The 72,089-nt window shown below is 46.5% G+C and overlaps 1 long non-coding RNA gene across 3 annotated transcripts; it reads left to right on the top strand.

Moving 5' to 3' along the window:
* Positions 1–13,071: 13,071 nt before the first annotated feature.
* On the top strand, positions 13,072–68,757 carry LOC309854404. 3 transcript variants are annotated; one of them, XR_014306202.1, is made up of 5 exons: positions 13,072–13,151; positions 14,990–15,112; positions 66,043–66,129; positions 66,839–66,904; positions 67,937–68,757. It is a non-coding gene; the product is annotated as an uncharacterized lncRNA (long non-coding RNA). The 3 variants fall into 3 exon arrangements; XR_014306203.1 differs by having other exon boundaries at positions 66,835–66,904; XR_014306204.1 differs by lacking the exons at positions 13,072–13,151; positions 14,990–15,112 and adding an exon at positions 65,769–65,934.
* Positions 68,758–72,089: the final 3,332 nt, after the last annotated feature.

The following is a 72,089-nucleotide window of genomic DNA, read 5'->3' as shown; positions in this document are numbered from 1 at the left end:
AGGGAAATGTGTGGTTAAGGGAGAAAATTTGAAAGATAAAACACAATAGGACATACTTACCTGCAAATTAATTGATTCCATAGAAAGAGAAAATTCAATGATGTAAGAAAGATCAGAATTGTGAGCACCAATGAGATGGGGAAGAAGGACCAGACTTGGATAAGAAAATAAGTAAAAGCAGTAGTAATAGGACAGAAGGATAGGGGTGCGTGGGTGGGTAGATAGTTACAGGGATGACAGTATGTAACATTTCTCTTCTAATCACTTCATTTTCTCAGCAAAGTAGCACACTGAAGGTAAGAATAGAGAGGAATTTTAGATGTTTGAGAGGCTGACATGATCTAGGAAACTGGGAGATTGAATTGAGGTGGAGATTTCTGGGCAGTTATAAAGTCTGAGGTTGATGGTCCTTAATTTAAAATCACCTTTGGGTTTTCCTCAAGTAAAAGATAGTTCCCAGGGTTAGGAGGAGAGTGGAAGTGATGAAAATTTAACCAGGACTGGAGTTTTTCTAGGTGAGTACAATGACAGGTCGAGGAGATAACGGTGTATAAAAGAGATAACTATAATGATATTTTGTGAGGTCTACATTAGGTTGAAGGGAGGTAGGAACAGGGGAAGGGTGAGGGACAATAAAGTCATGGTAGAATCAGTGGGTTGTAGGTTGTGTTGGGGTGAAAGAACTGTTGGAGTTCGCATTCTATAGCAAGTGAACTGTTGAAGTTAGTGTACTATGACGAATGAATTGTTGGAGTTAGTGCACTCTAACGAATGATCTGGAAATAAAAGGTGGCAGTTTGAGAGGGAGATGAATGAGGATGGGATGCTAATGGGATGCAGTCATAGATGATGATCATGTCTAGGAGTATGTTGCTGAGATGGGAGGGGAAGCCACATTCAGAGGCATGGCCATGGCCCAGGGAGAGATGCTGGTGGCTTGGACTGAAATGGTGAAGTAAAGACGGGGAGATGAAAATGGTAACACACATGCCAATGTGATCATGACAATCTGTTGCCTAGGGATTTTGCGACCATGACTCTGGGGTTTGATCCCCAGGAGTTCCACTTCTGACTCCATTATTTATCAGCTCAGCAGTCTTGGATAAACTATCTCCAAATGCAGTACAGGTCACTATAGCACCTATCTTCTGCCCTTGTTTTAAGGATTAAATGAATTTATGCAGGTAAAGCACATGGCATTTAGGAAAACATCAACTGTTAATATTATATAACTCTTTGGACCCCAGCAGAGATTGTGCACAGAGGTACTTGCTCGAAGAGCCACTCGGAGCCACCAGAGGATTTTAAGTGAGAAAATGGCATGATAGATTTAGGTTTGATAAAGGTCATTCATTTAACTATAGAGAAAATATTTTATTTTGAATTTTTAATAATATTAAAGAAAGGCTCAAGATTTTGGTATTTATGAAGTGGGGAAAGCATTGTAAACTATAGAGAAACAGAGATGTATAGGAAGGTAAAAATGCTCCTTGTCATGGTACTCAGGGGCCTGCGGGATTTGACCCCTTTCTGGTAGCTAAAGCTTTAACTGCTGCCAGTTCTCAGCTTTATGCACAGAATTCCCTGGGCTAAACCTCACGTCTTGTCTCATGGACTATCTTTCTTCTGAGATGTGTCCTCCACCTCCGTCTCAACCCTTTCTTTGGCCACACTCTTATTCATCCTTCAAAACTCTGTCACAACTCACCTGTGAAGATTTCTCTGATGTCCAAACCCCAAGTGATTTCCAACTGCCCTCCTTGTTAGGACCACTGAACTAGTCATGCGACTCTTGAATTTATAGAAGAATATCCCAGAAGATTTAAATTAAGATTTGTTTCTTTCAGTGATCAAGTTGATTTTTAAAAACTCACTAGCTATTCTACTCTCTAGACTTGAAGGAGTCCAGTTGCCATCTTTGCTCAAGGACCAAGCCATGCCTTGGATCCTTTTGGTGCATGTAACCTGATGGTCTTTTGGATCATCAAAGAATAGAGTATGGGGACCTTCTGGGAGGCAGAAGTTCCAGAATGACTCTGTTTAGTCTCTGGAGGATGGAGGATGGTCAGTGGTACAATGACAGGGCCCCTCCATCTAGAAACTTCTATTATTTTCTTCACAGAGGCCTGAGGTTCTGTTTCACAGATTTCTTGACTATTTCCTCTCATGAGGAAAGTTGGAAATAGTTAATTGTTTTTTAAAATATTTTATTTATTTATTTGTCATTGAGAGGGAGAGCAGGCGGAGGGAGAAACAGGCTTTCCACTGAGCAAGGAGCCCAAGGTGGGACTTGACCCCAGGACTCTGGGATAATGACCTGAGCTGAAGGCAGACGTTTAACCAACTGAGTCACCCAGGCACCCCTGGAAATAGTTAATTGTGATTGTTGGTTCTTCTTTTTTTTTTTTTTCACTTTTTTTTTTTCAGCGTTCCAAGATTCATTATTTATGCACTACACCCAGTGCTCCCATGCAACACATGCCTTCCTTAGTACCCACCACCAGGCTCACCTAACCCTCCACTCCCCTTCCCTCTAAAACCCTGTTTGTTTCCAAGAGTCCACAGTCTCTCATGCTTCATCTTCCTCTCTGATTATCCCTAACTCACTTTTTCTTTACTTCTCCTAATGTCCTCCATGTTATTCCTTATGATCCACAAGTGAAACCACATGATAATTGACTTTCTTTTCTTGACTTATTGTGCCCACCATAATCTCCTCCAGTCCCATCCACGTTGACCCAAAAGTTGGGTATTCATCCTTTCTGATGATTGAGTAATATTCCATTGTGTATTTGGACCACGGCATCTCAGCTCTTTCCACAGTTTGGTGATTGTGGCCATTGCTATGAACATTGGGGTACATATGGCCCTTCTTTTCACTACATCTGTATCTTTGGGGTAAATACCCAGTAGTACAATTGCAAGGTCACGGGGTAGCTCTATTTTTAGTTTTTTGAGGAATCTCCACATTTTTTCCAAAGTGTCTACACCAGATTGCATTCCCACCAACAGTGGAAGAGGGTTCCCCTTTCTCCACAGCATCTCCAATGCTTGTTGTTTCATGTCTTATTGATTTTTGCCATTCTAACTGGTGTAGGGTAGTATCTCAGTGTGGTTTTGATTTGAATTTCCCTGATGGCTAATGATGATGAACATTTTTTCATGACTGCTGGTTCTTATGCTCAAGATCTGTTAGGTATCTTTTCACAAAAAGGAAAAAAAGAAAACAAAAAAAAATCACATTGTTTCAACAAAGGGATCATGCAAAGTTGGTGAAGACTCTGAGACTTTGAGAGAAATCTTGTGTCAGCTTGCCGTTTTCATTTCCTGGAGAGGAAGAGGGGTGCCCTGCACAGTCTCCTTGGAGCACAGAGGCTGGGATCAGGCTTCTCCAGGTCCATGCTCCAGAAGCCACGTGCAGACAAGTGCCCAATTGTAGGCAAGACCCTCAGGGCCTTTCCTCTTTAAAGCAGAGAGTGGTTTTAGATTTACTGGAACTTTCGAAACCAAAGACCTTCCCTAAGCAGAGCATTGAACCTATTGTGGCCTCCAGTGCTGTTCTGCAAGAGGATGAAGGGCTACAGGACAAGCTTCAGGGGGTCTCCAAGGCTCTTCCTGCCTCACTCTTTCTTTTTTCCCTCCATTCATGGGCAAATTTAATCATGGTAAAATACCCATAGTGTCAAGTTCATCACCTTCACGATTCTTAAGTGTGTTCACATTGTAGGGCATCCATCCCCACCGTCCACCTCCAGGATGCTTGTCATCTGGCAGCACGGAAACTCTGTCCCTATTAATTCCCCATCTCTCCTCCGCTGCCCCTGGCAGCCACCATTCCACTCTCTGTCTGAATCTAACTCTTCTACGTACCTCATAGTATGGAATTGCTATAGTTTTTTTCGGGCCTGGCTTATTTCACCTGGCATAATGTCCTCAGGGTCATTGCATCATGTGTGTCAGAGTTGCTTTCCTCTCAAGGACTGATTAACACTCCATCGCATGTGAGCCCCTCATTTTGTCTCTCCGTGCAGTGTCCATGGACACTCGCACTGCTTCACCTTTTGGCGATTATGCTGCTTTGCTGTGAATCTGGGTGTTCTTCACACTTCATTTTAAAGGAACAAAATATAGGCCTTGCTCCTAGAGAGGGATACTCTGGCTTTGGGGAGTGTCTGAACTGTCCCTAGGGAAGGACCTCTTTTGACGTTAAACTTGTAATATTGGGCTTTTTCCTGAGACAGTCTTCTCATGTGCAGACCATTCTCGGGGCTGAGCAAATGTGCCTCAGGAGCTTGGAGATTTGGGGCCACAGGGAGAATTTTGTAAAGTTGCTCAGGATTTTGAAACTTCCAGGGATCAAGTCATCCAACAGTGATTCTTGGGGACCAGAATAGCTGGAGCATGGCCTAGATCCCCAGCCTCCCATCAGGTGCAAACACCTGCCCCACTCATTCCTGAGCTCAGGGATTTCTGTGTCTCCAAGTTGAAGATCAAGGCCAACCTTGGCTGCTTTCCAGCCAGGTTGCTACTGACACCTGCGTGTTTCCCCAGCAGTGAGGATAGGCTTTTTTTTTTTTTTTTGTCCTGGCAAGCCAAAAGGGGAAGGGACCCCATGTGGAAAGTCAGATTTTCCCAAGGACCAGCTCACTGCCTGGTGTTGTGTGTCCCCCTCTACCCATTGCGCATGGCATGTTGAGAAGCCCACAGGGCCATAACCTATGGCACTGGGTTCTAATTCCAGCTTTGCTATCATCACCAGTCAACTAACCTCTCTAAATGTTATTCTTCATCTAAAAAGAAAGGGGCTGTTCATACCCTTAGGGGGCTGCTAGGGGACCAGATGGAAGAAGATGTGGGAAACAAGGTCCTGGGTCTAGTGGACCCAGGATGCAGAGAGTGCTGTTCCCATCTCTTCCCCAACACCCACGACTGCAAGACAGGCCGCACCATGCCAGCACCTTGTCTGTTCTTCTTCTTCAACTCAAGCTGCTCCTGGGGCCTGTGTGTTCTTCCGTCTCCCCTCAGAGAAATCTTTCTGAGCCTCAAAGTCCCATCCCCTCTGTGAAGACTTCCTACCTGCCCACCTGGAACAGAATCATGGTTCTCTTCTCCGGGGCCCTGAGTTCTTTTGTGAATCTAACAGAAGACCACATCTCTGGAGTGCCCAGAACTTGGCATTTTCTGTGTCACTAGTATTTCTAGAGTTAAAGCATTTTTAACTACATCACAGCCCTGTGCTGTGACAAGTTTCCCTAGCTCATTAGATATTTGCACACCCATGTATGTGCACAAATGCAATTTAACATTTAATTTAATTTGACATTTCCATTATTACCTAAACAGATCTTAGAAATGTCATACACTCACCATTCCTGCTGATGAGAGGCCGTCCCCACAATCTGTAGGGATGGTGGCCACCGGACCTGTGACATCATAGACCTTTGTTTGTGGCTTAGCAGAACACACCATCATTATGTGCCACTTGTCAAAGCAAACTTCCTGTCTGTTTTGTTCCCTGATATCACAGAAGTGTGATTTATAACAAAAGAAGCTCTTTTCAGGAATTGGGTGGAACCTCAGAGTTGAGGACAAAGGATGAACTTGACCCTCACACTCAAAAGAGAAGTGCAAGCCCATTCATGGAGGAAGAAGGACCTGTCCAAATGACCTAGCGATTCATGGGGGAAGGTCAATGGGTTAGAGGATGGGAAGTCAAGAGAGCTGGGCTCCAGGAAACTGGAGGTAGAGATGAGGGAGGGATGCATATACAGAGAGGAAAGAGACAGCTGTCCACCCAGACAGATGCTGGGAAAGATCAGCAGCTTGCTGAGCACAAGAACTCACTGGTTTCATTTTCTTGCTGCTGGTTCCCAAGTCAGCCCCGATGGGACTGGTGTGGAATGAAGTTTAAATATTACTCTACGACCCTAATTATTCCTGAAAGGGACCTTAAAGCGTAAGGTTCTACTTGAGAAGGTATTCACAGGTGGGGGAGGGAGGAATGATAGACTATGCCCCAGGCAGGCTATTTTGTAACTTGTATCCTACCCAATTCAGCTGTTCAATAAGTAGAGTAATTACCCCCCCAAAAAGTGATGATCTGAGAGTGCACACCCAGGGTGATTTTCTGAATGCTTCCAGCTTCAGAATCTGGGTTATTCAGTCTTCTACTGTATTTCGTTAGAGCATGCATCATTTTGCAAAATATGCAAAATGTTTCGCTCTTTCCTGAACCACGACTATGGTGCCTGCTGTTGCTGCATTCCATGTTAGGCTCCAAGGGTGCTCAGACAGAAGGGTTTGTTCCAGTGAGCTCAGGCCAGCAATGGGAGCTGTATAATCCACAGTGGCTGAAGCCCCTGGACAGCTATAAGGGCAGAGTGTTTTGAGACAAGTCCTGAACCAAACCTGGAATGGGCAGTGTAGATATCATGGAAACGTATATTTCTAAGGTGATTCCCCTTCAATAAATAAAAATTATCAGGGAGAACAGAGTACACACACATTGGCCTGGAGGTTTGGGGGGAACTGTGCCATATGGCTGGGACCGGAAGTGCCAGGATGGTGGGTTGTGGGTAGACACCATGTCTTTCCTTAAGACCTGCTCCAGATTTCCTTGTGGAGTCGGTTAGTTCCATCTACTATGGACAGAACTATGGAGGTGGTTAGCATGCCAGATGGTGTTGCTTTTGAAAAACATACCAACGACAGCTTGGAGACCGGATGGTGTGGGCTGGGGAGGAGAGAAGCAATGCTCATCTAGGACTTGGGAAGCTAGACGGGCTGCGGCTGCATTAATCCCAAGGGAGATGGGACATGAACTAGTGATGGCTGGAATGGATAAGGCCCCACACACAGACATTACTGATCCCATTCAGAGGAAGAAAAATGGTTTTCAGAGTATAGGAAACTTAATTGTGGGCTTGAAATTAAGTTAAATCATTTCATTCTTACTCCCGTGGTTCTTGGACAGGAGGAGGTAGAGGAATGGTCCCAAGAGGCAGAAAAGCAAAAAATGGAAAGGAAAACTCAATATAATTTCATCCACATGAGCAAGGACTGATTCAACATTGAATTCACACATTTATTGAGAAACTTCTTTGTGTTTAAGAATAAAATGGAGGAGACCCGTGAATGTAAAACTGGACCCTGACTTTGGTTATTCCCATTGGTGATTCAGCTTTCCCAGCTCCCTACAATTTGGCTGTTGTCACACTTCTATCCTAATAAAGAATGGCCCTATGGCTTGTGCAATCCTAGTGAAAATGGGTTATCTGCTTACAGTGGCCATCCCTATCCCCAATGGTCTTCAAATGATCCCAAACTGTAAAGTTTTTTGGGGGGGGGCTGGGGGGAGAGCATTTTATTATAAAGACCAGCGAGGACAACTTACATTATTTGAAATTTCAGTTCTGTTCTCTGAGTGAATCATTTTTACTTCCCCAGAAATTCAAGTCCCAGGGCATCCAGGGAAATTGCACAGCACAAGACTTTGGTAAAAGCACCCCCACACCCCCTACCCATCCTGCCCCCATCACCACTCATGACCCATGCCTGCCTCCAAGCTCTGTGTGAGTGTTTTTTTTTTTTTTTTAATTATTATTATTTCTTTTCAGGGTAACAGTATTCATTGTTTTTGCACCACACCTGTGCCCTCACTAATACCCACCACCTGGTACCCCAACCTCCCAACCCCCGCTCCTTCAAAACCCTCATATTGTTTTTCAGAGTCCATAGTCTCTCATGGTTTACCTCCTCTTCCAATTTCCCTCAAATCCCTTCTCCTCTCTAACTCCCCTTGTCCTCCATGCTATTTGTTACGTTCCACAAATAAGTGAAACCATATGATAATTGACTCTCTCTGCTTGACTTATTTCACTCAGCATAATCTCTTCCAGTCCCGTCCATGTTGCTACAAAAGTTGGGTATTCATTCTTTCTGATGGAGGCATAATACTCCATAGTGTATATGGACCACATCTTCCTTATCCATTCATCTATTGAAGGGCATCTTGTTTCTTTCCACAGTTTGGCGACCGTGGCCATTGCTGCTATAAACATTGGGGTACAGATGACCCTTCTTTTCACTCCTACTTTATCTTTGGGGTAAATACCCAGTAGTGCAATTTCAGGGTCATAGGGAAGCTCTATTTTTAATTTCTTGAGGAATCTCCACACTGTTCTCCAAAGTGCCTGCACCAACTTGCATTCCCACCAACAGTGTAAGAGGGTTCCCCTTTCTCCACATCCCCTCCAACACATGTTGTTTCATGTCTTGTTAATTTTGGCCATTCTAACTGGTGTAAGGTGATATCTCAATGCGGTTTTAATGTGAATCTCCCTGATGGCTAGTGATGATGAACATGCCATTCTGATAAAAATTCCACTGGTGTTTTTCAAAGAGCTGAAGCAAATAATCCAAAAATTTGTATGGAATCAGAAGAGACCCCGAATCACTAAGGAAATGTTGAAAAACAAAAATAAAACTGCGGGCATCATGTTACCTAATTTCAGGCTTTACTACAAAGCTGTGATCACCAAGATAGCATGGTACTGGCATAAAAACAGACACATAGACCAGTGGAACAGAGTAGAGAGCCCAGATATGGACCCTCAACTCTATGGTCAAATAATCTTCGACAAAACAGGAAAAAATATACAGTGGAAAAAAGACAGTCTCTCCGAATTGTAAAGTCTTAATGATATTCCCTTGACCCCACAGTTTTGTCTTTTTTTTTTTACTTTTTCTTCATAAAGAGTTAGCTACTCAGAGATGAGCCTCAGTAGCAGCAAACTGGGTGTCGAGAGTGGAAATCTGCTGTTCACTTTGCTAGTCATTACTTTCTAATCTTCGTATACTTGCACCTCTAATTGACATCATAAAATGTCTCTGGAGAGAGAGAAACCCAAAACACTTAATAGCTATAATGGTCCTGGATAAAAATAATGAGCTGGAAAAAAAAAAAAAAAAGCCCTGAGTTTAAAAAATATGTTTTTCCTTAAATGGTAAAATCCATTAGAAATAAATGGAAAGGAACTCACAATCAATGCATACTTTCTATGGGCCAAATGCAATGCATGGGGCACCTCCAAATAATTGTCAGAACAGGATTCTAAGGCAGATAATATTTGTAAAAGTGCTGAACTGAGGCTCGAGAGAGTTTAGTGGCATGCCAAGTGTTAAGCTACTGCAGTGCAGACCTTTGTGACTGTGGCAAATTCTCTTTCCATGACCCAGACTGATTCCCAACCAGGACCATAAAAAACAAACATGGCAGGGTTCTGGTTTGTGGGTTTAGCTGAAATGGGAAAATTCAGGTTGGATGCAAAGGATAACTTCCTGATTATTAAGTGGTGGGGTGGATAGAAAAATTATAGATGCATTTTCTTCTGGTTTTGTTCATACTTATAGATGGCTAGAGCCATTTCCTTGCATAGTGGTTTGTACCATGACATCGTGGTACCTGTAGAACCATATTATACTAGCTACTAATTATGGGTTAGGCATAAACATATTAGATAGTTTCCAAGATGACTCCTTCTATTCTTACAAACTCTATGAATTAAGTGTTATAGTTTCCAGTTATAAAATAAGGAACCTGAATCTCAGAGACACCAACAGACTTGCTCAAGATCAGACCATTGGAATACACCACTGCCTGTCCTGAGAGCGTGCATCCTTTGCAAAGTCAGAGGGTCTGAATATGTACTTTTCTCCCATGATGACAGGATGACGAATGGATGGACCCCACCAGTTGTCCATCAGACTTTTGCTTTCTGAAAAAAAAAAAAAAAAAAAAAAAAGACTTTTGCTTTCTAAGACCAAGATGGCATTAGTGAAATGACAGTTTCCAAATACTAAAACAATGTCAGAAGATCAGTTGTTGATCTATTTAGGAAGGCAGAACCTGGGTGAGATACTGGTGATGGGAATGAGGGTTCAAGGAAGGAACTTCGGACTTGTTTGCACCCAAGGATGACATCTACAACCTTTTCAGAGGGATATGTCCTCTTCCATCTGCAGGTCAGAAGGGCCTCCACATCCCTTGGCACTGGCTCAGGGTAGATGTTCAACAGAGGTCTCCCTCCCACCTCCTGGACCCACCAGTCCTATCAAGTGCTAGTTAATATACCTGAAAATTCCCATGGCCATGGCCCATTTCAGCCTCATTTCTCTTCTCCCTAGTCCTCTGCTTCCAGGACATCTCCACTGGAATTGGTCCCCCATGTTGCTGCCAGGCTAATCTATATCTAAATTTTTAATCTATCCATATCTATCTATCTTTATTTTTATATATTTTATATATATTTGTGTATATTATATATATTTATATGTATTTTATTCATTTATACATACATATATATATATATATAAAGTCTTATTTATTAAATACATACTCATTCTGGAATAGCTGGAAGATACAAAAAATTATGTCAGAGAAAAAGTAAAATTAGATTTTAGACTATCTTCTTCTAATTTTCATGATGCGAACATTCTTATGCTAGCTGGAATTGTTGTTACCAGGGTCCCTGGTGTCCAATGAGATAAACACCAAAGGACAGAGCCAAATGATGAAACCAGGTTTTCCTCCCACTTCCCCCGCCCGGAGGGAATCAGTACCTGAGACATTAAAGTTAAATGTCTTCCTGCGTGTCCATCCAGAGAGTCCCTAAACCAGGTAGAGAAAGACTATTATTTGTTCAAAATATTTTCTTGAATTCATCCATGCAGGAAAATTGTATTTCCCACCGATAGAAGGTTTGGCCTGCTGGTTTGCTTTGGCCAATAAAATGTCAGTGGAAGTGGTGTGCACTGACTCTCTTGAATGCTTTAAGATATTTTCCTTTCTCTCTTTTCCTTCTGCTATAAGTTGGGTTTGTCCTGAACAGGGACTGTTTTTTAGCTCTGGAATGAAGAGGCGTGGAGCGAGAGGTACTGCATTCGTGGGCTGACACGAACACGATTTGTAAGCTAGAAATGAATCTTTGCAGTTGTTATCCACCCAAGTTTGGGAAAAAATGTTTGTTCCTACAGCCTAAGTGTAAGCTGACTGATACCCTTCTGCTGTGTTGCACAAAACCTGCACGCTCTGGGAAGACTGTGCAACTCAAGGAGATGTGGTAGTTATGGGGGTATAGGAGTAAGGCATGTTCTTGTGAAAGTGGAAATTAAGGAAGGAACCAAGAAGATGAGAGATGTTATTGACAAGGTGAGCCATTCTTTATGGCCTTTGGTGCACCAGGAACCCTGCTGAATGAGATCACAGGCACTAAGTCATTGGATCTCCTGTCAAGTTCTAGAAGGCAGATGTCCATTATTTGCAACATTTTAGATCAGGACATTAAGGGTATAAAAGTTAGTAATATATACACTCACTAGTCCAGATGGAGTAGAGGTGGGAATCAGATCCAGACTTCTCAAACCTGCTCTGAACCTGCTAACTCGGGACTAACTCATAGGGTGGACCCCTGGCTGTGTTCCCCTCATGGTTGCCCATCCAAAGGCGGGTCCTGGTAGAGACTGTGTGGGAAAGCAGGTGATGGTGGCAAGATCTGTTCGAGCGAGTCGCCCCACTGGTAGATCAGAAAGCACTGGTCTTCCTTCTTTCATTCTAAGGGAAATCCCTCCAAGAAAGGCTTGGTGAGTTAGTCACAGCTGCAAAAGTATAGATCTGCAATTAGAGGTGAGGCTGGGATGTGCAGAAATTTAAATGATATGTAATCATATTCTCAAGATTTTTTTTTTCTGAATTTCAAAGGAAAGCAACTGCTATTAATTATAATTAGCTGGAGTGCAGCCGGAGGGAATCCCACTGGATCCAGCTTATGCAAGAGAGACAATTATGGATCCTGGGGTAGCTCCCAGAACCAGGAGACAGGAACTTGGTAGGGCCTCATGGGGTTTGGAAGCCAGAGCCTGCAACCCAGCAGGATTCTTTCTGGCCCCACTCTTGGCTCTGTCCCTCTTTGGGAAACGGTTCTTTCTTCTCTGTTCCAGCCCCATCCACCTGCCTCAGTTCTCAGGCTCCCACACCTTCTGTTTCAGCCACCTGGAGATAGACAGCTTAGTTTCATTTCCAAAAAGCTGGGGAAGGACTTTGATTGGGTGCGTTTTATCCCAGGGACGGCATCGATCCACTGCAGCCCGTGCTGTGGTCGTGCTACACGGACGTGGAAGCTTGTGTGTTACTGGATTGATTACATGGGAGGTTCCAGGCGAGGTGCTGAGGGGTGGGGCAGGCAATTCTAGAAAGTCTCAGGACACATGCACAAGAGAGAAAATCTAGACAAAACACAAAATTATAATGGAAGCGGAGAACCTGCCTCTCAGAGGCAGCCAGTTGACATCTCTTAGCATATTTCTCTACTACATTTTTTCAAAATTATGAAAATACATTTCTACTACATGGTTGAAGCCAGATCACATATCCTAAGTGAAAGCAAGTTAACAGATACAAATTCTAGGTCTTTAGTGGAAGATAATACAGAAAGACGTTTAAGGTCAAAGTGTATTCAGCATTGATGGATTCATTAGTTTTCCCATTGAAAACCAAACCCAGGGGCACCTGGGTGGCTCAGTGGGTTAAGCGTCTGCCTTCAGCTCAGGTCATGATCCCAGGGCCCTGGGATGGAGTCAGGCACCCTGTTCAGCTGGGACTCCCTTCTCCCTCTCCTTCTGCCCCTCCCCGCTGCTTGTTTTCTCTCTCTTTGTCTCTCAAATGAATGAGTAAAATCTTAAAAAAGAAAACCAAACCCAAAGCAAAACACAAAAATTCAGAATGTTGGCTATGAATTTAAAAGTTGCAATGCATATACTTATACCAAAGAATCTTTTTAACACCCTAAACTTAACATACCGCCCCACCCCCGGTTAACTCTTTGTGACCTCTGGAATAAAACCCAAATCCTGACACAGCAAATGAGGTCTTCTGACAGCTGGCGCCTGTCCTTTTGCCCTGCCTCTCCCCTGAAACTCGAGGTGGGTTCTTTGTTGGTTCATTTATTTACTCACTCATTCATTACACATTTACTAAGGCAGTCACTGGAGGTACAGAAATGAGTAAGACACCTTCTTTTGGCTCAGGGAGCTTGCAGCATAGCAGCAGGAGAGAATGAGTAATTAAGAAATATCTACAGGTCGGTGAATGCCAGGTAAAGGGAAGCCCCGTGGGCCTGTGACCCAACCTTTACAACCTTGTGGATTTCTGTAGGGCAAAAGTGGGGAAGGCCAGTAGTAATTTGATCTGGATCACAGAACCAAGAGCTGCTCAACCCCAGCCTCTTCCAATTCCAATTTTTCTAGCAAATCAGCTCCTAAAACTTTACACCACTTCGCCTGGGAATCTGGGCTTTTCATTGCTGTCCATTGCTTTAGACTCCTCCAGCTCCAGAGGAGACAGTGGTGTGGGAGATGGGGCAGAGCCTCTGCCTTCCTCCCCTGCCTTCCTGCACCTGTTCCAGCTCACACTGCTCCTGGAGCTGACCCCCTCCTCCCCCATTTCCTCCAGCCCCTCCACTCCTTGCTCACTGCCCACCAGCGTCACTAGCTTTAATGAGACAGACCTGGCTGCCAGTCGGTCTGGGCCATTATGCAATTGTCAAATTGACATTTCACTTTTCCAGTTGTTGAGTTACCTTCTGCGTGTGTAATTACAAAAAGGATCTTTTTGCTTTTGGGTCCGCTGCTTATTTAATAATGGAGCCACAGTAGGAAAATGTGTCTAGTCAGTGAAATTAATTACAAGGAACGCTTAATGTCTCTGCGGAGGTGTCTGCACCCAGGTCACGCCGACTGTGGCCAAGAAAAGAGGCTCCTAATCCTCCTAAGGACAGGGGGCGGGGTGATCATGTCGGGAGTGAGGCCGGTCCCTGGAATCTGGCATCAGATGGGAGTGTAGTGTGTGTATGTGTCTGCATATGTGTGTGTGTATGTGTTTGCACGCCCATCTGGATGTGTGCTTATCTGTGTGTCCAGGCAGGTATGTGTGGATACGTTGCCTGAATGCTTATGGGCTTCAGGACATGTTTGCAGGCAGGTGATGGTGCATCGCAGATGTTTTAGGGAGGGAAGAATTCGTTCATTCTTCCCTCTATTCACCAATAGCAAAGCATATTGGATTCTGACTCTGTGCCAGGTTCTGAGCTGGTACTGGGGATCTGACAGTAAGTAAGGTGGAGATTTCCACCTTCAAGCAATGCACATGGTCGGGAGCAGGATTTCTCAACCTTGACCCACTTGACATTTTGGGCCAGTTAATTCTTTGTCGGAGGGCAGGGATGTTTTGAACAGGTTTAGCCTGGCCTCACCCAGTAGATGCTGGTAACAACCCCCCACTCCCAGCTTTGACAATCGAACATGTCCCCCAACCAACGTGAAATGTCACCTAGGAGGCACAACTCCCCCCCGGCTGAGCAGCACTGGTCTAAATACGGCTGAAGCAGGTGCTTTTGCCAGGGTAAAGGGAGTACTTGATTCGAGATTGACACCGCTGCTTTGGAGCAGAGGCCAGCATGACATGTTCTGTTCTTGTCTGGGAGGGGTTGAGGAAGCATGAGGAGGAGGACAGGGAGGTCATATCCCCGTGACGTTGACCAGTTGGCAGGCCGTGCTCAGCATGCGGGCTCTCCCCTAGACGGCCTCACTGGATGGCTCAGAGTGCGCAGAGCTTAGGTGCAAACCCAGCTCCCGGCTGCGCACCACTTGGCGCAAGGTGCAGGGAGCATTTCCTGAGTGACTCAGAGAACCAGTGTCCCCCCTCAGGGGGAGCCTGGGGCGGGCGTACGGAGCACAGGGAGAGAAGATCAACATCCCTGGGGTCCTGGGGGAGGGAAAGAAGGATGAAGGTGGGGGAGGGGAGCAAACCCTGGAGGTCCTGAAAGGGGTTCTGATGTGGGTGACTCCACGGGGAGGGGAGGGCTGCGTGCGGCCACCATCTGGACAGCAGCTTCAGACAGTGGACTCTCCAGGCACACCCTCCTGTTTATTACAGAAAAGAGAAAAGCACACGGCTCATAGCAGGCGGCCCCGAGATCAAGGCGGCTGTGCGTCTTCCAGCCCTCCCAGTCCTGCCTGCGTCCGGTGGCGGCTGTCCACGTCCGCTGCGAACCATGAGGTAAACTTGCCTAATGACAGACGACTGGAGAGTGGCCATACGCACCTTCCATTTCATTTCAGGCTCTCTTTCTGCCTCCCAGCCTGTCTCCACCATTAAGGGCTGCTACAGCCCTTCCCCTTTGCTTCGGTGACTCCTATTTTCTGCATACACAGGCGATGACATCACACCAGGAAAGTCTCCCCTCAGGCGTGTGAGCGACAAGGTCACCAACCGGGACCAGAAGTCAGGGGTCACCCTTCAGTCCTGGGAGCGGGGGAAGGATGGGTTCTCAAAGGGTGGGTTCTCTCAGGCAAAAAGGACTGGACTTCGTTTTTGTTTTCATTTTTACAACCCAAAGATGCCTGAGATTCCAAAAAGAAGTTGGGCCGAGCATCACTCACGGTGCCCTCACGGAGAACGGGCTCCTATCTAATCGAAATAACACTTTGGTTTTACATCTGGTAGGTGGATAGGGTGGGCGAGAGAGGATTTCTCAAGGAGACCCTCGGCTTGGCTTTCCATTTCTTTTTTTTTTCCTTTTTTTTTTTTTTTAAGAGAGAGAGAGAGAGGTAGAGGGAAGCAGGCTCCCTGCTGAGCAGAGAGCCCAATGTGGGACTCGATCCCAGGACCCTGAGACCGTGACCCGAGCGAAAGGCAGCGGCTTTAACCCACTGAGCCACCCAGGCGCCCGACATTTCCATTTCTTCAAGTCCCTGTGCCTCTGTGGGGTCCCGTGGGCATGGTGGTGGGCCATCCGTCCTCCGCCTGGGGCAACAGCCCCTTTAGGGCTGCTGAGAGCCCAACAGGTCACTTGGCCCAGAACAAGGACAGGGAGACCCCGCAGGCCTGTGATAGCTGGTCTGTGCATGGTGACAGACCAGCCTGTACCACAGGGCTTCCTGTCTGCGCTGCCCAGGGACCAGCGCCAGAGGCAGGCATTCACCGGGCGCTTGGATAACGCCACCATAAGTGAAACACGCTCATCTAATCTAACCCACGCCACTAACTCTCCTTGTGATCTTGGGAGCACCCCACTGCTGCCTTCTGTAAAGTGGGAACTTAGTATAGACCTTGGAGCATTTTGAAGATTCAGACTTGAAAGGGACTCACAGATGAGAGAAGAAGATGTTAGGAAGCTGCCTCTCGGTTACTATTTCTCGAATATTCCGAACGTGAATGTGGAGGCTCAGAGTGCTGCATCCCCCACGGGCTTTGTTCAATTCTCGTAGTTAGCTATGCTGCCCGAACATACATTATCCCCCTGGGGCTCAGGAAAGCTATTTGCATCTTGAGTGAAAAAAGAAAACGCAGCTTGTAAATATTTTAATTTTCCCCAAACTGGCCTTTGTGCCCATAAATGTTGCTGAGAATGTCCTAGGGTGTCACGGCTTGGAGACAGTGTTTGGAGAGAGGGCAAGCTCGTGGAGCCGAAGTTTATCCTCTTTAAGTCAGGTGTTTGCCGACCTCTGGTTCTCCATTCCTGGGTCTCCGTCTCTCGGGGTCATTCCCAGGGAGCGGGCCCCTCCCATTCTACCCACCTGGGCAGAAGTCATGCACAGGCTGTGGGATTGAACCCTCTGAGGGTTCCGATTTGGAATCTTAGGACTGGCCGCTCTCATTGTCAATGAGAGTCCTACCTGGCCCTTGGCAGGTCTGCCTTTATGCATTTATCTTTTCAGTTCATGAATATTTATGAGGTGCCGATTCCATACTGGGTACTGTCGGGGGGTGGGGGGTGGGGCATGTTAGTGAGCAAAACAGGTGAAAAATGAATGTCTGCGCAAGGAGAGCAAAGACTGGTGACAAGCCATCCTGGAAAGCCCTTTCTTCTTCACCATTTCTTTGTAGCCGTAGCCACGTACCCTCTCCTGGGCAAACGCAGCTTCCTTCCTTCTAGCCTGCCCCTAGCCCCAGCGCAGAGCTCCTTCTGGACCACTGATCTGACCCCGCCAGGCCTTGTTGCCCATATTCCAAGAGCTCCTCCTGGAGGATGGTTCAAAGTCTGCATTCTTGGCATGCCAGTCAAGGCCCTCCATCATTGGGTCTCTGGGTCTGTCCTGCTGTTTCTCAGTCCTGGCTCCTTCCTCTATATTCTCGTGACACTTCCTATGTGTCTCTGTTCCTGGGTTCCTCTTCCTGTAGCAGCTGCCAACCTCCGACCTCGAGGATGGATACCAGTACCTTGGCTGACTCCAGGAGGCAGATATCTACTCCCCAGCTGCGGGGCTGTGGGTTTTTTGGGGTCCTGGTACGACATCATGGACTGGGTTTGCTGGTGAGAAATACCTAATACAGGGGGCCAGGAGGCAGCATGACCTAGTACGTTGACCAGATTCCATTGCTGACTAGTTCTGGGGTGTCTGTGGATAAGCCAATTCAACTCCTTCGTCTGGGAGGAGGGGCTAATGACCCGCACCCGGAATGAACCTCAAGGACACCAAATTGAGTGACTTTCCCGGTGGGTGGGCAAAAGGGCTCATTTCTTCATCACTGCGATGGAAAACTTAGTATGGTTTTGAGGATGAATACAGCTAATGTGTAGTCTTCGGCTTATAGAAGGTATTCCAGAAACAGGAATTAATATTGCATAATTTTGCATGCTGTCCTCAATGGCATTTTGCATTCTGCAAGATTTGTCTGAGCCTACACAAACCACCGGATCCTTTAGGAAAATCCTTAGCACTTCTCCCCTCCCCACCAACTCCCCTGCCAAGATTTTTAAATTTATTTATTTGTCACAGAGAGAGAGAGAGAGAGAGGGGGAGAGAGAGGGAGCATGCGCACTCAAGCTGGGAGAGCAACAGGCAGGGAGAAGCAGGCTAAATGATAGGCAAGCAGCCCGACTCAGGACTCGATCCCAGAACCCCAGGACCACGACCTGAGCTGAAGGCAGAGGTCCAGCTGACTGAGACACCCAGGTGTCGCTGTCCTTAGTACTTCTTTTGGGATCTCCTAGTGTGTCCAACACTCATAAGAGCCACCCTGATTGTGTCTGAAATAAGAAGACACGTCTTGTTACTCATTTACTGCAAGTCAGCCCGCGTCTGAGCTAGGACTGGTTCTGTGTGTGTGTGTGTGTGTGTGTCTTCTTACATTCTGGAAACTTCTGGTGGAGGGACAGATTTCTTTCCCTGGCTGCCTCTAGCCCACCACGGGGGCCCCTGAAATTGACCCCATCCAAGTTCATTAAGTCAGCATATTCATTCCCAAGTTCCATTTAGATTTGAACTCAGCCAGGACTCATAGACCCCTCCAGGGCCCCAGGCTCTCTGAGGCTTATGCCTTGTGGGCTTAGTGGTCCCACCACCCACAGGTCCGAGGTTCTTTGTCCTCATCAGACGGAGGAGGAAATGGAGCGGAGCATAAATGTTCCGCTTAGAGCAGGCCTTGCTCTTCCAGAGAGGAGGCGGGGCAGACGGAGCATCAGGGAAGGAGTAGTAGGGCCCCTGCCCCTTGGTCGGCAACCCAGGAGCACCCAGAAGGCTGGATTCGCAGCCAAACTGAGCGTATTTTCTGGGTGGGAATGACTCGGGTCTCTTCATTTCTGTAACCGAAAAAAATGCATTGGTTTTCTCACGGTGGTGATCACGGTTTTCATTTTTTCTTTGAAAAGGCTTCTGGAGCAATAGCCACTTGAGGAGATTTATTGCTAAAATGAAAACTCCAAGAAGGTGAAATTAGAAACTATCTGTTGGGTTTGGATGTCATTTCTCGCCGGGGAGCGGGTCTGCTGCTGGGTCTTATGGGTGGAGAAAGGGAAGGGGCTGAGGGGGGCACCCCAGCTCTGATGAGCACAGGTATTGGCAGAATCGTGGGGCCTCTCCCTGGCCCCCTGCACACACACAGGTGAGAAGTTACACATTTTTTCCTACCCCTATCCTCAGGCTTTTGTCTTGAGAGAGAATGGAAGGCTCGAACAAAGCCAGCAGGTGTCTTGAAATAGATATGCTATATAATCCTGAAAAGAGAGACGGTGGTTGGCCTTCAGGAGAAAGGGAGAGGCATGAGCAGAGAGAAGCTTCTGGAAAGTGGGTGGGGGGGTTGGTGAATAGGAAACAAGGATGAGTGATGGGGTCTGGGAGTAAAAGTCTTGGGGGCAGGGGCGGGGTTCTCCGAGGGAGTGCTTTCCCTTCCTGCCCAGAGGCGTGGCCTCAGAAATGTCACTTGCCGTGCCTCGGTTGACTCACCTGTCCAATGGGGAAGCCATAATAACACTGATTCACCAAGTTATTATGAGGGCTCAGGAAGAGGGTGTTTCAAAACATAACCTGTTAGAACAATGAATGCCTGGCTTATGAAGTGTTCAAAAAACATTAACTGTTGTTTAAGTGAACCGGAATATCTAAGTAAGGTTGACGAGAGTCACGAGTGCTTCAGTCCAGAATGGCTTGTCATTTGCAGATCGTCCCAAGATGACTATTTAAAGAATGTTTACTACGTATGTCAAATTCTGGGAGCTCCTAGGAGAATGATAGGAGGGAAGACTTGTATCTGTTTGAAAGGTAGACGGATATAGTGTTATATTTTTAAAAAGTACTCTGAACTCCCCAAAATAGGGATCAAATCGTGCCATTTAGTAAAGGAGTGCCATTTAAATATAGCCAGGAGCGACCTTTGCCAGCTTTTAATCCAACCACTGTCTTGTTTTCTGGTTACAGTTGAGGAAAGAGCCCCAGAGAGGCAAAGTGGCCATGTGGACGCCAAGCCAGCGGGTGGCCGGCCCAGGACCAGGCCCTTGGCTCTCTCCCCTCTTAGAGTTTGGTAAATGGGGGATCTTTTCTGCCCCCTAGTTACAAACATCAGGGAGACAAAAGGGAAGTACCAGCTGGAAACCACACGGAAATCTATTCTCCTGATGTCTCTGTGTCCCTGGGTCATTACCGACATGCTTTCAGGTATTGAACAAGAGAAAGACAATTTTTTTTTTCTTCTTCCATGAAGGTCCTTCCAGTTTCAACCCTAGAATTTGGGCCTGAATCACCTGCAGGGAGCTACAGCGAGAGGGAGCATGGGGGGTTGGGGAGGTGACAAGCGTGGGGCGGGGGTGGGTCCCAGGGACGCATCCTGGGGCAGAGCCCCTCTCCACACAGGAAGGGCCTTGGATTCCACCCCTGGACCCCACAACCTGAGCCAGGGAACACTGTGGCCCTGACATCAGTGTGTGCAGAAACCATCCCCTGTCCCCTGAGGACCACATTCCTGGGCATCATCAGGTGTGGGTAAGGGCCACACCAGGGGACAGTTCTATGGCTCCCAGTGGCGTCCTCTTGACAATCCTTCCCTCTCCCAGTCTGGATGCCACCCTACTTGCCTATTTGATTTCCCATTCTCGGCTCTTTTAGTCTTTGTTTTGCCCTTTAGAAGTGATACTTTGCAATAGGAGGCCTGTGGCTTTGAGATCCTGTGACGGAAAATGCAGTGATCCTTTCCAAAGACCAAGGAAGTGGTCACCAAGTCACTGGAAAGAGGCAAATGTGTGATTAGAGAACACAGGGCTTGATGGGAAGAAAACTAAGAAAACCTTAGTTCTCAAACTAAGCCAGGACAGCTGGAGTCCTTGAGCAAACAAACGAATGGCTTGATATATAAAATAAATTAACCAAATGAAAATGAATTTAAAACACACACACACACACACACACACACACACACACACACACACACACACACAATTAAGCTATTACTAAGTATATGAAAGTGCCCACACATAACACATACGAATGTGATAAGAAAGACTAAATTGTAAGTAACCAAAAGGTTAACGGTACTTATTATTCCTGAAAATAGCAAAAAAAATCAATCATACAATTAATATCCATTTAGCCACGACTGTATCCTGGGCAGAGTTGGGAGCTTCCTTATGGGGGTCCTGGAAGAGGTGTACTGAAGTGTGTTTTGCAGGAAATTGCATTCTTTGCCAGCCTTTTTCAGCTCTCTGCCCTCTGGTAAGGCTGCACTCCTAACTTCTCTAGTGCCGTCCTGTGACTGGCCTGGATCAAGGTCACATGAGCAGAGGTGATGGTGCTTCTGTGCCAGGGAAGTCACATGCCATGTTTCCTTCCCACTGCCAATCAGTAGCCACAAGGGACAAGGGCTACCCCCTGCACTGGTGCTGGCATAAAGACAGTATGGAGCAGAACCCCAGGCCCACCCTCGAGGGACATCTTGCATAAGACAGAAGCAAAACTTGGGAGTTTTGAACTACCGAGACCGTGCATTGTTACACATCATGGCCGTGTCTGTTCTGACTCAGACACGGGCACCAGCCTTCTATTTTGTGTGTCTGGCCCTTGAACAATCCCAGGAGGGTGTGTCACCAAGGGTTTGTCACTTAAGGCTCATGGGCTTAAGGTGCCTCCTGCACATGTTCCCCCTGTCCCCATCCTAGAAGCTGAGGGGAAGCAGACACAAAGCCTCGGTGTGCTTCGTGTCACTTCCTCACCAAGGTCATTGCAAATATCTCTACTCTGATCCTGCCAGCCCAGTCCTCAATCTCATTGTTCTTGTTGTCTGTTCTATAGGTACTGTAAGCATTTTCAGTGTATTCTTTCCCATGCCCTTGACCTCAAGCACTGTTGAAAACAGAGAGGTAAAGGTATGCATATTGTAATTTCCCGCATGGGAGGTAGAGTTTGTGAAGGGATTTCTGAGGTTTCTTAACTTTGCAGGAACCTGAATTTTCCAGGGATGTGTTGTGTTTCCATAGTCAAGTGTATTGATGCATCTTCTTCATGGTCAAGGTTGCTCTATTTGAATCTGGGACACAGAGAGTTAGCACCGGCTGCTCAGGAAGCGTTGGGCCAACTGGGAACCATTAATGAGACGGCCCCCTTGGTTCCAGAGATGGTGTCCTGGTTAGGATGGCCCCCAAAGCAGAAGGACTGGGAGGAGGACTTATATTTATGTGATTCACTTGGACGATGATCACAAGGAGCCCTCAAGGAGTGAAGATCCAGAGGGAGACAGGTCAGAAGGAAAAGCTGCCCTGAGATGTGTCAGGACGTTGCTGCTATGGGCAAAGGGTCCCCTGCACCTCCTGGACCTCTGGAGAGACAGACAGCTGCTACTCCAAACTGTCTGCAGGGAGGGCAGGAGGCTCTTGGCTCCCACGTCTCCCCTTCCTTGAAGGCACCCATCAGGGCTACTCACAAGCCTTGTGTACCCGCTAGGGAAATGTCCCTGTAGGAGGGGTGCGCCTACAGTTCGGGACTCCCTTTGTAGCTCAAGGCCAGATTCTGCCACACGGAGTGAACTCTAGGCGAGGTTGGAATCGAGTGTCAGGGTGAAGCTGCATCTGCTGCGAGCTCTGCCCCGATTTGCCACAAAACATAAATGCCCAGGGTGCCTGGATGGCTCCCGGTGTTAAGTGTCTGCCCCCTGCTCAGGTCCTGATCCCAGGGTCCTGGGATCGAGACCCACATCAGGCTCCCTGCTCAGCGAGGAGCCTGCTTCTCCCTCTGCCTCTACCCCTCTCCACCTCCAGTAGTATTCTCACTAGCTCTGTTCTCTTCCCCCGCCTCAAATAAATAAATAAATAATCATAAAACAAACAAACAAACAAACAAACTTACCTGCACAGTATTTTGATACAGCACCATCTTCCTGGAGAGGGGGGCTAGCTGTCAGTGCCTCACTGGTGTGGCTGGATGTGGGAGAAGCTGGGGTAGTGCTGGCTCTAGAAGGTGGTCCCTCACCAGATAGATCCCAGCTGCTCTCCACGCCTCCTCCCTCCACGCCCGAGGTATGGGGGGACACGACAAACACGCGGCAGACGTCTTGGGCACTATTTTCCTGGCATTTCTCTACCTCTTACCTGCAGCCCCCTGAGACCAACGCCAGCTTCTGTACCCCCCCCCCCCCGCCCCCCACCCCAGGGCCGGATCTGGATACCTTGTGCTGGTGCGACCCCCTGTAGACCACGTTCAGGCAGAAAGACTGTCTGCCCTGGGAGTGGGGTGGGGGCCTGCTGCTCTGGTGCAGAAGTCACCCGTTGCCAGAAATGTGCTCTCCTTCCCAGGGCTGCGCTGGAGCCGCCTGGAGAGGGAGGATCCGAATGGCCGCGGGCAGGGCCTCTGATGTGCTCGTGGTTCTTCCTGCAGTCTGCCGTCTGTAGGAGAGAAATGGATTTTTAAAATAAACAGGCTTTGTGTAAAATGTGTACATATGTATGGTGCCATTATTGGGCTTTGCAAATGGCTTTCTTCCCCCAGAAGAGCTGTCAGAGCTCCTTGTCTGCGGAGATGCTGAGGCTCAGGACCAGGGTTCCCCTGCACCACCTGCAGGGGGCCTGCCAAGCCCCTCTCAAACTCTCTGAGCTCCTCTGCCTGGAGGAGGACATGACTCTGGGCGGCCGTTCTCCTTGAGAAGCATTGAATGAGGCTTTTCTGGGCAGGGGAAGGCCGTGGGTGCTTTTCTGCCCTTGGACAAGGGCAGCGATGACATCCCGTGAACATTTGGAAGTGTGCGCTTGTGATACAAAGGGCGACAGTGCCCGGACCCGCGGGGGTCTTGGTTGATCACAACTGCAACGGGCTCGTCAGGGTGATCGCACTGTTCACGAAAGTGGACTAGACGGAGCTCTAAGTTAACCCATGTAATTTAGTTTTCTGTGTCCACTCCTTGAAGCCGTAGGACCCACTTATGTAATTGCATCCAATGCAGGTATTGCTGTTAAGGTATTTTGCAGGTGACATTAACATCTCTAGTAGGCTGACTTTAAGTAAAAGACATTATTCTTAATAGTGTGGGTGGGCCTCAACCAATCAGTTGATGGCTTGAAGAGCAAAAACAGGTTCCCCAAAGCAAAAAATATGCCTCACGACTACAGGCAACTCACCCCTTGTCTGAGTTTCCAGCCTGGTGACCTGTCCTATAGATCTCAGACTTGCTAGCCTCTGCAGCAGTGAGCCATTTCCAATATAAAATCACAATATCTATATATGTATATACATATATGTATATGTTTACTTATATCTTAATAGATGATATTTGTATCATCTATTGCTTCTCTTTCTGTGGAGAACTTTGACTGATACAATAATCCCCGCTCTTGTATATTCTCCTCCCTTGAATTTGGGTGGTGTCTGGGTCAGGATGATACATCTTTCCTAGGATTATGGCTAAAGGCTTTTGCCGACATAATTAGGGTTCCAGATTAGTTGACTTTAACATCCAGAGATTACTGGGTGGGCCTGACTTAATCCCACAAGCTCTTTAGCTCTTGGTTTGAAGGTCAGACACGGGCAGTCCAAGATTTGAGAAGGATTTGATGTACCATCATGGGCTTAAGGAAGGAAGGGGGCCCCATGGGGGAAGGTGGGTGGCCTCTTGGAGTTGAGAATGACCTTTGGCTGACAGATGGCAAGAGAGCGGGTCCTTAGTCCGCAACTATGAGGTACTGGGTTCTGCCTTCAAGATGGAATTTAGAAGAAGACTTTTCCCCAGAACCCTTAGATTAGCATTTGGTCTGACAAATGCCTTCTTCTTAGCCTTGGGATGCCCTGAGCAGAGAACCCAGACACTCTGGGCCCAACTTGTGACTGGCAGAACCATGGGATCATACATGGGCATTGGTCTAAGCTCCAAGGTTGTGGTTCTGTGTCACATGGCAACAGAAGGCTAAGCTAATACCAAAGCGGACACATCTTGGGTTATATTGGGAGAAGCAGACTTCTGATCTAGAGTGATGAGAGTAATCTGGGAGCTTTGTTTCAGCTCTGGGGGCCAGGCTTTTGGAAGGTCATGGCCAGATTAGAGAGTGAAGGGGCATGTTCTAGGAGGGATGGCTGGGGCACAGTGACCGCTAATGGTTGAGCAGGGTGTACTGGGGCATGCTCACTGGCTCACAATATCTACAGAACGGTGACGTGCAGAACCCCTTCCAGCTTGGGTGCCTGAGCAAACAGCAGCCAGGAGGAACATATCTATGGGCCTGAGAATAATGCAGCAAGTTCCTTCACATCTGTCCCAAAGGCAACACTTGACTATGCAAGACTGCAACCCTTATAAAGTGCCCCACATACTTCTGTAAGCTTCCTGGGATCTGACAAATGATTCTGTTGTCCATATGTTGCCATTGTTTGGGAATCGCTAGACCAATGTCCTTGGATTCTGGACTCTCTGTCCAACAGGCACTGCTACCTTTTCTGAGGTCCTGGCATCCCCACTGTGCCGAGTGGACAAAGACATGGGCAGGTCTTCATGCCCCCCCTCCAATCGCCCCTCTTCTCCCATCCTTCCCTCTCCCCTTCCTTCTTTTACAGGTCGGCAGCACTGAAGTACGTTATCCTCTGACTATACAACCTTTTACAATTTGTATCTGCTTAAGCAATTTAACTCAAATCAGTCGGTGCACTGAACCCTGGGCTGCCATTGTTGAGCCTCACACGTGTCAGGCATGTGCTAAGCACATGACACCCATTGTTTGAGCAACCCACCGTGTGCCTTTGAAGTGGGTATTATCACTTACAGATGAGCAAATGAGTCATGTGCGATTCAGTATGTACAAGGCACAGTGGAGAAAAAGAAGAAAAGATTTAATGCACGGTTGATTGCTCTCAAAGACACATAACCCAATGAGAGTTAAAAAAAAAAAAATCACAAAGTGGTAAGGCAGACTCTAAGGACAGGGATATATATGCCTTGAGTGCATTTCCTGTTGTTCCCTCCACATCCTACCTCCTCTCTCGTTTCTCCTAACGGTCATCGTGGGTCTTGCAACTTTGTGCGCCAGCCCTCCAGGAAACTTCCAGCGTCTACCCTGCACCAGATACTTTGGGGAACACAATTGGCTTTCTATCCAGTTTTATTTAATCCCCGTAAGACTTCTGGGAAGAGGGGGCATACGTAGATTACTAAGTGATTAAAACAATCATCCTGACGTCCAGTGGCCAAGCAGGACACCCGACCCGTAAGAGGCATTCTAGTGGAGTGGGAAAGGCTGGGCTGGAGGACAGAAGTCCGTGCCTGTCACTTCTCAAGGTGAAAGCTTGACAGGTCATTTCACGTTTATAAAAGGGACCTGGTACTATTTCCCCCACAGGCTGGCCAGAGGATTAGAGACATGGTACTGACATGTGGTTAGTTTTCAGTTAACATGAGTGCCCCATAACAAGCATCTCATTAACAGTGTTCATTGAGTCTTGCTCTCTGGAAAATCTCAGTGAACCAAAGATGAGGGTAAGTTGAGGAAATCATGGTCACAGGTTAACATTTCCTCTCTTTCCAACAAACACCCTATTGAGGGTGAACTGACTCTGGGCGGTGCAGAAGGAGAAAGCAGCCTCCATCCCTGTCTGGTGGGTCTCTTTTCCACATCAGACAGACAGACTAAATTAGCAATTAGCATCGGACACCTCCGCGCTGCTGAGGATGGCTTTCAATTAGCAGGCAGCTGCTACACTCCCATTAGTTAATGTCACCATTCCTGCATTTCTTCTGAATGATAATTGCAGTATGTACCAATGCATATTTTTAACTGTTCCCTTTTAAAAAAAAAATGGAAAGAATGTCATTCTCTTTCTATAAAAGCTCAGCTGCTGTATTGTTGCCCCTATAAAGAAAAAAAAAAAAAAAAAGGAAAAAACAACCTGGGACAATTCTACCCTAGCAAGTGGCTGCAGGAAGCCCCAGGGCTCTCAGTCTGACAAGAGAGTGCTGTGCGTGTTTGGAACCGATTTTAGCAGCATGCAGTGTGTGTGTGTGTGTGGAGGGGGATGTTTATGAGGGCGCAGACATTCCAGGAATACCAGCTCTAAATCGTTTACGGCGAAGTGTTTCCCAAATATTCTTCTGCACCCCTCTCCTTGCGGGGATCATAAGCTGTTATTAGGGAATGTCCACAAAATAGGGAGCATGGGCTTAGGAAACCTGTTTATTTTTGTTTTCATTTTATTTTAAGCTTTTTATTTCGGGATATTTTGGATTTACAAAAAACATTGTGAAGATACTGCAGCGCATTCCTTTGTGCTCTGGCGTACACCTATGGTGTACTGAGGGAGATAAACTATAGAGCCATTACCAGATCTAAGAAATTGATATTGATGCCGTGCTCTTAACTGACAGACGTCACTTGGAGGTCAGCCGTTGTTCCGCTCACGCCCTTCTTCTGCTCTCTGATGCGGTGCAGAAGCCCACATTGTGTTTAGTTGTCTTGGCTCTTTGGGCTCTTCTGATCTGAGGCGAGTTCCTGAGCTTTTTCTTTCACGTTCTGGACCATTTTGAAGGATACCAGGCAGGCATTTTGTAGAATGTCCCTCCACTTAATTCCATCTGATTAGAGTGTAGATTTATTGTAGATTTTTGAGAAGCTATCGCAGAGGTGAAGTGTCCTTCAGGCTTCATGGTGTCAGAGGAGCAGGATATCAATGTAAGTTGAAGGGAACTTCAACTTCCCAGTGAAGGGAACTGGTCAAAACGGCCAGGGTTCTCCGGCACAGAGACATAACTCTCCCTCCCCACTCCCTGTCTTACTCTTTGGAAACAAATCACTAAATAAACCCCCAAATCAAGAGGAGAGGAATTTAATCTCACTTCCCAGCAGGGGGGTGTGATCCATTATTTGGAATCCTTCCGGAACAAAGATTTGGGTAGTGTGGCTTTAAGGGCAGATCTGTCTCTGTGATTTTTGGCTCCCCAACTTAAGCCTTCTCGGCCTCAGGTTTTCCTTCCACGAAATGAGAGGCTGTGCAAAACCTGTTAAGGGGTTTGGTGAGCTCCAGCTCCACCACTAGCTACCAATAATGGTCTTTCAGAAGTTTCTTCAGCTCTGTCACCTTCAGCTGGCCCGTCTACAAAATGGAGTGTTTGGGATATTGAGAGAGCAGCCGGGAGGCGTTTAGCACAGAGCGTGTGTACGGGGACATGCAATAAATTCCAGCCATCATTTTGAGCAAACGGTGGCTCCATAATAGGCTAGTCCAATTTGCTCAATAATAGTATCAAAAGGGTCCACAGAATTATTTCCCCGCTACGTGCTTGAAAAATTGTCTCCTGTCCTTTAGAGCTCTGTTGCAACAGGAGACTGATAATAAGAGCGTGAGTGCATTGCCCACACCCAGCCTCGCCATTTGGTTGTGCACGGCTGCAGTTGTGATGAAGAAAATAGAGCCTACATTGAATGTCAGGTGGATAAAGCTCTGAATCGGCTCTCCCCCTAGGCAGTGCTCCTCTGGGCGCCTGGGTGGCTCAGTGGGTTGAAGCCTCTGCCTTCAGCTCAGGTCATGATCTCAGGGTCCTGGGATTGAGCCCCACATCGGGCTCTCTGCTCAGCAGGGAGCCTGCTTCTTCCACCCCACCTGCCTCTCTGCCTACTTGTGATCTCTGTCTCTGTCAAATAGATAAATAGACAGTGCTCCTTTGTCTGTCTATGCCTAGTTTCCGTATCTGTTAAAATAAACCTGACCATTGCAGCCCCTAGCTCAGGGATCACCGTCTGGCCAGCGTTCAACTCTTGAGCTATGTAGCTAGACTTACGCATCATAAATTGCTCGCTGCAAAGGAAGAGATGGGCATCCAACCCTCAACTCTGAAGAAGCATGAAGTACCGTGACATCCAAAGTGGGTAGCGGAGATCATAGGAGTAGCTTGGTTTCAGGTAATAGAAACAGTGTCCATACTAAGAGACAGTGAAGGTTCTGGAGGGTGATTAACATTTCCCTGTAAAAATTAAATAAATGTACGAATAGAAAGACAGAAGAGCTCATTAGGAAGGAATATATCTGTCGTTTGGTATTGGTGAAGTGGTGATAAAACTGGTATACTCTTTTTAAAGTATTTTAATTCCAGTGTAGTGAACATACAGCATTTAATCAGTTTCAGGTGTACAGTCTAGTGGTTCAGCACCTGCAGACATCCACCCCACACGTGCTCATCACAATAATCACGCTGCTTCATCCCCATCACCTCTTTCCCCCATCCCCCACCCACCTCCCCTCCGGTGACCATCAGTCTGTTCTCTCCAGTGAAGAGTCTGTTTTGTGGTTGGTCTCTCTTTTTTTTTTATCCCCCTTTGTTCACTGTTTTGTTTCTTGCATTCGACCTATGAGTGAAATCATACTGTATTTGTCTTTCCCTGACTGACTTACTTCATACAGCGTTATACTCTCATCCATGTTCTTGCAGATGGAAAGATTTTATTCTCTCTTTGTGGCCTAATAATATTCTATTGTGTAGCTATATGCCACACCTTCTTTATCTGTTCTTCTACTGATGGACATTTGGGTCACTTCCACGGTCTAGCTACTGTAGATAATGTTGCAGTAAACATAGGGATACATATCCCTTCAAATTAATATTTTCATATTTTGGGGGGGTTAATACCCCGTAGTGCCGTTACTAGATCGTAGGGTACTTTTCTAGCTTTAATTTTGGGGGGACTATCTGTATTGTCTTCCACAGTGGCTAAAACTGGTTCTGTCTTAACATTAAGGTGTGCACATACATCTAGAGAGAAGTCATAGGACAGCTCATAGACTCTGATCCTGTTCATGGAGCTCAAACCTCAAATACTTTAAGTGGAGAAAATAGCAACATGCGTGGAGACATTTACTGTTGCCTTCTAGATAGTGATGAGAGAAAAGGACATAATCTAACGGGAACGGATAAGAAGGGCCATTCCATAAATCACTCCGTAATAAGATGCTAATTACAGGAAGTGAAGCGACATCCGAAATTCTCCTGGTAGATTGTTTAGTGAAAATAGTAGTAAGAATGTGACACGCACACCGTGTTGGAGCTGTGGAGACACATGTGCGTGTGACGGATTCCAGAAGGAAAGGTGCAAAAACAAACACATACTCCTGTCACAAGAGAAAGTAATTAAGGATGTAAGGGTTAAACACAGATTCTTTGATTTTAAGAGTTCAAGCAAATCTTTCAAGTTGAGAAAAACAGAGGGGCTCAAGTTTTTCGGTGCTTTGGAATACATATCCAAATCCAAAGGCTCCCATGAACACTTTCATAGAAATATTTTCCCAGGCTCCCTTTTCCATTACGTGCCCCGTTAAACTCCTAAATAAAACTAATATAGTCAACAGAGCCATTTTTAAAGGAGGAAGAGAAGCAATTTCGGGACTCTCTAGAATGAGGGAAAGAAAGAGCCTTTTTTTCTCTTCATTCTTCAGTGGCTTGTTAGAGTCTCTCTGAGCTTGTGTTATTGAAACCTGAGGGTGACAGGCATTAAGGCAAATCTATTGCTGAGCCCGGGTCTTTAATGAGTGCATTGATCAGAGGAGAGACGCAAGAAAGCACAGTCCGGCGACACCTGAATGAATATAAATTTAGCCCCGACTGAAGATCTTCCACAGTTGGCTGGGTCCCTGCTGACAGTGTGAGCAGGAGGAGAGAAAAGCAATTTCGGTCTTCAGTCTTGATTCTCTTCACGCTGTTGGCAGTTTTTAAGAAGAACAAGTTATGACTATTTTACCTCTAAAAGCAACGGGAACTTGTCAAAGATTCCCTCCCTGGAAGTGACAATCGAGAATGACTCTACTCCACAACTATTTTGATTCTGAAATCCATCTGTTTGCCTGCAGGAGGAAGTACTTTTAAACCATTAGATTTGTCCAGAGATTGGACCAGTTACCTCAGTAGAGAGTGAGTTCCCCATCACCAGAAGAATGCCAAAGAGGGGGAGGTTGGCTGGCTGGGAAGGTTTTCAGAGGGGCTGGGGCCTGGTACAGAGACTTGGGGAGTGGGGAAAGGACTTGGTATTGGGTCACCTTCCAGATCAGCCCAAAGTCAGGTTTCTATCTTTCTAGAAAACCAGCCAGTGGAATGATAAGGATCACAGCGTTCAGGAAGCCCGACAGATGGAGTTTTGGATTCTGACTCCACTATTTATTGTATGATGTTAGACAGTTCCCTGTCCTAGTGTGTATATTCCTCAGTCTCTCTGTTAATCAAGTGGGGATTCGAATGTGACCTACTCCCGGACTCGTCATGAGTTTGTATAAAATAATGTGTGAATATGATGTGTTCACTACAGTGGTCAGATTGTAACATGTTCTCAATAAATGTTATCAGGATCATGATTATTGAATGATTTTCATTACATTTGGTGATTACGCATCAAACCCTTCTTAGGAGATTGGTCCTTTTATCTATGTTATCTCATCTAAACTTCTGATACGGGGTGACACATGTCCTCCAAATTGATGAGTTGAAGTACTAACCTCTATTCAGGATCTCAGACTGTAACTGTGTCTGGAGACAGAGCCTTTTGACAATTAAGGTATAATGAGGTCATACGGGTGAGACTTAATCCAAGGTGAGCGTGTCCTCATAAGAAGAGATTAGGACACAGACACACGTGGAGTGAAGGTCATGTGAAGATGCAGGGGAAAACGGCCATCTACACAGCAAAGAGAGAGACCCCAGGAGAAACCACACTGGTGACACCTTGCTCCCAGACCTCTAACCTCTAGAATCGTGACAAAACTAATATCTGTCGTTTAAGCTACCCACCCTGGGAGCCACCCACTCTGTTATGGCACACCTAGCAAATGTAATAATAATATAGTCTTCCACCACCCTGGAAGGTATGGATGATTACCTTCATTTTCCAGAAGAAGACACTGAGGTTCCAAGAGGGACAGTGACATCTGCAAGGTTACACAGCTCCCTTAAACAACTGTTGTTTCTCGAGTGTCACATGTAAGGTGACGAGTTCGGTATGTAGCACACAGTAGAAGCTCAATAAAAGCAAGGGCCTCCCTTGTGACCGAGCTGGGACTCACACCGCCTTCATGACTCCCCTTCTTTCTGCCATTGGCCCCTCTTCTATCTTCCCTGAAGTGCTCTCTTTCTCACCTGCTGCCCCTTGTGTGTTAAGACTACCGACTGCTCTCTCTCTCCCCTTTCTCTCCCTTTAGACTTTGGCACATCAGCACCTTTTTGATTTCTGCAGCCTCTTCAGAAGTATTTTTGACACAAACAATAGTCCCGGTTTTGCCTTTTCAAGAGTCCTCAGCACAATCGAAGCAGACACTGGTGACTCATTTTGATCATTGCCTTAAAGCTATTCCCTCTGTGAGCCCGGACTTGACAGGCCTCACTGTGCTGTGAAATCTTCTACTATTTTTATGCCTTTTAATCTATCTTTTAACGGCCTCCTTGTTTAGAACTCCAGGCCCTGGATTCACAGAAAGCACGTTTTCCAGAGCAGGAAGAACAAACTTGGCCTGTCTTAATCAAAGGCTCAGGGAGCCCCAGTCTGGGGTCCTTATCCAATCCTCAGCTTTTCTAGTACATTCCCTTATGGCTTCCCTTTATAATGGCCTCAGCAGGGACTCTCTGCCTGCTTGGCAGGGCTGCTGGCTGCCTTCTCCTCTCTTAATAACTGCTGAGCTTCTCTCCAAGGCAGGAGGTTGTCAAACTGTTTCTTAAGGGCCTGAGTTGCTCAACCGAGTCACTGTTATTGGAGGGTTATTATGAAGTGACATGTCAGGGTGAACGTCAGGGATGGGGTCAGTCATTCCCTTTGGAAGTCTTCCCAGGTACCTTTGGACCAGGCAGAACTATGGGATTCTCCCTGGATTTCTTACAAACTTGGTACATCTCTTTGTTTTATGTTCCATTTAATGGAACAACACTGAGGGAGGATTGACGGATGCATGCCATTGTATTCACATCAATGTCTTTCTACTGGACTCTACAGTGACTCTCTGTGCCTTATTGGGAGTTTAAGGTGGTGGACACAATACTCTGACCTTACGTCTCACTCCTCTTGCCTTCTGAAGATCCAGACCAAGAGAACTGCATAAGGAAGAATAATAGCCTAGTGGGAGACAAATCAGTATTATTCATACAATAGGTGTGCGAGCAACTTGTATCTTTACTGCTAGGATAGGGTTTGGGTCTCCTGTGGATGCCCCACTACTCTAATCTGGAAACCAAATGCTGTATCCAGGTCCCAAGATGGGCCCTGAGACCTTAACACCACCAGCAGAGTGGATGAAATTTCAACAAGACTTCACAGGACAATCCTATCCAAAATGGCTTTTCCATAGAAGAGAATATTAAAGAGAGACAAATCTTGAATCTGGGACTGATGGACTTAAAGTTGTGGCATATCAGCAGAGCATTAACTTCTCCGAGTGATTTGGGAGGTTTTCAGGAAACCACCTTTTCCCTATAGGAAGAAGAGGAAGATATAGTTCCCCCCAATACAGTAGTAGAAGGGGAAACAGGCAGAGATTATACAAGGGCTCAAAACCCATCACAGACACCACAGCTGGATGGACCTTCAAAGGCATCATGTATCTTAATAAGATTTACGCACAATTTTTGGTTAACCAATAAATAATGTCTATAGAATTCCAACTATGTAAATATCAGTCCTTGCTAGGCAAAGTAGTATGCAGTTAGGTAGATTATGACTTTTTTTTTTTAACCTGGAGTTAATAATTGCCTTGATTTTCTATTATGTTCTGTGTACCTATTGCTTTCTTTTTCAGTGTTTTCATCTTCTGTCATGTGCCTGTCAGTAATTCCCCAAAAACTTAATCACAGTTATACACTCTTAGTTTTATTTTTATGTTTACTGGAAACCTGTCTCCTGCATCACTATAGCTTTCTCTTTCAATCTGAATAGATCCCTTTCTCAGGTTGGCACACAATGGCCATCCTGGGACTTCCCTTTGATCGTCTTATTCTCCTGAGTTGAATTCTCTGTCCCTTGGATTATGGGTCTTCCTTTTCTATTTTTTTTTTCATTTTAGTAAGTGTCTCTTCCAGTATTTTTCTAAGAAAGAACATGCAGAAGGACATTTTAACTTATTATATTATTATTCATTTTTTAGTCCTGGCAGATCTGAAACTCTTTTCATTTTACTTCAAAGTTGATTGATAATATATTTCTAGATTGGGAAATATACTGTGGGTTGGCTCAACCAACAGCCATTTCATCCTGCTTTTGCTATGCTTACCTATAAATCAGTATGGGGAAAGTTAAAAATACATTGCACAAACTTCCAGCCATGATGCAATAACTGGTATTGGATTATCTCTCCTGCTGTAAACAAACATAAAGCTGGAAATAAAAATAAAAGAACTGCTCTCGGGCAGTGGGCAATCAGCAATGCAATCCCTGGGAGAACAGAAATTCACGAGGTGAAGACCATGATCTTCCAGCTTTATGTCTGGGACATTCTCTTGACTGTGGCATGATAAGATGGAATCTAGACGGAGTCTGTGGTCCTACTGAGCTAAAGAAACAGAGATCAGAGTTGAGGATTTTAGGTAGATGGAGTCCCCAGGGTAGGACTTTGGAGGGGAGAAGCCTAAGTAGGAAAGGAGCCCCATGAATTGATGGAGGAGCTCTGAGATCTTGTGCCTGAGGTTTGGCTGTATGTACACAGAGCAAACCTCCCAAGCCTTATCACAGAGCAGCTGTTCTAGCATTGAGAACAGAGTAGAGTTACTAGAGGTCAAGGAGTGCTAGAGGAACTGGAGTTTTTGCCTTGCTGATTAGAGAAATTCACTTAACACACCTGACATCCAGCTGAGACACCAGAAAGAACATGCTTTAAGAATAAGGATCCTGCCATGGACCTGCCATGTTGAGATCCTAGCAAGTTAGAGGGGCTTGGAAAAGACCCTTTTCAAAGAAAATAACTTTCCACAGATCTGAATGAACAAGGTGTGAAACCAACCTTTGTGAGTTCAAGTGATTAACCAGTAATAAATGCTTTGTCATTTCAGAGGGTGATAACTGAAGCCAGACTTTCTATTATGTCCTTTTCACAATGTTCACTATTCACTACATCAAAAACTAATGATGTAAAAAACAAAAAAAGCTAATGATGTACTATATGTTGGCTAACTGAACATAATAATAACAGATGAAGTAAATTTTTAAAATCTATAAAAAAAAAAAATCAATGAGGGGCCCCTGGGTGGCTCAGTCAGTTAAGCAACTGCCTTCAGCTCAAGTCATGATCCCAGAGTCTTGGGACTGAGTAGCACATCAGGCTCTCTGCTCGATGGCCAGCCTGCTTCTCCCTCTCCATTGATTGTGCCCTCTTGTGCTCTTTTTCTCTCTCATATAAATAAATAAAATCTTAAAAAGAAAAACAATTAAGGTTTCATTAGACATAACAAAAAATAGGAAAAAAAAAAAAAACACGCCCCCCAAAAAACCCACAACAGTTAATAGAAACCAAATCCAAGAATCCAAGATAGTGCATACATTACACTTAGCAAAGACTTTTAAATGACCCTTGTAAGTATGTTCACATAAAGGAAAATTTGATTTTAATGGATGAGCAGATGGATTTTTTAATTTTTTAAAAAAATTTTATTTATATATTTCAGAGAGAGAGAGCACATGAGGGAGAGCATGAGCTGGGGGAGGGACAGATGGAGAGGGAAAAGCAGACTCCCCACTGCGCAGGGGGTCTGATGCGGGGCTCAATCCCTAGACCCTGGGATCATGACCTGAGCCGAATACAGATGCTTAACGTTCCAAGCCACCCAGATGCCCCCAGACAAAAAATTTTACAAAAAAGTATAAACTATGAAGAATTGAATGAAAATTCTAGAACTGGAAAGAATTTGTAGAAGCATAAAGTTCACCAGAGAGATTTAAGAGCAGATCAGAAAGGGCAGAAGAAATGATCAGTGAACTTGAAGATCAACTGCCCAATTGAAAGACACAGAGAAAAAGAGTATGAACCCTCAGAACTCTGGCCGTCTGTGCGTGTGCACATGGGCACACACCTGTGCAGCTGTGCCAGTGGAGACAGGACACTGGGTGGGGGGCAGGTGCCCATCTCAGTGTACAGACTCACCACTGATCCAGTCGTCTAGCCTTGCAATTCCGTCATGGGTATGCGGTGCCCTGTGGATAGCATCTTGTAGTGGTTTTATAGGGTAACTTGACTCATTGCTCCATGTTCTGCTCTACTGCTAACATATCTGCTTTTCTGCTGTTCATCTCACTTTCTCCTTTATGACCTGAAGTTAACAAAAACCTTCCTTCGAAGAAACCCTAGAAGGATTAAGTGAGGCGGTGCTGGTAAGGGGCCCAGTGTAGTTCTTGGCCCCCAGATCACTGATGCTAAATGATGTCTACTTTCACTCTCCCCCACCTTCTCGCCCTCTCTCTCTCTTCCTTACCCCCTCCCCTCCCAAGCATTACGCATTTGTCTATTTCAGCCACCTCAGGTTGCTTGGGGACAGCAGTTTGTAATTACTGCAGCATGGTGTATAATGTCTGTGGCAAATTTATTTCCTCTCATATTTCTTGTAAGTGTTGCTGATGCAGAATGAACGCCTCAAATCACTCAGAGGCAGACAGACGAGACAGAAAACCCGCCGGTAATAAGTCTGGATCAGGAGGCACATCTATTTTTTTTTTTAAACAGTTGTCTTTTTTTGCCTTAAATTGTGTGGCCAGTTAGAGTTGTGGGAGATAACTCTCTGGCCCTTTCTTGGAGGGTGCTTCTCACCAGGAGGCTCAGTCCTGAGCTCAGAGCGAAGATGGGGGATTTGTAGCCTGACCTTAGTCAATGCAATGGCCTTGATGCACAGAGTATGTCAGAGGCCAAGAGGACATGGGATGATGTAGTCTAGCTCTTCCCAGGGGAAGGACACTGCATGATCCAGGCCACAGTGTGGACCTGACTTCTGGGAGGGCCTAGAGGTCAGGTGGCTGGGCCTGGGCTGGAACACAGGCATCACCTGGTCCCAGGTTCCAGCCAGCCCACAAGGTTCAAGAAACCATCCGTTCCTGTTCCTCCCCTTCCTGCTTCAGTCCAGGACTGACCAGAGCTCTCAGCCAGTTGGTGCTGATTCTGTTTTTATCTTTAATTAATTAACTCAGCAAATGTGTGTGATATATTTCATGGTTCCAGGCATCAGTCCAGGCCCTGGAGACACAGATAAATAAACCTCTGTCCCTCCCTTCAAGGTGCTCATAGGTAGCCAGGAAGTTGGGCACAGAACAGGCTCTTTCCTGTGGTTGGTGGCAGAACACAGGGCAATCTGGGGAGAGCAGAGAAAATGACCATCAAGCCTCCTTGCAGTGTGTGGGGGGGTGGTCTCCATGAATTTCTGGGTTCAGGGCTGCTTGCACTGAATTTTTAAAAGAGAGGGAAATTGAACTCATCAGGGAAGAATCAAAGAAGAATTAGAAGGAGCTCATCCAAGTGGGAAAATAACTGGAGTTGGATGGTGGAACTTGGATTTGAACTCAGGTCTGCTTGAGTCCAAGTGCCAAGCTGATGTTCTACCAGGTGCAGGATACAGCCCAAGTTCAAATCCCAAGCCCCGCCCCCCCACCCCGACAAGTTTCCTACACAGAACTAACTCTCAACAGCTTCACGGACTTCATCAGGGGCAGCTCATGCAGTGCCCAGGGTCCACGCTTCCTGCCTCCCTCCCACTCAGTGTCCTCAGGGAGACCATGCCAGAGTGGTGACCGGGGCAATGGCATCTGGAAGCACAGGGATCCCAGAGGTTTCAAAGTGCTTTGTCACACCTGAAACCTCTCCGGGAAATGACTCACGGGATCATCACAGCCTTTGGGTGGGCACTTGCCTGGAGCTAGGCGATGGGGAAAGTCCTTTACAGCTTAAGTTCCCATGGACCAGATCCCTAGAGCGTCCTCAAAACAAGTGGATTTTGACCATGCGGATTTTACCCATTTTTAAGGTAAGGACATTGAGGCTCAGGGGAGTTGAAGAGAGCTTCCCGAGTTTACTCAGCTGGTGAAGTGCAAGTAAGGCAGACAGGGCGACTCCAGAATCCTGACTCTCTGTAGCATGAACGCAGCGGGGGCGGGGTGGGTATTCTCTCTAGAAATCCCGAACCATTTCTTCAGCAAGGGTACACAACTGCAAAGAAAAGGAAACAAACTCCATGAACTAAAAAATGTCCCTGGGATTTCACAGGGATGAGTGTAAAACCCCTCATGCGGACTTAAAAATTGTGTTGCCCTTGTCAGAGATGGGAGAGCCCTGGCTCGGAGGCAGATCAGGCCCCCACGGTCTGAGGTTTTTGGCCGTAGATGCTGTGACATAGGTTCTTGTAGCCACATACACGGAGCCATCGGCCAGGGGGTGGCCACTGAGGGAAAGGAGGTTGTCCTGAGCTGGGCTCTGCTCTGTACGCCCTCGTGGAGACTGCAGCTTTAGAGATCTCTGATCATGAATGACGCTGCTTGTGAGCAAGTGAGTCACCCGTCCCTGGGCCTGTGCAAGCATCGGCAAAAGGCACTTGCTGGGGAAACTGTGCAAGAAGGGGTGGGGCAGGTAAAGCGAAGCCTAAGGGGGGAAGAGACTGTCCGGAGATCTTGCAGGGTTTTGAGGTTGGCATCAGGGTTAGGTGTCTATGTGCTGAGTCCTAGCGGCATAAGGAACGTGGAGGGAGGTCGCATGCAGGATACTTAGACTCTGAAGAGCACCAGACACCCACCCCTCAGACCACAAACCTTCCCTGTCGCACTGTATGTGACCTGGTCCAGGACTTAGGGAGTGTCGGGTTAATCTCGCCAGGCAGCAGGTGTTGAGATGCCTTCTGCGTGCTGGGCTGCAGACTCCAGCATTTTCCTTAAAAATCTCCAGGACAGTGATCTCTGAGCTTAGAAGCAGATGGAAGCAAGAACCCCTCCTCCCTCTGTCCACGTCTCCTCTGGGATGGCGCAAGGTCTGGAATTCATTGCTGGTGTTGGCCTTGACTGATGGACGGGGTGGCGATAAGAGGCACATTCCTGGGATGAGGAATGTGCAGGAGTGGGTGGAGGGTGCTGCCAGAAAGGGGACTCGGGTATGAACCAGGTCCCTCGGTGCATAGGGAGGTTCAGCAGATAAGTGAATGAAGACACCTGCGTGTTCGCCATCGATGGGGGGCAAAGATCAGCTGCTCTAGGGTAGGGCAGTTGCGAAGGGTCAGGTGTTGTAACCAGGTTTTTCCATTTTGTTTTAGTGTGTTCTTTTTGCTTTTGCTTTTTTTTAAACTTATTTTTTATTTCCAGCATAACAGTATTCATTATTTTTGCACCACACCCAGTGCTCCATGCAATCCGTGCCCTCTATAATACCCACCACCTGGTACCCCGACCTCCCACCCCCCGCCACTTCAAAACCCTCAGATTGTTTTTCAGAGTCCATAGTCTCTCATGGTTCACCTCCCCTTCCAATTTCCCCCAACTCCCTTCTCCTCTCTAACTCCCCATGTCCTCCATGTTTTTTTGTTTTTGTTTGTTTGTTTGTTTTGTTTTGTTTTGTTTTTAAACTGTCGCTTCGTTAACAGCAAACTGAATTCCTTTTTTTTTTTTTTAGATTTTATTTATTTATTTGACACAGAGAGATCACAAGTACGCAGAGAGAGAGGCAGAGAGAGAGGAAGGGAAGCAGGCTCCCTTCCTAGCAGAGAGTCCGATGTGGGGCTCGATTCCAGGACCTTGGGATCATGCCCTGAGCTGAAGGCAGAGGCCTTAACCCACTGAGCCACCCAGATGCCCCCTGAATTCCTTTTTAGAAAACACTTCCCCATCTGGGAGACTGTACATTAAGATGCCATCCCTCCCCCTGAGGAGGGTGGGCTCATATTTGAAACTAATCCCATGGAGTCATCACTCAGGGCTGCACCTTAAAGAACAAGACAGCTCAAAGGCAGCCAAGGAGACCATCCACAATGGCTGGTCTCGTTCAGTTGCAAAGCGTTTGCCTGCAACCCCTGAACTGGTCTGGGCTGTCTGAAACACAAAATGCGCCTTCCATCTGGCCTTGAAAAATAAGAATTGTATTGGGCTCAAATCACGGGAGAATCCAGGCATAGATCTTGATTCTTTGGATTTGGCTTATGGAAGGCTTGAGTCACATTAATTAAGAATATGGGATTTTAATCTTTTACGTTAGAAACCACTATGTTTCATTCCTGGATCATCACTCATTCCTCGTTGTCCCTCCCACTGCTCCCTGTCTGCCCGACACACACCATCCCCAGCGCCCTGTCTCCCAGGACTCGGGTCATGGGAGGGGGGCCCAGTCAGCCTGCATTTGTCAAACCTAGATAAAGTGGGGGGACCTCCACTTTACGGAGAGTGGTGCATCTCCTCTCCCACTCTGCAGCAACCATCTCCAACCTTGTCTGGCTCCTCTTCCCCATTGTGAGCTACACACTCTTGAGACCGTGTCTCTATTGGGATGTCTGGAATGGACAGGAGCTCTTCTTGTATTTGCTTCATGACTGTAAGTGAAGGATGCAAAGGCATCTGACCAATATTCTCTGCAAAAGATCTTCTCAGGTGCTACTAGCTACAGTCTTTTCTGGGAAAAACCATGGCAGGATTGTCTCTGGGACTCTAGCCCTTGATTCAGAGCTTGGATTTAAATGGGAACTCAATATAGGATTTTGAATTACGGAATCAATGGGCAATCAATCAATCAATTAAAGAGGGAAAAGTATGGGAATGAATCTTGTTGCCCAAACCTTCTCCACAGCTTCCACCCTCATCTTTGCAGAGGGCTGCCATGTACAGTCGTTCAGTCTGCCCACTGCATAAGGTTGCCAGTTCTAAAGGGGCACCATTTACATTATAGACATGTAATAACTTTTTTCAGAGTATGAGCAGGGGTAGAGCTTGTAGGTCTCACCACTTAGTCCTGGAGCAATGGAGAAGAGACTCTTTGTCCATATAGTTGTGTGCATGCTTGGATCACATCCTATTTTAACCATGTTCTGGGCTTCGCCTGAGGTCCCTGGTCTCACCAAGACCCAGATCTCGCCCTTGCTGGCAGGGCGGTCTCATGAGGGAGGCAGTGGGAGAAGCAGGAAGTGAGTGCTGCTGGTTTGGGAGTGGATATGATCTGATGGGCTTTCCTTAGCCCGGTCTGCTGCCTCCTGTGGCACTGGGGCCCCATCCAGCCCTCCCAGAGCTAGGCTGAGGCCAGAGAGGGTTTCTTCTACTGATAAGGACCCTGAGCAAACACTGCCCAGCCCCTGCCCCTTTCCACATGAGTTGTGTTTGGGCTATCCGCTCTGGCCAGAAAGGGTATCTGCTCACATTCCCACTTTGCCCCAGGCCTGCATCAACTTCCCAAATATGCTATGCTGATATGCTAACTTCCCAAAATGTACTTAAGAAACAGGTGCCTGGAAAAAACATTTCCCAAATGTTTACCCCCATCCAGTACAGTTCTATGTCAGTCTCAAGGAGCTGATCTGACTGTCTACAGTCCCTTTCTGGAATCCTGCATAGAGTTAAGAAAGATTACAGGGAGCACCTGTTTGGGCCAGCGACACGGCCAAGCTTCCCAGCTTTATCCCCCACAGCAGTTGCTGGGTGAGAGTGTGACTCCATTCTACACAAGACCACGTGGCTAGAAAGTGGTTCAGCGGGAACCAGGGGACAGCGGTGATGGCTGAGGTCGGTGAGATGCTGCCCGCCACAGTCATCCCCACAAGGACAAAGGTCACAGTTTAACCACAAAAAAACTCCCCGTTAACCCTCATGGGTTCCAGGAACAGCTGCGGCAGAATCCTGTGGTCTCTGATATCCAGCAAACCCGCCCTGTTTGGAATTACCCCAACTGCTTGTTGCAGCTTGCAGCGAGGGACAGCCAAATCCCCGTATAGACGTGCCAGAAAGACTCCCACAGCCCGGACCCCACAAGGCCTAGAGCTTGCCGATCGGAGAGTGGCTCAGCATTTCCTCTGCTTATGAACCAACTTGCTTCTGGCACCTTAGCCCCAGTGAAACAGAAGGGCTGACAGGTGGGCTCTCCACTGAAGGTTTATGAATAAGCAGCCTGCACTCCTTAGGATTTTATACGTATTTGTTGATTTCATTCACAAAAAAAAGGTCTACGAAGTCAGACTATGATGTAGGTGTTCTTGTCTTCATTATCACCCTCTTATACGTACAGGAGCTGAGACATGCGCTGGCTGATGAATTTGTCCCTCGTCATACCTCTGGTTAGCCATGGAGCTGGGAGGTGAACCCAGGCAGTCTGGCTCTGAATTCTATACTTCCCCCCCCCCCACAAGACGTGCTTCTAACAGCAAGGAGGGGTCTTTGTTCACATTTCTGAGGGCAAGGAGGACTGGTGGCATTTTTTGAGGAGGCAAATGAGCGATGTGCTGGAAATGGAAGCTCTGATTGTTTGCTCAGGCAATCCTGAGGTGGTCAAGGTGGGGACTATGGGAAGGGGTGGTCTGGACACTGAACCCTGACGGGCATCCCTGGACCAGACAGGGGCGGCCGGAACAGAAGCAAGGGTTAGCTTCAAGAGACCTCATGGAACTTGCTGTCACCTCTCCAGGCTTGAGACTTTAATTCCAACCACAGACCCTGGAATGAGGTAAGGGAGACAGCCTTCTGTAGAAGATGAAGACACCAGGGGGAGGGAAGAAATGTTATTTGCCTGGAGTCCTCAGCAAGCCTGTGGCAGAGCCGATTTCAAAAAGCCTGGATGGCACACAATTGTGGACACAAAGGCGAGGTAGGCATCTGCAGCTCGAAGCCGGGATCCCAGGAGCACCCCTGCTCCCCTGCCTTCAAAGTGTTAGAACAGCGTATGTCTTGCCCCACCTGGGGCTCTTCCTGATAGACCCCGAAGGGGACATGCTCGTGTGAGTCTGAGAGGCACACCCTTGCACGGCGTCCCTTTGTCCTCGGGACAAATGTGAGTCCCAGTTGTTGTCTTCGTTTGCACCATGGTTCAGGAGGTCAGGTGATTCGTCCAAGGTGATGCAGTCAGTAGAAGGAGAAGCCCGCTCGTGGCCCCTAAGGGAACAGCGTGGAAGCCAGCCCCAGCCACCTCCCTCAGCCGAGCACCTCACAAGAACCGAAGCAAGACCGTGAAATCGACCCTGAGCATCTGTGTGTCATCTTTAAAAAGAAAGTAAGGGATCAGAGCGACACAGCAGGACTTTCCGGGAAGTGGAGGGAGCTCTCACATGACCTCTCCACTCTTCTGAGAGATGGCTCAGAGCTTGTCTGCCCTGCTTCCAGGCTCTTCCAGATGTCGGCTCACGCTGACTCGCCGCCCTCAGGTGTATGCCGATGACAGCGGTATCAGGATCAAAGTCCATCATTGGCCGCCGCTGGCTAGACTGAAATCTGAAATGTGTGGAAAATGCCTTTTCTCCGGGGAGAAGGTGACATCTCCTCCGAGAGTCTCAGGGCCCTGGCGGACATCATCGTGGAGAAGAGAAGAAATCCCACAGGCCAGGTTATCCGTCTTCAGCAGTTTTTTTCAAAGGGTTTCGTCACCTCCCCGATGACCTCTGGGTGGAGGAGGCGAAGAACGACCCCCTCAGAGGGAAAGGTTGGAAAACCCGCTTTACCAAAGATGGCAGAAGTGCAGGGAAATGGACTGTTAAACTCGATGCACATTTGTGCCTTTGCACATCTGTGTGCCCGTCTTTGTGTGTATGCACATGTGTATTTGCACGCGTGCATTGGTATACACACGTGTGTGTGTCCAGCGCCCCTGGGGCCTCAAGGAGAAGCTGATCAAGACAATACCTTAGAAACAGCCGCTTGTAACGACTGAGAGGAGCCGCCTTGCTCTGGGAAGCTCTAAGCACCTGATTGTGCCAAAAAATGTTATATGACCGTCGTAGAAACAGACAGGCAAGGAAGGATTTTGAGGAAGCAGGGAACTCAAACCTGGCTCTGTCCCCAGCCTGCTCTGTGAGACCAGAAAACCCACTGCCTTCTCGGACCTTATTTTCCCCACACTTAAAGCTGTAAAACCCAAACTGCCCGCCAAGGTCCAAGCAGAGGCTGTGCCATCTGACCCTTTTTCGGAACCAAGCCACTCATCTCGCAGCCGCTAGAAGGGCCGGCATCTTGTCGCTCTCCAGAAATGAACGGAATCCCCTCAGCCGTGGTCACACTTCCCTCTCTGGGACCAGCCGGCAGTGGGCCACTGGTCAAGGCAGGGTAACAGCTGTGGGCCCTTGGCCTTGAGACAGGGTATCTCTGCAGGTGGACCCCAGCTCCAGAGCTCCCTGTGAGGCCAGCTGTGGCCTCTCCTGATCTGGGCTGTGCTCCTAAAATCCTGTTTCTCTTGCAAGCTGTGATCCCAGGAATCCTCCTGCTTGCTAATCCCCATCTCAGCATCTGTCTGTCAGAGAACTCCGACTAAGGCCCAGTGATCTGGCCCTCTGTGATGCCCCCCACCATGCCCTTCCTCCCCTTGCTTTCCACTCCAGACATGCAGGCCTTTTCCTCATTAAACTTACCAAGCCTGTCCCAGCCTCAGGACCTTTGCACATTTGTCTTCTATAGGAAAATGCTTTTACCATATAAATCTCAGCTAAATGGTCATCTTCTCAGCGAGGCCTCTGCCAACCACAAGTCTAGAGTATCTCCTGCCTTTACTCTTCATACATCGCTATTTTATTTTCTTCAAGGCCCGTATCCTTGCTGACATCATGCTTATAAAATACCCAATTCTGTATCCTCAGTCACCCACTCTGCTCCTCCTTTGGAAGACCAGCTCCCTGAGGGGCAGAGACTGGCATGTCTGCCCGGCATCTCCGGTGCCAACCGGGGGTCCAGAATCACGTATGTGTCCCACGGGTATGTGTTAAATGAATGCTTATCACAGCTGTCCCAGAGCAGGGGTTGTTCTAGAATTTGGGACGTCTGTGACCTTAGATGGTGTCTTAGTTTCCTAGAGCTGCCTTAACAAGTGACCAGACACTGGAGGGCTCAAAGCAACTTCTCTCATAGTCTTGGACATGAGAAGCCTGGAATGAGGGCGCGAGCAGGCCTGCACACTCTCTGAGCACCTGGCGGCCTTGGGTGTCCCTTGGCAAGTAGCTGTACCACTCACATTGCTCCCACAGTGCCTCTCTCTTCACAGGGCTGCTCCCTTTCTCTGTGCCTTGTCCTCTTCTGTCTCTCAGGAGGACACATGTCACCAGGTCTAGGCACCCTCCCCCTTCCCACTGAGGTCCAGGACGCTCTCATCCGGAGATCCTTAGCTTAATTGGATCTGTAAAGGCTCTTCTTTCCAAATAAGCTCACTGGTATGAATTCCAGACATTAGGACTTGGATGTATCTGTTTTTGGGGTCACCAATCAACCCACTACAGGTGGGAACAAAAACCTGTCTTTATTTTCATGAACTTCAAACTGGAATGTAGGATTTGTCTCAATTATGGAAGCAGGCAATGGCCACTGCATTGTGGACCATACCTGGGACTCAGTCACCAACTGATCCTCCTGTCCTTCCAAGAGGTCAACTTTCCCAGACCCCCAGCTGCCCCTTGCTATAGAATGTGGGGAAACATGAGTCCATGTGTTAGCACTTTACCAATTTATTATTCTGATAACTGTATTGAAGTATTATTGGCATCTCTCCAGTCCTGTACGGTTTATTTTGCGGGAGGGGGGTCCATGTCCCTGTGTCCATGTCACAAAAGAGGCTGCAAGCCCTTAAATGAATGGTTTCTGAGCTGTCTTTTATCTTTGGCCTTTACGGTGGACCATATATTTTGGTCATGTGTGTAATGGCATCAGAGACAAGAAAATGAGCTCCCGAAATGCTCGTCTGAGGTTCTGAGACACAAGAATGGAGAGTGGGGCCTGGGAAAAGAAAATAGTCTGTATAGTGCTTTGCATTCTCTGTACGGCACGGTCTTGATGGAGGCGAGGGCAGCAGCTGGCATGGGAAGGGCTCAGGACTTTGGCATCCTCCCGAAGAGGACTGTTGAGTTCTACATTAGAGCCCTGACCGCACAGCTGGCCGGCGAAGGTGCACAACAGGAATAGACACGAAAAGGACTGTCCGCTTGATGGGCTGACATTGGCAGATCTCCAGCTCAAGAAAAACCCCAGAGCGGACAACTTAAATCTTTTCTAAAATCCTCTTCCAAGAGTCCACGTACAAGTTAAGGCCAAAGCAACTCTTCAGACACAGGTTTGCTCTTCTTGGAGTCAAATGACCTTGGGCCGCCCCAGGGTGGCCATGGGCTCACACTTGACTCCCCCACTGCCTGTATCTAAAATGGGTCTCACCATTAAGGCATGAGTACTGACTATGCCAGGCCACCTAGACCGAGCTGGCCACCAGGATTATCCTGTTGGGGAATGGATTAGATGACTTGAAAGACCTCTCTGCCCATCCACCCAGAGCTCACTACTCACCCTGACATAGTTTGCAGACAAGGAAACTTGCCTTAAAATGGAGCTGAACACAGTTTTGAATAAAAATCCATTGCTCTGAGGATGCCTGGGTGGCTCAGTCAATGAAGCATCTGCCTTTGGCTCAGGTCATGATCCCAGGGTCCTGGGATCGAGCCCCACATTGGACCCCCTACTCAGTAGGAAGCCAGCTTCTCCCTCTCCCCCTGTCTGCCACTCTTTCTGCTTGTATTCACTCTCTCTCTGTCAAATAAATAAATGAAATCTTTTTAAAAATCCATTCTTTTTTGGGGTGCCCATGAGCCTGACTTACAAGGTTGTGTGTCTCCAGTGTGTACCTGCCTGCCAGAAGCCACCCCCAGCAAAGCTTCCAGCATTGGGCTTGGAGCAAGCTGCTGTGGGCCACTACAGCCTGCCAGGGTCTCAGCATCTCGTGTGAGACAGACCAAAAACACTCGTGGCTCTTCCCCCCCTTTCAGAGTCCTGAGGGGCTGGGAAGGAACAGGGACTGGGAACTCCCATGTGAATCTAAAGAGCTATAGGGATGATTTCATCAGCGTCTGTCATGGATCTGAGCTTCTAAGCTATGTAACAAGAGAATGACATTGAGGTTTTCACAGCAGCTGCCCACCCTGCTGAGCGGGGCCAGCCCGATGGGTTTGGGGGTGGGGCTGGCCCTCCCAACACTGCCGCTCAGGGTTGTGACCATGCCCATTTCACAGGAAATGAGCCCAAGGTCCAGAGAATTAATTCAGGTGCCAAAGACCCACATTCTGATCAGAAATCGGCAAAGCCAGAGCATAACCTCTCGAGTTCTCCCTGGTCTAACTGCTCTGAAGGGACTTGTGCAGATGGAAGCAACTATTTTGGGTTTGCTCCGGTGCTTGGGTGATTCTGGTGTTAGAAAGAAACATTAGCCTTGGTGTCAAGAGTCTGGGATCCTGGGATTGAATCCCAGTATTTCCCCCAAGGTGGAAGTGCGAGGGCTGTCGTGGCTTTGGATGATTTTATTCTCTCAGTCTGCTTTTGTTTGTTTTTTTGTCTGTTTTTTAGTAATCTCTAAAAGGGATAATAGTACTTGACCTTCATGCAATTAATTATCCAGGGAAATAACAAATGTGAACTTGTCCAGGTCATAAGAGATGCCAATTTCTTGTTTCTAGCTTGCTCATTCATTCATTCATTCATTCACTACTCATCCCTCCTGTGAATTCTGGTCTGCAGGATGCAGTGGGTTAAATCCCTAGGGCTGCTGTTGAACAGAAACGTAGCTCCACTGCCCGCCAGCTGTGCAGAGCAGGCATGGCTATTAGCCTTTGTCAGCCTCGCCCTCCCGTCCGTCACAAGAACATGTCTGTGCCAGCACACTTTAACCACTGGACGTGCAGGAACGCTCCAGGTCTTCTCAACAGTCTTCCGCGTGGGCATTTCAGGATTCCCTTACTACAGGTGAAGAGGCGGAGTTACGGGGGTGGGGGGTGGGGGGTGGGTGAAAGCCTTGGCCCAGTGGTGCCTGGCTGGTGAGCGCTGGAACTGGAAATTGATTCTGTTGAAATCACACTGCGCGCTCGCGAAGCCGTTGCGCTATTTCCCCTCCTCGAGGCACCGCAAGGCGGAAACCTGTGCAAGGTGTGGACAGTCGGGTGGCTGGCACGCATCCAGAGTTCCACGGACGTCAGTTTACCCTGTAGGGGGAGACTGCAGGGATCACAGAACAGGCCCGCGGGGCGGGGTTCCTGGGGTCCTCCCTCTGCTCTATCGCTGCCATGTACAAAATCTTGGACAAGAGTCTCAGTTTCCTGAGCAGCAAAAGAAGGCAAGAGGAACATCCTCCATCTGAGGGCTTCTGCGAGCCGGTGCCAGGGAAAGTGTCAGAATGGGAACTGGATCGTTGTAAGCGCGTTACAAGCGTGGGCTTTTATTATAAAAACCCCTCGCCGCTTGCTACTTGTGTCCTACTTAGGAGTACACACGTTCCAGATCTTTGCCTAGCCTGTGGGATCCGGGAGGACTGCGGAGATGTTTTATTCACCGTGGCCTCCCTGCAGCCCGCAGCTACCACACAGCACACAGTCGGCTTGGGGTGTTCGTTAGAAATAGGTTGATTTGAATATATGCATGGCCAGGGAGGCTTTGGGTCGTGTTATCTTTGTGGTACAAGAGGTTCAGAGGACCTATGCATTAATAAAACTGTGTCTAAGCAACTCGCTCACACAATAGGCTCCAGGGCAAACGATAAATATGGAGCCACTGGGTACAAGCAGGCAAGGGGGCAAAGTGGGGAAGCCCAGGACGCAGTGCCCTTTTACACCTTTTCTAGCTCTGATACTGAAGCATTTGTCATTCGTCTCTCCATTCATTCCATCACCCACACCTGGGTGCGTCCGTTTCTATTTATTTCCTCAAGAGAGGGGCAAAGCTGTACATTTAATTCCTCCTTCCTCTCTTCCTTTCTGAAAGCAGAGAACCTCAGTCACGTGGTCATGGAACACAGGGGCGTCTGCCTTGGGGAGAAGCCAGGCTGTGCCCTCAGGCCCCTCTTCCCTCTTCAGCAGCTTCCTGCACTTCAACCTCCAATTCTCTCTCCAACTCAGTGCTACCCTCGGGCACACCCGCTGCCTAAGTCCCCGTGCACACCTGCTGCCTTCACGGAGGTGATTTCTCGGCCCGCCTCCTTTCGTGCACTCTGGCCTCTTGTAATCCATCCTCCCTCCTGCAGACAGAGCCCTTTCTGAATGTGACCAGTTCTCTTTCCAGCTGGAACTGCTTCGGGGGGCTCCCACCCGCTGTGTGCCAGGCCTTGTAAGGAAGGCCCTGGGCACATGACTGTGACTGTTTCCAGCAGACGTCTATAAGACCTGGAGTGAGGACACAGGGAGCCTGCCATGAATGTCTCCTTAGAAATGTTGTGAGGCTCAGAGATACTGCATTGAAAGCACCTGGCATCTAAGGTTCTGATAAGTTCCATTTCTGAGCTCACTTGCTGCAATTCTCAGGGGTCAGTCCCAGCCCGATGAAGGATGCTACAAGCCTCAGGGTCAGGCCCATCAGCTAGATGCATCCAGGGACCTTTTGAGCCAACACAAGGGCAGACCAGAGCTAAGGTCTATTGATCCAGCAATGTCCTAGCGAAGACAGAATGTCCATCCTGATGTCTTAACAAGCCTTAGGGAGGGCCTGGCAGAATTTTGCTTTAGTAGGAAGATACAATGGGTGGCTGAATCCACTTATTTTCACTGGGTCCTGTGCCTGGAATTATCTGGTCCTAGGGCTGAGGCTTCCATAGCTGAAGGCATGAAGGAACCCCCACTGGGCCCGGCAGGTCCTTTCTGTTTAAACACACACTTCCCTATAGGCCCGGACTAGTGTCCTGGGGAAGGATAAAAGTCAAAATAACCTGCTTTCTCTTGTGTATCTGTCATGTCCCAGATGTTGGAGCAGACACTGGGTACTCGAGCATTTAATTCTCATAGTTGTGCTTGGAGGCACTGGTTTTCAGCTGGGGGTGATTGCTGACCCCCCTCCCCCCCCCAACATCTGTCAACATTGCAGAATTTTGATTGACAAGAACCACATAATTGGGGCACATGTGTGGCTCAATCAGTTAAGCATCTGCCTTTGGCTCAGGTCGTGATCCTGGGGTCCTGGGATCGAGTCTAACATCAGGCTCCCTGCTTAACAGGGATTCTGCATCTCCCTCTGCCTCTATCCCCACCCCAGCTCCTGCTCGCTCTCTCTCTCAAATAAGTAAATAAAATATTTAAAAAAAATCCAAAACCCCACATAATCATCTTAATGGATGCAGAAAAAGAAGTACTTGACAAAATCCCAAACCTGTTCATTATAAAAACATTCAGCATGCTAGAAATAGAATTTTCTCAACCTGATGGAAGATATTTACCAAAAACCTACAGCTGACATCATACTTAATGGTGAAAGACTGAAAGCTTTCCCTTTAAGATCAGAAACAAGAAAAGGGTGGCTATTTGCACCATTTCTATGCAACATAGTACTGAAGGCTCTAGCCAGGATAATTAGGCAGAAGGGAAGGAAGAAAAGAAAGCAGGAAGGAGAGAAGGAGGGAGGAAGGAAAGCAAAAGGAGGAGGGAAGGAAGGGAGAAAGGAGGAAGAGGAGGAGTGAGAGAGGGAGGGAGGGAGGGAGGAGGTACAGAGGTAGGGAGAGAGGGAGAAAGAAAAGATATTCAGATTGTGAAGGAAAATAGAAAGCCATCTCTATTAGCAGATGACATGATCTTGTAAAAAAAAAAAGTCCTAATTAATCTACTAAAAGACTACAAGAACTAATAAATGACTTCAAATTTGCATAGTAGATTAATATAAAAATTGGATGCACAGGTGTCCCTTGTTGTTTGAAAATTCACATTACAGGACTTTGCTTTTATGGAAGACCAACGCTGGTACTGGTTTGGTAATGGAAAGAAATCTGAAGAGAATTTTCACCTTTGCAAAAAGGGAGCAAGCACTTATGGAGGCCATGTACCCCTAAAGTTGAGAGTGATGCCCCCCAGATCCTTCCCTGGGAACCACTCTCAGACCCTCAGCATCAAGCCTCAGAGCTTCAACCTGTGCCTGTGAGCATCTATGCTTCATCTCCATTTATGTTATGTAGCCATTACCAAGATGTGTCCTAAGGTATCAGAAAGCCCAAGAGACATTATTTTTTGGATCTGGGAATGCTTGAAAGGTTTTCCATATAAACTAATGATAAACGCTCCTTTGTTGTACACCATTTCAGCTTATTGAAGGTTTTCATAGGAACCGTCTGCTTTCAGATAGCAGGGAAACCTGTATTTCTCTGCACTAGTGATGAGCATTCCAGAAATGAAATTAAGAAAGCACTTCCACTTGCAAAAGTACCAAAAGATAATAAACTACCTAGGAATAAATTTGACAAAAGCAGTATAAAACTTATACTGTGGAAGCTACAAAATATGGGTGAAAGGAATTAAATAAAATCTAAATAAATGGAAAGATGATTTATGTTCATGGATCAGAAGAGTTAATATTGGGAACATGGCAGTATACTTCATATTGGTCTATGTATTCAACAAAATCCCAGCTGGCTTTTCAGGAGAAATTGACAATCAGATTTATATGGAAATTCAAAGGGCCCAATATAGCCAAGACAAAGTAGAAGTAAAGAGGAATGAAGTTAAATAACTCACATTTCTGAATTTCAAACGTTACTGCTGTTGAATGGTATACTGAGGTGCATTAACATTTTCAGGAGTTTCTTTGAGCAAGCATCGGTTTGAATTGGGCAGTATCAAAGCAAAAGTCATTGGATAGGAGCTAAGGGAGAGGTTCTTAACGAGGAGACAAGGAAGAAGAGGAAGCAAATTATTTGGCAATAGCTCGAGCGGTTGCCATATAGGGAAAGCCTATATGACTGGCTGTCCTTCAGTTGCATCATCTTGGTCTTGAGTACACTGGCTCTGGCATATGTTGTGGTTTGCATATGCCCGCTCCAATGCATTCAAGACACCTCAACCTACCGGGCTTCTTGTCTAATCAACATGACAAACCTGCAGAGATTAAGGCACTGCGGTACTGGCCCAAAGATAGATGTAGAAAACCATGGATAGAAGAGAGAATCCACAAGTAAATCCTTACGTGTTTGTCAACTGACTTCTAACAAGGGTTCTAAGATGATTCGGTGAGGAAAGAATGTTCTTTTCCACAACAGATGCTGGGGCAAGAGGATGTCCATATGCAAAGGTAGGAAGTTGTACCCCTTCTTCACATCCTACACAAGAACTTTCTCAAAATGGATGATAGGCTTAAACGCAAGAGATGGAACTCTATAAGTCTTAGAAGAAAATATAGGAGTAAATCTTCATGACCTTAGTTTAGGCAAAGCTTCCTTAGATATGAAATCAAAAGCACTTTGACGTCTTCAAAATTGAAAACTTTGGTGATTGTAAAACATCATTAAGAAAATGAACACATCCAATGGAATGGGAAAATAGATCTGCAAACCCTGTATCTTAGAAAGTACATGCATTTAGAATATATAAAGAACTCTCACAAGTCAACAATAAAAAGACAACTACCTTTGGGAAATGGACAAAGGATCTGAATAGATATTTCTCCAAAGAAGATAAGCAAATGCCCAAAAAACACATGAAAAGATGTCAACATCCTTCATCATTAGAGAAAACAAACAACACCTCAGTATAATAATACTGCTTCACATGCACTCAGATCATGACAATAGAGAATAAAGACAATAACAAATGTTGGCCAGAAGAAGGGGAAATTGGAATTGTTGTACAGAGCTGGTGTCAGAAGCCACTGTGGAAAGCACTGTAGTAGCTCCTCAAAAGGTGGAACAGAGCTACCATGGGACTCAGCAATCCCACTGCCAAGTATATACCTCAGAAAAATGAAATTTACATCCACATGAAAACTTGTACTTGCCCGTCTGTATGAGTATTCTTCATAATAGTCAACATGTCAAAGTAGCTTCAGTGTCCATCAACGGGTGATGGATAAATAAAATGTGGTGCCTCCCTACTGTGGAATATTTGGTCATGAAAAAGAATGGGGTGCTGACCCACACTACAGTGGTCTGCATGGTGCATACAGGGAGGAATCCTGAACACGTTCTGCTGCATGACAGAAGCCAGTCATCAAGTACCACATATTCTATGAATCCATTTTTATAAAATGTCCAGAACAGACATATCAATAGGGACCAACAATAGATTAGCCATTGCCTAGGGCAGGGGGGAAGAGTAGGATGGGTGTGAAGTGGTAGCTAAAGCATGTCACGTTGCCTTTAGGGGTGACAACAATGTTCTAAATTTGATCATGGTGATGATTGCCCAAGTCCAAATACACTAAAATCTGCTGCATTGTATACTTTATATGAGCGAAGTGTGTGGTATAAAAAATATGTCTCAGTAAAGCTGTTAAAACTAAAATTCAGGGGGCACCTGGGTGGCTCAGTGCGTTAGGCCTCTGTCTTCAGCTCAGTTCATGATCTCAGGGTCCTGAGATCGAGCTCCGTATCGGGTTCTCTGCTCGGTGGGGAGCCTGCTTCCTCCTCTCCCTCTGCCTGCCTCTCTGCCTCTTTGTGATCTCTATCAAATAAATAAATAAAATCTTAAAAAAAAAGAAAAACAACTAAAATTCAGGCTCCAGATTCTAAAGCACATCCAGGTTGGGCATCTGGGGACAGGGACTCTGGGTAAGTGCCACTATGGCAATGACACCTCTGGGGTCCCCTCCTCGCATGAACTGTCTCCTGAATTTGTTTATGGTCAAGTTTAGGTTTCTCCTGAGGAACTGGGGCTCTAGTACTTACTCTGTGCACACAGCATGGTGTTCTGAAACCAGTGGTGGGCTTTGGAGCCAAATGAAATTGCAGTTACTCCAAACTAGCTTTGAGTTCGACTTAGCTCTGTGGAAGCTCCGAGGCACTGGCATGTCACTGGCTGATGTGGGATATGATCACTTCCTCTGAACATGCGGGAGAAAAAAATTGCAGTTTCCAGACAATGTGAGAGGGCTCAGCAGGTGGGGTTTTGAAGGTGGAGTTTGTTGTTACTATAAATATTGGGGAGCAGGTGCCCCTTCAGATCACTATATTTATATCCTTTGGAGTAAATACCCAGGAATGCAATTGCTGGGTTGTAGGCTAGCTCTATTATTAACTTTTTGAGGAACCTCCATACTGTTTTCCAGAGTGGCTACACCAGCTTGCATTCCCACAAACAGTGTAAAAGGGTTCTCCTTTCTCCCCATCCACATCAACAACATCTATTTTTTTCCTGACTTGTAAAACTCTGGGAAGAGCCTAGATGTCCATCAACAGATGAATGGATAAAGATGTGGTATCTACACACAATGGAATATTACTCAGCCATCCAAAAATTGAAGTGTTACCGTTTGCAACTATGTTAGTGCAACTATGATTCTAAGCAAAATAAGTCAAGCAGAAAAAGACAATTATCATACAATTTCACTCGTATGTGGAAATTAAGAGACAAAACAAAGGATCATAGAGGGAGGGAGAGAAAAATAAAATAAGATGAAACCAGAGAAGGAAAAAGTTAAGAGAAAAGTTAAGAGAATCTTAACTCTAGGAAACAAACTAAGGGATGCTGGAAGGGAGGCAGATCAAAGGATGCGGTAACTGGGGGTTGGGCATGAAGGAGGGCACGTGATGGAATGAGCACTGGGCGTCATATGCAACTGATGAATCACTAAACTCTGCCTCTGAAACTAATAAGACACTATGGGTTAATTAGCTGAATTTAAATAAATTTTTAAAACAAATAAATAAATAAAGATGGAGTCCGGTGTCTGGTCCAGAGTGAGTACCAATACTTTTCTCTTCATCCTTCTCCAATATAGTGGAAATGCTGGCATGGATCTGCAGAGACCGTGTTGAACCCTGAAACAAGCTCATCCATTCTCTTATAACAATGCTAATGATAAATGACAGGCTCTTTTTGAGATCTTTCCTGTTTTCTAGAAGCTTTGCACATCTAACTCACTCAGCACTGCCTTAGCCCCTTGCAAGGAACCTGGGACAAGGAAGCAGGAGGCGGCAGGGGCCTTTGGAGGGTTTTCCGGACAGCTGAGCCAGCCCGAGCTGGCTCAAGGCTTTGGTGCTGGCTGGACTTGGCCCAGGGAGGGCTCCATGTCCTCACTTTGATCTCCGTCCTCCCGCTGGGTCCAGGCAGCGTCCCCATCTTCCTTGGCACATTGTGCTGGCTGGAATATGCTGCTCTGATAAGTCCAGTTGATGCTCAGTGTCCTTGGGAGGTCAAGGAATCTGGGGCCCAAGTGTCATCTGTCCAGTGATGGAAACCAGATGCTACCGAGGAGACAGAGCCAAAGGGAAAGCAAGTTCAGTGGAAGGGTCAGGCACTCAGATCCGTCCTCCTCCCCTGGGCAGCAGGCAGAGGAAATGCCGTCAGCCCTGTTTGGGCCGGATACATCTCCCTCACTTCCTTTAGATCTGCATTCCGAGGTGCACCCTCAGCCAGTGCTAAGCACCTACTGTATGCATCCCAGCTCTGCCCTAGGAGGGACCTGGGCGGGGTGGGTAGGCAGGCACAGGGAGAGGACTAGGGATCTACATCTGGTGCAAGCCCCTTATCTTGTCACAGACCGGAAATAGAGTTTGGGAGTTGGTGGCAGTCTGTGGACCCCACTGAGGAGCCCTCCTCTCAGCCACCATGGTCGCGAAAGAACATATCAGCATGTGATTGTGAAAGCTTATACCCCATCTCGTGTATTAAGTTCTGTTACCTGTCAGATACTGACCTAGTGTTTTTTGTACATGATATCTTTTCATCCTTAAGCCAAAATAATGGTTTTGCACTTGTTGTTGTTGTTTTAGAAAGAGGACCTTGAGGGTCTGTGGGGCTAGTGACCAGCTAGCTAGCCGCACAACAGGTCAGTGTAGCCACACAGCAGGAACGGCTGATCATTTTGTCCCTTACTCTGCCTGTTGCCCATGGTAGCTATTATGTGTCCCATGGCAACAGGGCCAGGTCCTCTTTGTGGAATGAGGCCAAGACATCAGCTTAGGAGCTCAAGTCCCAGAAGCTGAGCTCAGGCCCCCAGGAGGTTAACCAGAGTAAAGTGAAATACTTGAGGTTGGGAGGGGGCAGCCATCGGAGTTGTTGTAACTGGGGAGCTGGAGTCTGCTCTGGGAGGTCTGGGTCAGCCTTCCTTTTGTCCAGTATCCTGTGTGGCTGGAGCTGTGGGTCACTGAGGTTTGGGGGTGGATCCCAATTCCGCTCCTTATGAGGAGTGGTTACGTCTGGGAAAAGTTCTTTCACTGCCTTGTGCTTTTTTTGCTCATCTGTAAACTGGAGTCTAGTGCTCCAGGGTCCTCAGGGAGGCTGGGAAGTGTAGTTAGTTTATTTTCTCAAAATTCTCACTGGGAAGGCAGGGTTTACCTGGAAGAGAACAGTCGAGGCATAGAGAGGGTTTAGAGAAGATTTTGGACAGCTACAGAAGATAAAAATTGATGACTCCTCAAACTCAACACACACAAAACAGACAATCATACCAAAAAATGGGCAGAAGATATGAACAGACACTTCTCCAATGAAGACATACAAATGGCTATCAGACACATGAAGAAATGTTCATCATCACTAGCCATCAGGGAGATTCAAATTAAAACCACATTGAGATATCACCTTACACCAGTTAGAATGGCCAAAATTAGCAAGACAGGAAACAACATATGTTGGAGAGGATGTGGAGAAAGGGGAACCCTCTTACACTGTTGCAAGTTGGTGCAGGCACTTTGGAGAACAGTGTGGAGATTCCTCAAGAAATTAAAAATAGAGCTTCCCTATGACCCTGCCATTGCACTCCTGGGTATTTACCCCAAAGATACAGATGTAGTGAAAAGAAGGGCCATCTGTTCCCCAATGTTTATAGCAGCAATGGCCACATTTGCCAAAGTGTAGAAAGAACCAAGATGCCCTTCAATGGATAAATGGATAAGGAAGATGTGGTCCATATACACTATGGAGTATGATGCCTCCATCAGAAAGGATGAATACCCAACTTTTGTAGCAACATGGACGGGACTGGAAGAGATTATGCTGAGTGAAATAAGTCAAGCAGAGAGAGTCAATTCTCATATGATTTCACTTATTTGTGGAGCATAACAAATAGCATGGAGGACAAGGGGAGTTAGAGAGGAGAAGGGAGTTGAGGGAAATTGGAAGGGGAGATGAACCATGAGAGACTATGGACTCTGAAAAACAATCCGAGGGTTTTGAAGGGGTGGGGGGTTGGAGGTTGGGGGAACCAGGTGGTGGGCATTGGAGAGGGCATGGATTTCATGGAGCACTGGGTGTGGTGCAAAAACAATGGATACTGTTAGGCTGAAAATAAATTAAAAAAAAAAAATTGATGGCTCAGAAGTGACAAAGCAGGGTCAAGACCCACCATCCTCTCCATCTAGGAGAAAGGAAGTACCCTTGACCTTGACCTTGAGTGGCTGAGGAAGCAAGGATAAGCAATTGGCTGCCGGGGGTCATAGTGACAAGTGACAACTAGTGGATGTCTTTGGAGTTGCCAGATAGGTGAGGGGAAGCTCAGTTGGCTCCAGAACCTCTGAAGCCCTCACACTTCTTCCTCTGTTTCCATCCTACTCCTAAGACTTTGGGGTACCTAGGCCTGGCAAGCCTAGCTGGGGATACACTTACCTAAACATTTTTTCCTTTGCTGTGGAGACACAGGGCTCCTCCCCCTCTCCAGGCACTGTGCCAGTCCTACAAAGATGTGCCCCAGAGGAATGCTTGGTGTGATTTAAAAAAATGAGACTGAGCAAACCAGAGCAAGTATAGTGCTGTTCATGGCAGAAGTATGAATAAGGAAGGCTTCCTGGAGGAGAAGGCAAGTTAGAGGAATCTAAATATGCATGTTTGCTTACCAGGCAGTCAGAGATAAGCAAGGTGTGGAAATTATTATAGTTGTTCATTCAAATATTGCTGGTTCTCTGCTGTCTGGCTACATTCCCAGACCCTTCACTTGCTTTGGCCAGTGAGATGTGAGCTTCATGGAAAGTTCCAAGAGATAATGCATGGTCTGCTCATGCTCTCTTCTTCCTGTTGTTTGTGATCTGTACTAATGGAGAGGAAGCTTCTATAGAGGCCTGGGTTGAGGACTAAGGACAACGAACACATGTCCCCCTCCCCCCTAACTTTGATTATGCAGAGTGTGATTTAGGGGATGCTTGTTGCTGCAGCAAAAACTTGCTTGCCTTGACTGATGCAAATAAGCCTCAGTTTCCACCAGCAATGAAAACAATACAATAAAATACCTTGGGGGAGAAATAGCATCTCTTATCAGGTGAACCCTAAGAGTTCAGTATGGCTATTGTATAAAGTATGATATGGAATGTAGGAGAGGTGGGCAGGCTGAATACTGAAGGCTCTCCTGAATTTACCCAGGAGCTCCATGTTTCCCTTTCTTGCAAGCCAAGGGGAGCCATTAAGAGTTGCTTAAAAAAAAAAGAAGAGTGGAAGCTATAATGTGGAGAATGGGTTGGAGGTGGACCCACCTTGATGCTGGAACACCAGGGGAGGAGTCTGTTCGAATAGTACAGGTGAAAGGTGAGGTGGACCCTAGTGAAGCCATGGCATGGGGTTGGGAAAGAGAATTCATCCAGCAGAATCTTTAAGACATGATGGTGGCTGAGGGAGGAGAGGGCAATCTCCTCCCAGACCTCTGCTCATCCATCTTCTTGGCTCACTGTCTTCTGATCAATGCTTTTGTATTTGTTGTCTGTTTTGATGCTCAAGATTGCCCTCAAAATTCAGCTGATCAAATAATATTTCCGCTTGACAGATGAAGAAACTAAGTCTCAGAGAAGTGCATGGGCTGCTTAAAGATCCAAGGGCCTGAACTCAGGTCTCCTGCTAGCCAAGCTGGTCTCCTTTCTCCAAGTCTCTCTGACCTCACTTACTCAGATGTTTCAAGGGTAGAAGTAGGTATTTTGGGGAGCAGGGTGGGGAGCACCCAGGTAAGAGGAAGCTTGTAGGAGGTGGAGCTGTTGCTTTCTAGCCATACTTACCAGGCTGATTTATCTGTGAGTGTTCAAGCATATGCTACATACATAAAAGGCAATATGCTCGAAGGAAACCCCATATACCACAGTCTAGATTTATAAGACTCAATGAGTGATTTTTATTCCACTGTTAAAGGCTTTTTTTCCCCCTTCTTGCTCTATCAAACTATTCCTTATAGGGTTTCTTAAAAGAGCAATCTCTGTCTCCCACGATGCTTTTAAAATGCAATTTATTGCACACATTTTATTAGCATTCTGCTGCTTAGGAATGCAACCCATGATCAAAATGACACACATCCTCTCATAGAATTATGGCCGCTCAGGATGTCATTAGTTTAGTATTTCCAGTTGTGGTCATGGCTGTTTTAGACAGGAATAAAGTGAGACCAGTCCATTGTATGTTTTAAAATGGCTTAATTTCTCCAAGTCAAACTCAAGGTAAAATATTCTGTAACTTCACCGGCACAGAGGCCTGTAGGACTTGGAGAGATAGCAGCTGGGAGCCCTGGCTCCTCATTCTGTCCTTGACACCAAGCACCAAACACCACTGAGACCCAGGCCAGGCTTTGCCTTCTCTGAGTCTCACTCTCCTTTTCTGTGAGGCAAGAAAAATGGGAGAGGCCTTGGGTGGCACTTCTATATTTATTCTTTTAATTATTCGTATCCTTACTTAATCTTTTTCAGCTGCTACACCATTCTCCCCAAAACAAAATATGCGGAAGTCCAAAACGTAACGCAAATAAGAGCAAGCAGCTCTTGAAATCCTGTGTTCCAGGCCATTGTATTTCCATGGGAGACCTTGGGAAAGAAGGCTATGGGGGATTTTGAGGCTTAGATGACCACTCATGTGGATTCTAGCTTGGGGTATGCGTGGAAGTTTCTCCAATCTCCTTCAGTTACTGAGTAGCTCTGAGAACTCAGGTAGGTCACACAGCTTCTTCTCCTTATCTGTAACAATTCATGTTGCACTTGAAGGGTTCTGACATTGGAAAAATCCAGCACATCCTTCCAATGCACACGTGTTTCATGTGCATCACATTATGTACGTGAATGCTGTTTCTTCCTGAGCACTAAATCCATGCTGGGACTAACAAAAGCATTTTCATGTATTAGTGCATTGACTTCTTACAACACTACCCACAAGGTACTTGCATTCCCCTCAGTTTTCAGATGCAGAAGCTGAATCTCAGATTGAGATTGAGGAAATTGTTCAAGGTAAAAAAGCTATCTGAGGGGTCTGAAGAGGCGAGGGGTGGGAGGTGGTGGGTTTGGAGAGGGCATGTATTGCATGGAGCACTGGGTGTGGTGCAAAAACAATGAATACTGTTATGCTGAAAATAAATTAAAAAAGAAAAAGCTAGTAAGTGGCAGTTTTATACATAAAGATCTGGCAGTTTTATACATAATTGGTATAGATCTTGTCTGAATACCCAGTCCAATCTTTTAAAAAGGCGGAAGCTCAATCTTGCACTTGCTCTTTGTATAGTCTGACACAGTAGGGCTGGATAATGTGGTGGATGGATTCTAGAATGGTCCCCATGACCCCTGCCTGCTGGTGTTCATTCGTGAGGGTGGCCAGGACCTATGGCTTGCCTCAAATGATCGAGTACAGCAAAGGAGACAGGATGCATGTGATTACATTACAGAAGATTGTAGCACCCTGTTCTGCTGGAGTCTCCCTCTCGCTGGCCTGATGAAGCAAGTGGTTCTGTGGGGTGCCCACATGACCAGGAACTGAGGGCAGCTGAGGGTGGCCTTAGACTTCAGCTGATGGCTAACAAGAAACTGTCCCACAGTTGCCAGGAACCTAGAGCGTCACTAGCCAAGTAAGCTTGGAAGCAAGTCCTTGTCCTGTTTAGTCTCTGGATGAGAACACAGTCCTGACCCTGACCAATTCCTTATTGACAGGGGATCCAGGTAAGCTGTGTCTGAACTCCTGATCATAGATACTGTGAAAGAATAAGCATGTACTGTGTTAAGCTGATCAGTTGGGGGTAATCTGATGACACAGCAATAGATAACCAACAGTCGAACTTTCGATGTTTTTCCTTTTTGTTTTTGTAATCATCACTATAATCCAAAATAGCCTTCTATCAAAAGAAAAAAATTAGAGACAGTGGATTTTCAGACAGCAGAAGGGAGATGATTTGATGTCCAGAATCCAGGTCTGGCACGATCAGTGCCTTCAGACCTAACTTGCAAGCACTGGCTTCATGTTTTCTTGTGGGCACAGCCCCTTCACCCAGCCCCACACTGCCTGCTGATGTCCTGCTGAAAATGCTGTGGCAGAGAATAATGCATACTCTCCAAAGTGGTTTCCTGTTGGCCCATAACCATCCCACTCCTGTGGGTGGTAGCACTAATTTCTTTGAGGACCGCCCCCGCTCTCTGCTCCTGTAAATTACGTGGGATCTAGGAGGAGTCAGCACAAAATACTCATCGTGCTGCATGTCCCATTTCCCCAGCCCCAGAATGGGTTCAGGGATAAACACAAGACCCGAGCAGGCCAATGGGATTTATCTCTGGAACTCCCATGAGGCCTGCTGGGACAGTGACACCTGCTCTTTCCACAAGGACTGCTGTCCTCTGTGAGGTTCATGCCAGCATACGTAGGGTGTTGGCATTTTTCCCACTTTGCAGATAAGGAAATTGAAGCATACAGAGAAATGTAGTCATTTATCTCAAGTTTTCTACTAGTGACCATGGAGCTGACCTTGGCGCTCAGATCTCTTTGGTTCTAAAGCCAGCTTGGAGCTACTGATGGCAAAGCTAACAGTAACAAAGCTGTCCAGTCATCACTGGGATTACTCAGCAGGAGGCATAAATAGTACCTACTGGGCACTGCTCTGTGTTCATGATGATGGAGGTGGAGGGGTGAGCCAGTCCTGATCAGGCTTCCTGGGAACCTTCTGTCTAGTTAGTGGCAAAGATGCAGAATCACAACAGTGTCAAATAGGGTTCTTTGCACTTATCTTGAGGCCCACCTCCCCATTTTATAGGTCAGGAAATTGAGGCCCAGAAGGAGCTGCCTAAGACCTGCAGATGGTGGGTTCCAGAAAGTTTACATGATAACCAGGGCTGGGATAAGATCCCACGATCCTGGGATCGAGCCTGACACCGGGACCCTTGATCAGCAGGGAGTCTGCCTCTGCCTCTGCCTCTGCCCCTTCCTCCTGCTTGTGCTATTTCTCTCACTGTCTCAAATAAATAAATAAAATCTTTAAAAATAAATTAAATTAAAATAAATGAATATGAAATGAAATGAATGAAATGAAAAAATTAAATTAAATTTAAAAATTTAATTAAATTAAAAAATAAAAATTAAAAAATGAACGAATGAATGAACGAATGTGGCTTTCAAACTCATATCAGGGAGATCATATGATAGTTGTCTTACCTATTCCTATTCCTTACCTACTCCTTACCTATTCCTTACCTGTTCCTACTCCTTACCTATTCCTTACCTGTGCCTCTCACTCCTACCTCGCACCAGTCCTGACCTGACTATTAGCCATGCCTCTGACCTCAGGATTCCCCCAGAAAGCCTGTCTTGATGCATTCCTACAGCATGTCAGATTCATCAACTGTTTATTCTTTTTTTATTTTAATTTTTTAATTTTTTTATAAACATAGAATCTATTTTTATCCCTGGGGTACAGGTCTGTGAATCGCCAGGTTTACACACTTCACGGCACTCACCAAAGCACATACCCTCCCCAATGTCCATAACCTCACCCTCCTTCTCCCAACCGTCCTCCCCCCAGCAACCCTCAGTTTGTTTTGTGAGATTAAGAGTCACCTCTTCGACCTCTGCCGCAACAACATCTTCCTAGGAACATCGCCAAAGGCAAGGGAAGCAAAGGCAAAAATGAACTATTGGGATTTTATCAAGATCAAAAGCTTTTGCACAGCAAAGGAAACAGTTAACAAAACCAAAAGACAACTGACAGAATGGGAGAAGATATTTGCAAATGACATATCAGATAAAGGGCTAGTGTCCAAAATCTATAAAGAACTTAGCAAACTCAACACCCAAAGAACAAATAATCCAATCAAGAAATGGGCAGAGGACATGAATAGACATTTCTGCAAAGAAGACATCCAGATGGCCAACAGACACATGAAAAAGTGCTCCATATCACTCAGCATCAGTGAAATACAAATCAAAACCACAATGAGATACCACCTCATGCCAGTCAGGATGGCTAAAATTAACAAGTCAGAAAATGACAGATGCTGGCGAGGATGTGGAGAAAGGGGAACCCTCCTACACTGTTGGTGGGAATGTAAGCTGGTGCAACCACTCTGGAAAACAGCATGGAGGTTCCTCAAAATGTTGAAAATAGAACTGCCCTATGACCCAGCAATTGCACTACTGGATATTTACCCTAAAGATGCAAACGTAGTGATCCGAAGGGGCACATGCACCCTAATGTTTATAGCAGCAATGTCCACAATAGCCAAACTATGGAAAGAATAGATGTCCCTCAACAGATGAATGGATCAAGAAGAGGTGGCATATATACACAATGGAATACTATGCAGCCATCAAAAGAAATGAAGTCTTGCCATTTGTGACAATGTGGATGGAACTAGAGCGTATCATGCTTAGTGAAATAAGTCAAGCAGAGAAAGACAACTATCACATGATCTCCCTGATATGAGGAAGTGGTGATGCAACATGGGGGCTTAAGAGGGTAGGAGAAGAATAAATGAAACAAGATGGAATTGGGAGGGAGACAAACCATAAGTGACTCTTAATCTGTTTATTCTTTTTTATAACTTGTTCCCAACAGACTTTTACAGGAATATTACACCTCTTGAGGTTTTAAAATCAGTCATCCACCAGCTCAGAGACTCTAGGACAGGGGGTTCTGCTCACCTAATTGTCCTGGGCATTGCTTCCTTCGTATCATATTTTAATCAATCAGAGATCAGGGTTTTGAAGACTCCTCCTATTTGCAGAGACATTAATCTGTATGTGTTTTTTTAAATCCTGCCATAGACTCCATGAATTAGAGTAAGAATGAGGGGCTCAATGCCCCCAAATGGGTCCCTTTTGCAGGTGGAACAACTAAGTCTCAGCGAGTCTGTGTCATTCGTGCTCAGACCTCTGATGAACAGCATCAGCTCTGAAACCCAGCCTCCCGGATCCTCCGTAACCCTAGAATCATGGCCCTTCCCTGCTGTGCTTTACACTGTAAATAAATCCCTTTCTGTGGGGCCAATCAGGAATCCTCTGTGATGTAGGATTGGAGTCAGGTCAGCAAGGATGGATTTATTCTGCACACAGTCACTTCTATGAGGCAAAAGTTTAGGCTCCCCTTTATTTTGACAACCTTGGGGCTTTGTAAGAAAGGAGAGGCACAGAAATACATAAATGACTCTATTTTTTTTTTTTAACTCAGTCTTACTTGCATTGTCTCCCTTCCCTTGGAGACTGTGTGGCTGTGTGTCACTGGGAGGATGGAGACTGCAGAAGAAAACCCAGTCAGGCCTCTTTCAGAGCCTCAGGCCACGCCGCTCTGCTCTTGGCCATGCCTCAGTGGCCCCATGTTACAGTTGCGGGATGAACTCTAAAAGGAAAACAAAGGGAAGCTTTGCATGTGTCCTTGGGAGATACATTTTCATCAGTCAGCAAAAATCAAATAATTTTGTACAAATATTTGGGGAAGGACTCATCCCTGCCTTTAGAAGGGGGAGAAGTCAAAGACCGGAGATGTTCGGTGATGTTTACTCTAAACTATCCAAATATTAGCACTGTGCTCCAGCTGAGGAGGGCAAAGGGGTAAATAAACACCCAATCCTACAGCCTCGCCATTGCCATGCAGAGTGCAGCGGGAGTTAGCAGTAGGAACAGACTCTCCCAATGGAATGTTCTGGTTGATGTGGTGTGGGGGAGAGAACGTGACGTGTGGAGTCGGGCAGGGGCACTTTGAATCCTACCTGAATCATTAGGAATCTGCAACCCAAATGAGGTGTTCCAGTTCCTGTGGACTTCGTTTCTTCCCCTAGAAAACGGGGATGCGGAATTTAGCCAGAAGCCCTCTGGGATCCAACGTGCTGGCCTGTGTAATTGTTCCTAATACACCACAGGTCCTCAACATATAGGATTCCCCTTTCTACCTGCTTCCTCTAGCTGAAACCAGGCTCCCACCCACCCCCCACCCCCCACCCCCCCCCCGTGCTGTATGCTTTTGGGCCCTGGCCGGTCGGGCCCCCAGACACAATGCCTGAGGGAGGCGCTGGGTAATAGCAGTTTATTTTAGAAGCAGCCCCGGGAAACAGGAAGAAAGAACAGAGAAGGGGACATGGGGAACAGAAAACCCATGGGGATGTGTGTCATGGAAGTGATCTTGATTTTGTTGGGCCATCTGAGATGGGTCCAGAATGCTTTCCAGAAGTGTCCCTCTGAGAACAGAGGGTTAGTGCCCTGATCCACTGATGGAGGGTGACTCCTGGGATGTAACCTTCACCCCCCAAGTTCTTCTGGACTCTGCACAGAAAATAGGAAATACAGAAGCTCTTCTGAGTCCAGGCATTTCTACCATGGTCCACCACCACTGTGGTCAAAATCAGACGTGAGTCAAGGGGTTTTAACATCAGGACCCAAATCAGCTGCTCCATGAGACCTAGGACAGACTTTGCATGGCACATCTCTTGTCCCTTGGCTGTAGAAACTGAGATTTGACTCTGGCTGCAGTACTTAGCGGCTGAAATGTCTCTTTTAACATTTCAAGCTTCAGTTTCATCCCCAAACTGGGAGGCATCAGTGGGCATTGAAAGGGTTAACAACTATTCAAGAAGCAGGAGAGTGCCAGGGAGGAGAGAGAACCCTTGTGGGCTGTACTGTGTGTCCTTGTGGATGTGAAGGGCAGTGGCAAAGTGATAGTAGTGGTCTAGGTGGTGGTGATATCAGGAGATTGGAATTTGCTGGAGCCTGGAGATTTACCCACAATCCAGCCCACTCTAGAGCCCCATTCTGCAAAGTGAGGTCTGCAGATCAGCAGAAGCAGCCTTACCTGGAACCTGCTAAGAATTCAGACTCCCCACTCCCTCCTCCCAGAGGGAGGGATCAGAATCTGCCCAGTAGTGAGATCCCCTGGCCATCTGCATGCTGCTAACTGAGAAGCCCTATGCTAGTGGGAGGTCTCTAGGCTGGTGAGGATAGAAATGAGGGCTTGGGCACTCTTTAACTGGGGTGGTAGAGAGGGAGGAGGGAAAGGCAGGAGTTTCTAGGTTGTCATCATCTTTCCTTTTTCCTTCCAGGATCTGTGGGGCAGAGATTTGAAGCTATCCCAGAAGCAGGAGACTCATTGCGCCTGGAACTCTGGTTAGGCAAGAAGCTTTAGATTGGTGAGTCATTAGCACATGGTAAGAACAACTAGGATTTATTGGACGCCTTTGATGTGGAGGTAATGGGCAGGCCCTTTCCATATACTGTCTCCTCTGATCTACACAACACTGGAAAGTGTGGTATGGTTATTGCCCCATTTTACAGATGAGAAGGCTGTGATGTGCACAAGTTATTTTTTGACCTTGATCATTCAGGTAGCAAGCGGAGGAGAGAGAATTCAAAACCAAGTAGGCAGAGATGAGAGCATTTTCTCTGCCCAATGATGCTGTTTTCCACATAGAGAGACATGCAATTTCTAGAACATTCATGTCAATTAATTGTTTACTAATAAATGTCACCTTGTATCGCCTTGGTATCCTTAAGTAGAAACTAGCACTGTTGTTTTCCTTTTTTGCAGATAAGACACCTGCGACTCAGAAAGCTCATGTGAGTGTGGGAGCCCAATAGACAGCAAGTTGTAGAGCGAAACTGCAGACCTGACCTGAACACTACTGCAGACCTGAACATGGCTCAACCCTCCAAATATTGTGATGTGAGCTGCCTATTCGATACTCATTCCCTTCCTCTTAGTTTACAAAACCCTGATTTTGTTCAGCATGGCAAAATACCCAGCCTCAGGCATTGAATCATGATTGATTGAAACTAATTATGACAATTCTATTAATCATAGCATGGCATTCTTTTTTTTCTAACCTCCCTTTCAGATAGAAGTGCTTTGGTAACGGATGTGATACTTGGACTGACAGCAGCCATTTTGCAACCATGAAGCAACTGGTAAGAATGGCGAGAAAACGATTAGCAGGAGATTTGGTCTCTCCTATCCTGACCAAGCTGTGCAACCAATACTAGGAGCTCTCTACCCCTAGGCCTCTCATGTCTCCCCTACAAAAAAAACAAAACAAAACAAAACAAAACAAAACAAAAAACTATTTTATTTTAGATTTATTATTTATTTTAGAGAGAGAAAGAGAGAGGGAGTAAGAGAGCACACATGGGAGGTAGAAGGGCAGGGGGAGAGGGATAGAGAATGTCCTGCAGGCTCTGCACTGAGCATGGAGCTCTATATGGGGCTCAATCTCACAACCCTGAGATCACAATCTTAGCCAAAACCAAGAACTGGACACTCAAGTGACTACACCATCCAGGTACCCCAAAACTTCTATTTTTAAGCCAATATTAGTCACATTTCCTACATATGTCTGTGAACACATTCCTAACTAACAAACACATCCTTCTAAAAATGAGGTTAGTGGTTGTATTGATTCAGTGATGCCTATGTGAGAAGAGTGGAGAACACACATTCAGCACTCAGTTATGGTGGCCATTATTTTCTTACTCTGTGGCTCTGCCTGAAGGCTGAGAAGCTTTTCCCATTTCCCGGGCTTATGGCATTCTATATGGGTCTCCTCCAGTCAGAGCTTATCCCAAGCCAATTAGTCCTCAGGTTTGTTTTGTTTTATTTTTCCTAGAGAAAGAGGGCACCTGTGCATTTGAGTTGGGGTGGGAAGTAGAAAGGGAATGGAGGAGGGAGAGAGAGAATCCCAGGCAAACTCCATGCCCAGTACAGAGCCCAAGACAGGCCTACATCCCACGACCCTGAGATCATGATCTGAGCCAAAACTAAAAGTCAGATGTTTAACCAACAGAGCCACCCAGACATCCCAACCCTCAGCATTTGAACTCATCTCCTTGCTGTCTGACATGCATCATTTTGTCATCCTCTCCCTAAGACTTTGCCAGATGAGGGTGGGAATGCTCTAGAGAGTCTCACAGAGAACACATAATGGATGTCTTCTTCTCTTCCAGCTGTTCCTGGTGTCTCTGAATGGGCTGTTCCTGGTGAATCTCAGACCCAGGATCCATTTGCAGAGTGATGTCAACCCAGGCTTTGTCCTTTGGGTGTGGAGGGGCCTGGGGAGCGGGGGTCTCACACAGGTAGAGTTAGACAGTGTTCTCCACTTTGGTACCACCTGCTAGAATGCTAAGTGGTAATTTGTTCCTCCAAATATCTGGTAGCTGCTTGCTTTTGAAACCTCATTTGTACTCCAGACATGTTTACTATATGATTGAGGAAATGAAGGAATGAATCTTCAACTGCTTTTTCAATTATCTGTAAAAATATCCCCATAGAGCCCTCAGAATCTTTTTATACACACCATGCCCAGGTTCCTCCTCATTATCCTCTTCCTTAAATGGCAGATATTGGAAGAGAACATTCTTCCTTGGGCTATAACATCGCACAGGTTAGTATAGTGGCCAATTAGGAACAGTAGTGGTAACCAAAATATAGCAGCTTGATTAATGGGCGCGCTGCCCTTAAATTCCTAACTATTGAGCCATTGTGAACGGATGGAAATAGCTTTCTCTGAAACAACTCTATTGCCCCTTGTATAAGGAAATCAGCTAGCCCTTCAAAGATCACTGAGAGGTATAAAAGCACAAAAAATAGCATAAAATCAGAAAGGTGGAAAGAGAAGACAAAGCCAGAATGGAGAGAGATTGGACGGTTTCTCTAGTGGCACCTGACCGATGGTGTCACCAGCTCCCTAATGAGAAGAGATTTGAGTGAAGACAAATAAAACTGCAAAAGATATTACATGCTAAATATACTATACAATTCAATTTAATGATGTATGCTTTATTTTTTGATACCATTCATCCATTCTCAGGTCATCTTTTGGTGTCTTTACAAAACCCTAAGTAAAAGGAGACTTTAGATTGTAGATAATATGAATTGATCAACCTGACACTGAACGATGCCTTCAATGTTCTCGTTCGGTGTTGGAAGAACCAGCGAATAAATTCATGCTCCCAAAGGGTGTTTGGGCAAGGGGTCTTCAGGGAAAGGATATAGTGCACTATACCGATGGCCTCCACTCCTTCTGTTGGGCCATATGACAAGCATGGTGAATGGGAAGTGGGATAAAACTCAATCTTTCCCCTCAGATAGATGATATTCTGGGAGGGTAAGGCAGACATAACACCAGCATTAGCCCAATGACATAAATTTCATGGAAGCTTTGTGTCTGACTCTTTGGGTGGGGGTGGGGAAGATGAGAGTTTGGAAAATGCCCATAGAGTTGGGGCCTTTACAATAGAATCTGGGAAGGAATGTTGGTGGTGTGACAATAGAGCATGGTGGGGGCCACTCTGCAGCCTTTGAAGGAGAGTGAGCCTGTTGCATTAGTTATTGGCCAGGCTGTCAAATGCACAGGACATCATAGGAGGGACAGTAGAGGCTGTGCCCTTGGAGAGCTGAGCTTTCTTGGCATGCAGGAGAGAATGATAAAAGATGGCAGTTGATGAGACTTAGGAGGGGGATTATACCTACTCCTGAAAGGTCTTGTATACCTCACCAAGGGGACCTTGTGTTGCTTCTACAGGCTTTTAGTCATGACATCAACATGGCAAGATTTATAGTTGGACCTCCCAGCAGTTGCCCTCCTGGGGGACAGAGTGGAATAAGAGAACCAGGGAGGCAGTGATTCTTTGATTGCCTCGAGTTTGAAGAGCTTGTGGTCCCCAGAGTGGGGCTCTGATTCTCTAGGATTGCCAGTCTGGTAGGTGGGATCAAGAAGACCTTCTTGGCTGTAACCTTTTAGAAAACGTTGGGCATCAGCCTCTACTGCAGGATGATGTTCAGCTGATCCTTCTCCAACCACGTTGGCAATGTGCGAGCAGCTCTGGGCCAGGATCCTCAATATGGATCCTTGAGAAAGGGCAAGACAAAACTGAATCTCATGGGTCACAGGAGGAATAAATCAGGTCTTCTGACCTTGATGTTGCATGCTCTGTCCATAGATAGACATTGCCTGATAAGTTTTTCTTTCCTTGTTTCTTTCTTTCTCTCTTCCTCCATCTCTCCCTCCCTTCCTCCTTCCCTCTCTCACCCCCTCCATATTTTTCCATTCATCCATCATACATTGACTGAACAGCATGAGCCCACTGTAGTCCCCCAGGGTATCAACTACCTGATGTAACTCCTCCAGCCTCTGAGTTGAGTTCAGCAAATATTTCTTGGGCAGCCTCTATATACCTGGCACTGTATAAGCCCTGGGGATCCCATGATTGATGAGATATGGGTCCTGTTCCCCAGATCTCTGTCTAATTCAAGAAACAGATGTACAAATCAGAAATTATAGTACACTGAGATATGGGTTAAAACGAGCTATGCACATTTCCCCTGGAGACTTCATTTCCCCCATATAGTAAAGTAGATCATTTATTTCCATACTCTTTCCAATTCTGACAGCCCTGTGCACCATGCTCTCCGAGGGAAGGATCAGCACACACAGAGCTAGTTCTGTTAGCCTGCATTAACGCCCAGGTCAAGCACTCCTGTTCTTCACTGTCTGCATTTCAGAATTCCTCATTAAATAAGGCAGAAAAAGCTGTGAAAAGTTTATATTTTAAGTCTGAATGCCGTATGAAATAGTAATAGACCCCACACAGAACATTTCATTTGGAATTACGGGGTTCTCTTTGTCAGTCTATCAAAAGATGCTTCCTGGATGTGCTCAGTGCCTCAGAGGAGTGAATAATGAAACATTTCCAGAGAGGTGGTGAATATTTACATGAGGTAGTAAAAGTTTGATTCACTCGTAAAAGAATTCGAGGAAGAGGAAATTTAAAAGTATTGACATATGCATAGGACAAAATAAAATAAACATTAAGGAGATCAGATGAAATGTTATAGTGATTATCTCTGGGAAGGGGGGCATCACCTGATACTTATTTCCTTTTCTATATTTTTATATATCTTCCAAAAGTTCTGCAATGGACATGCATTGCTTATATTTTTAGAAGATACAAATTACTTTTTTACAAAACTCTTGATGATTTGAAGATTGAATCCTGTTAATGAGCTTCCATCTGTCCAGACCTTTCCTCGAGGGGATTGTGAATTACCTAGTGTGAAGCTCTTTTGTTCCTATAGTGAAACTTCAATAGGTTTGAAATGAATTTATGAGCCGGCGTCCTAAGGAGGCAGAGATGTTATCCTCTGTGCCAGGTGAGAGGAGGTGAGGAAATGCCAGGTTTCTGCAGAAACCACCACACCCAGGACCTGAGGTTCACCAGCCGCATGAGCCTTGAAGGGCACTCTGCACACGCTTGAACAAAATAGGTCAGAAGTCCAGCCACGCTTGCTATCACAGATAATAATAATGAGCAAAGACAAACGTCTATTCCTTCCCTGTGCTTTCTCCATGGCCCTCTCTCCTCTATATCCCTTATGTGTTAAGTTAGTTTGATGATGGTTAGCAGAATGAACAGAGGGGACAGGTTCAGAAACATCTGGGGTTGGGGGTTTCAATTCTCCGGGCTTCGTTCTTTATCCCGTACAAGACTCATACTGCTGTGCTCTGTGAGGAGCTCGTCAGAGGCTGAAGCTTACTCGAGTGAACCAAACTCCCTCACTGACTCATTTGTTCATCCACAAACATTCCCATATATTTAGTTTCATTCTCATGTTAAAGAGCATCTGATGCTCTTTTTGGGGGATGGTGACCTACAGTTCCCCTATTTCATGGTGATCCTGCAAAGATCCCAAGCCTGATCCATTGGGGACTTCTGAAAAGGCCTGCGGATGAGGGTCTCTTCAACTGAAATCACAGATGTGTGTACCCATGTTCTTTGTCAAGCCTACATCCAAGAAGGAGGCACAGCAGGCTGGGAAAGAGGGGCGGGGTGAGGGCGGGACTTGCTCTTCCTCTACTGGAGTCCTGGGGCCTTTTTTTTTACCCCACCACTGTGACTGCAAAAGACTATTTTATGTGACAGGAAAGCTGGAAGGAAAGACATCAACACAGTAGCACTGAAGACAAGGTGATCTTTATTTCCTGCTTCATTTTTCCCTGTATTTTAGAAAGGGTTTTATAAAGATCATGTTTGAGCCACTCTCTCCTGAAAGCTCTCAGGGTCCCCAGCGCAGGAGCCTGGGGCCATCAAAGGGCATGAG

Source organism: Mustela nivalis, assembly GCF_964662115.1.
Source record: "Mustela nivalis genome assembly, chromosome: 2".
In the NCBI taxonomy this organism is placed as follows: domain Eukaryota; kingdom Metazoa; phylum Chordata; class Mammalia; order Carnivora; family Mustelidae; genus Mustela; species Mustela nivalis.
Note: the sequence above shows the minus strand (reverse complement) of the source record. Positions and strands in the feature narration are given on the sequence as shown.